This window comes from Dicentrarchus labrax, unplaced genomic scaffold (genome assembly GCF_905237075.1).
Source record: "Dicentrarchus labrax unplaced genomic scaffold, dlabrax2021, whole genome shotgun sequence".
Taxonomy (NCBI): domain Eukaryota; kingdom Metazoa; phylum Chordata; class Actinopteri; family Moronidae; genus Dicentrarchus; species Dicentrarchus labrax.
Window position 1 is genome coordinate 948,248 of NW_026136708.1, and position 72,089 is coordinate 1,020,336.

At 40.2% G+C, this 72,089-nt stretch overlaps 1 protein-coding gene across 4 annotated transcripts; it reads right to left on the bottom strand.

Annotated features, from left to right (window-relative positions):
• Positions 1–13,890: 13,890 nt before the first annotated feature.
• map3k7 (mitogen-activated protein kinase kinase kinase 7) lies at positions 13,891–36,905 on the bottom strand. Of its 4 annotated transcripts, none has more exons than XM_051409908.1 (18): positions 36,671–36,905; positions 36,005–36,124; positions 35,787–35,897; positions 35,510–35,575; positions 35,303–35,348; positions 33,137–33,275; positions 31,362–31,490; positions 30,353–30,477; positions 29,817–29,947; positions 28,816–28,897; positions 27,981–28,111; positions 27,714–27,861; positions 26,824–26,904; positions 21,623–21,690; positions 17,860–17,959; positions 16,364–16,425; positions 15,930–16,045; positions 13,891–15,592 (listed from the first exon to the last, which is right to left on the bottom strand). In XM_051409908.1, the coding sequence occupies exons 2-18, from the start codon at positions 36,095–36,097 to the stop codon at positions 15,412–15,414; spliced, it is 1,809 nt and encodes a 602-aa protein (XP_051265868.1). In that variant the 5' UTR covers positions 36,098–36,124; positions 36,671–36,905; the 3' UTR covers positions 13,891–15,411. The 4 variants fall into 4 exon arrangements, with proteins under 4 accessions (XP_051265868.1, XP_051265869.1, XP_051265870.1 ...); XM_051409909.1 differs by having other exon boundaries at positions 27,981–28,105; positions 36,671–36,904; XM_051409910.1 differs by lacking the exon at positions 26,824–26,904.
• Positions 36,906–72,089: the final 35,184 nt, after the last annotated feature.

Sequence of the window (72,089 nt, forward strand, 5' to 3'; positions counted from 1 at the left end):
TCATGACTCATTGGTGGGTCAATGAGGTTGAAGCGGTTAACCCTTTAAAGTCTTTTTTTTTTTCTCAGTGTGGCAATCAGACAGCAAACAAAGACAGTCATTATACAGTGCAGCTCGTTCTCTGTGTGTATGACAATAAAGCCTTGAAACTTGAATGTTTTCGGCTGCATGGGCCACTCACATTATTCTATGTTTTATGCATCACTTCACAGACATATTTTTAAGTATTTTTGGAGTACATTTTGAAATAAAGTTCTGAACAAGTGTGTGTGTGCACACCCTACTGTACGTCTGTAATAATGAATGCGCTGCTGAGTTTAACAGGGTCAGAGAGGTTAACAGACAGAAAATATTGGAATGCTGCAGGAGAACCCAGGTGCAGGAGCCCACCTCTCAGTGTGAGTTCCCTGAGGAACTACTGTTTGGCTGGCTGAGTGGAAGGAGCTGCATGGTCAATCTCTGCCTCCGGCTTACCAAAGGATCTATCTGACAGACTGAGCTAGTTTGCAACTCCTTTCAAACCCTTTAGAGTTGTCATTGTGTGTCTGTCAGGTGCATACGAGTAGCATTGCATGCATGTATGTGGGCGGTGAGTTGGAGAGTTGCAGAGTTCAGATGGGCGGAAAACCAGTTTCTTGGCACATCATAGTTTTTCACAGGCAAATAAAACCAGAAAAACAACTGTCCAGACAAGCAGGCTTTGTGTTCTGATTGTTTGGAAATTGGACATCTGAGCAAATCCAAACAAACAAATACATAATCTTTATATATCTTAAATTCAAGCTACAAGGCTGATGTTTTTCAGACTGGAGTCTGCTGACAGCCAGTATCTGTTTTCTCACCACACCCGTTAAATCCGGCTCGTACATATTCTGCAAATACCACAAAGTTTTGTATCGTAACCAACGAAAAGTGACGCCACAGTTTTTTTCACAGTGAATTTCAATTTCAGTCAAATCCTGCAAGTGTGTAAAGTGAAAAGCATCACTCATAGCAACAAACACGCAAACACCCATGCAGAGGCTCTTTTAGATCACTGTTGTGGTTTTATGGCTGGGAAATTGTGCTCTTATCAACCTTGTTTTCAGCAAACTCTGATAAAGCCACTGTACACTACCTGCCCAGCACCAAACAGCAGTCAGACACTACTAGAGACTGGCTGGTGAACATAGTGGAGCATTTAAATAAGCAGCTGTAAATGATCATGTTCAGCTTGCTCTACTGCCCCCAAGTGGCCATAAAATAAACTAATGCAGCTTTAACGTTTGGTTCAGACCAAAATTAGGTTAAATTACATCATTGTAAGTAAGTTAAATTTAGGTTAATGTTTTGGTCACTGATAATTATCCTGGTTGAGTACACAGTGCCCATATACAGTATGTAGAAAGGAATTCAATTCCTTTCATAAAACTGGAGGAATTTGCTGTGAGATCTGGTCCTGTCAAATTTGATGAATCCCGGAAGAGAAAAAGTTAATCCTTCCAAGAATGGCAGAGCTTTCAATGAGGACAAACCTGTGCATCAACATGCAGGCAAGAGCATTATGGAACACTAAAACCCCCCATGGAAACTAACAACAACTAACATTCTTATAGTGTTTCTCCTTTTTAATCAACTTTATTAAATTTTACACATATTATACATTACATAGACAAAGATCAGTTAATACCTATAAAGTGCATTAGTGAACAATTATGAGGTTCATACAGTTTGAGGGAGTTCAATGATTATAAAGGTGTTCCATGGGAGGAGAGAACTTTTGTCCAGGGTTTTCCTTCTCCGGAGTTCAGTGAGTATTTGTTTTGTAACTGTCAATAATAGTCTGGTTTATGATCGTGGTGGATCTTGTTTTCCATAGTTTGAAACTGACGATACTTATTATGAGTTGTAGTCATTCAGTTTGATCAGATGATTTGTTTTTGGTAATGATTCCGTACATCACAGATTTCCAACATGGTTCATAGTCAAGTCCAACATCCTTCAAAGCTTCCCAGACTTCCCGTACTTTATAACAATCCATTAAAAGGTGCTGTTGTGTCTCATCATCGTTGCAGTTAGTCATAGGACATTTCTTTGTTGTTACATAACAACTCCAAGACACAACAGCCCTGACAGGAAGTCTCCCCACGGACAGGTTTTTACATTTTAGAATATTTATCACCTCTGTGCCTTCGTTAGGAGTTAAGTTTTTATATGTAATTAAACCTACATATTTTAAATTCATTAATTACAACACATGCAAAATGTATAATAAATTGGTTGTTTTTGTTCAGGTCTGGAGGATTCTTGCCAATTCCATAATGACTGTAATGAAAATACGTACATTCATAATAAAATGTGATTTGGCAAACTTAAATGAATTTTTTTTTTGTTGAACTTGTTATCTATTAATTGTGCAAGACTGACATGTTTTATATTTAAAAAATGTAATCTCATGCACCCCCTGCAGTACTCCAGAGTCCCCCTAGGGGTACATACTCCCATTTGAGAAACACTGGGCTATGACACACAGCATTAAGTATTATCAGCATGTTCCGGCTCTTCATTGAAGCTACATAATGGTTATACTGAGTGAAAAATTCATCTTTCGCGGTTCCACCATTCCATCAAAAAGAAATATTTTAGGTGTCTTTTGCATCATTTTACACCCATTTCCTTAAACGCATTAAATTGAATCAATGTATTAAATAAATATATAATGCCCAACCACTACTGCAGTGCCATCGTTGTGAGTGCAGCTGATAAATTTAGACCTGTGTCTGAGTCTCCTTCTCAGTCCTGTAAACAGAAGCTTACAGTCTGCCAGATCTGGAGGCTGTTTACATGGGAAGTGGACCTGGATCTAACTAAGCCGCTTGTGCTGAAGTCTAAACAGGTGAAATCCTTTAAGACGGCCCAATCCTTGGGTGACAGTTCCCTGTCTGTCACCGCTCTGGCTCAGGCTGTAGATGAGGCGAGTAAACAAACAAGGAGTGAATGGGGTGTGTGAGAGATGAGTCATCAGTTCTGGGCCTCGCTGTGCCTCTCTGTGCGCTCTGCATGCCTCAGTCTGCTGAACATCCGCTCCCCTGAAGGCCCTCGTCACCGCAGGCATACTTCAGCAATTACCTTCTCGCCCACACGCTGTCAGTCACATGGGCTGTAATAACAGGCTGTCGCACTGTCCCACTCCAAACTCACTCGCCAGCACTCTCTCCACACACACACACACACACACACACACACACACACACACACACACACACACACACACACACACACACACACACACACACACACACACACACACACACACACAGTGGTGCACATCCTGCATCTGATTACAGGGGCTACACATGCTGATATCAGGTTTTTATTACATTTAAAGCTATAATCTGTAACATTTCTGCATTAAAATGTCCATAAACTCTAGAGCTGTCCTATATGTATAGTTGAGTTGTTTACTTCCATTATCCCAAATGTTTCCAACAATGTTCAAACTCAGAGAAATCTTTCATTTTATTCAGGTAACGCTGCGTTTTACTGCTCGCCTGTCAATGGCATCATATCCCCTTTGTGCCTGCGTCAGTGTTGTGGTTGTCTGCCAGAAGCTGTCATACATTGACTGTTTATTCAGTCTGAAGCCACATTTCTACCATCCACTGTTTAGATCTTGGTGCTTTTTAACTCTAGATTTGAACCGGATGAAGGATTTTAGTTAAGGTGACCAGGTTTCCGAAATGAAAATCGGGGACATTTTTTAGCGCGGTGGTCTAAAATCGTTAATCGTTATCGTTATGAAATGAATAACAGGGGCAATAACATGTTAATGTATTTTGACAAATGAGTAGCCAATAAGAAGTTACCCTTAACCCTTCCAAACTGTTAACCAATATGAAGAACTTGGATTCTGATTTGACTCTGATTCTTCTTCTTCTTCTTATTATTCTTATTATTTATAGTTCTTTTTTTTTTTTTTAGCTATGTCAATCAACTCATTGGAGCTTGTCAACATGTGCACACTTCCACTCGTGACTTCAGCCATATTTCACAGCAAAGCATTACATGAGAGGATTTACACTTACACTGTGCACTCCTTGTGATAGAAAGTCAGAACAAACTCTGAGTGCAACCTGCAACGCGTGCGTCCCCCTGTAAGGACGGTGCCCCTAAAATAAAATAAAAAGAGGCGCGACGTCAGCACGTTAGTTAAACTGGTTTAACCCTATGGTTTAACCATAATAACTGGAGTGTGCATCCATACGCAACTTTTTTTCTCCCCCATTCAAATCGGGGACATTTTCGGTTTAACCGGGGACAGGTCGGCCAAATCGGGGACTGTCCCCGAAAATCTGGGACGTCTGGTCACCCTAATTTTAGTTATCTGACGTCTGGATCTTAAGTTATCAGAAAAACAAGCTGAGCTAACGTTAGCATTAGCTCGGCTCACAGCCCCCCCGGACGTCCTTTGTCTGTCCAACAGCCTGGGACAAACAGTGATTTTTAAGGTGGAACTGCTTTATTCAGTGTGTTTAGTGGTTTTAATCAGCGGGTCTGTTTGTTCTGGAGAGGATGAGACCTCTGTGGATAACTGGGCTCCCGGTAGAAACCTCCTGAACCATGAACACTGAAGGAATCCTAACCGGGAGAAGCTGACTGCAGTGATAGCAATGGTGGTGAAGACAACAACTCCCATGATCCCATGCTGCTTTACGTCATCAAACTTTGTCTTTTATTTTTGTTTTGATGTCAGAGACCCTGTAGTGACAGATATTACATATTGTATGTTTAACAGATTTTGGTGGTTGTCCTCCACTACTGACAATATAGTTATTTTTTCTTCCCCCCACAATAAATAAATCAAAACAAATGAATTAAAATGTTTGTGAATTAATTATTTAAAGCTGCAGTAATCAAAATAGAATTATCACCAATTCTGCAGTTTCCTCAGCTTTACAGAGCTTTTTGGCATCTTTTAGGTCACAGTCTTCATTGGTCGGGCTATCAAACCCAACCTTACTCCAAGCAGCAGGCAGCTGTTTTCAGTGAAACCCCACTGTACACTACCTGCCCAGCAGCAAACCACAGACAGACTCAGTTAGAGACTGGAGATAGAGGAGCATTTAGCAGCTTAAAGGAGAGTAAATATTGGACTTAATGTTTGTGGACACAAACATGACTCGAAATGAACGCTAATGCTTCTCTGTGTCTGCCGGATGTGTAACTGTTAGCTAACACATTTATAAGGTGATGATATGTGAAAAAAGTGGCCACAGAAAATATGTAAAGGTGCTGAAGGTAAGCTTTCCAAGGTTGATGTGAGCTGTCTGTGGCTTCGAGGCAGAGAGCTAAGCATTTGTTGATGTGAAAAATAAATGATCTTGTTTTAACAACACTAACTGGCAGGTAATTCAGACTCTTCTATCCATCTGGATAAAGAAATTATCCGTACAATATGTTTTTTTTAACCCATTCACAGTGCAATTATTTTCAGCCACACAAGACCTATTAGTTAACAGATTAAAGCTTCATTGCACAACATGAGACTAACAGCCTGCAACCTATTATTAAATATTACAGTCACCAAAAATGTTAGCTACACAACCTGTGGTAAAGAGCCAATCAGCACTTTGATTCAATTCAATTCAATTCAATTTTATTTGTATAGCGCCAATTCATAACAGAAGTTATCTCAGGACACTTTTCAAATAGAGCAGGTCTAGACCGAACTATTTATAAAATTATTTATAGAGACCCAACAGTACCACCATGAGCAAGACCTTGGCGACGTGTTGATCAGCAAAGCATTGCCCATCATGCTCTGGGTCTTGCAGAACAACTGTGGCACCTGCCTCTAAAAACAACGGGCACCTGGATCTCATGAGGTTATTGTTGCCCACATGTGCGTGATGTCGGCATCAAGTCGAACACAAATCACACCGAACGAGCCTACTGTCTTTAAAACCACCATCGGCGATGAGAATCTATCTGACGTGACTCAGAAATCATGTTCACAGATGAGGTAATATTAAAGTTTTATTCACATTACGTACATTACTCACATTTGCCAACTTCCTTCCTTCCTTCCTTCCTTCCTTGCGCTGTTTACCCAGAAGTTATAGCAACTAGAGGGAAGTATGAAACACACCATTAACTGGATAAAATGACGCATTTCTCAGGGTTTAAACATCAGGACACAACTCAACCAAATTTTAAATTGGAGCTACATTCCCATTGCAGGTGAATCCAACCACACTGACATGTTTTGCTCTGATTTTCATATGCGGGGTGAGATCTGACCCAGCATACGTCTGATATGTGAGTGCAGCTTCAGTCTGAACACTTAAATCAGAATTCAAACAACTCTGACTTCCCTCCAGTGTGACATCATAATGAACTCATCTCTGTCACATTAGCTTCCTGCATGCAATGATTCTGATACTGTGTCGCACTATCAGCTCACAAAAAAAATCTAATCAGTGCAGTTGATAAGGTCTGTGCACACATGATGGAATTAAAGCTTGCAGTGTGAATGAATGGGGCCTCTTTATTGTTATCTTCCATTCTCAGTTGCAGACTGCACAGACAATTCACACCTCCAGACCTGGAAGCCAGTAAATAAAGCCCTCTTGACATTTAACTGTTTATTTGTGCTAGACCTCTGCTTGTGGAAAACTGTGCGGGTTGATGCAGACTTTGTGTTTACATGGCAAGAAACTGGCTTGTTGTCAGTTTGAACATGCCTCCCACAGTCAGTTTCTGCTGAAGATATATTGTGGTGTGGTGGAGCTTTAAACCCTACAACAATGTCACTTGTGGAAATTCTTACTAATATCATGGCATCAGTGCATCTTCAGAGGCTTGGTATAAATGTGATAAAATGTCAAATGTTGTCAACCGAATGTGTCTAACAGAGAAGGAGGCTACAGGAGGTGTGAGTGATGCAGTGTACAATAGGCATTTTATTTTATTTTATACTGCTGCTCTCATCGCTTCCCACTCATCCCATCCTGAACCTGAGGGCATCTGGGAAGAAGATGCTCATCTTACCGTAACACACGGTGCCTCACCTCTTACTCATGCAGAACTTTCCAGTGTGAGGCAGCAGCACGCTGTCTGCTGAGGTCAGCGCTTCAACATTAAACACATCACAGGCAGGTGTTGACCGCTTGCTGATTGATACAGTAATATAGCTCATCTGGAGTTGTTGTTGTGCCACAGCTCCTGCACGCTTTACACTGCACTATTTACACACTGATCTTCATCATATACAGAAACCTCAAAATGTTCAGCTTCCACAGGACTTCCTCTCGTGTGCGTCCTCTAATGTTTCTATGATGCCAGTGGTTCTCAACCTATCTGATGTCAAGGGCCCCCAAATTGATACTCATCTGGCTTGTAGAAGACTCGTATTTGAGAAGATGCGGTCTCAGGTTTCCCCGTCTGATAAGATTTAGTTAGTCTATGACTGTCTACTTCACAGATGAACAGTGAGCAACGTGAAACCTCTGAACAGTCATCCTTATACGTTCTGTCATTGGGCTAACATCTAATCAATTAAATAAAAGTAAAATTAAAGTATTGCCCATTTTTATGGTGACTCCCCTGGAACCCCTGGGGATCCCCGGACCCATAATGCATAATAATGCATAAAGCTCTGCGTATATTATGTGTACAAACAAACAGGAAACATGCACACATAGTCTTTTCGTGAGATTTAAAAAACCTCACGTGTGTCTGTTCCCACGTGTTTTTCCCTCATACATCTTAGTCACCTGAAATTGAGTGCACCTGCATGAGCGTCCAATTTACCATAAATAGCTTGAAACACACCCCCAGCTGCCTGATTGGCATATAAAGGATCAGCATTTAGTTTTGAGGAAAAATAACGGAAGCATCGATGAAGCAAATGAAGAAGAGGCACAACTTGACCTTCATATAGTGGCGCTTTAATGACCTGTCACTCAAACCTGAAAGTGAAGGTTATTCTTATTCCTCAATAATAGAGGATAATAATGGCTATTTCTTTTAAAGATCATGTATTTATTTGTATGTGTTATTTATATAAAGATTATCATAATAATTATTATAATGCAGGGACAAACATTTACTCAAGATAGAAAGAAAAGAAGGCTTGTTAATCACACACGCATTGCTATGTTATTGAAGTTTTTATTTAAACGTGATGCAGTAATGTACCCCTGGGTGTGTCCGTACACCATGACATCACTGTAGTTACAGATGCAATAGACTTGAAGCACTGCTCTCCCGTTACTCCTAAAATTGTATCTGCCACTTCAACTGACCCTTCCTAAATCTAGTTAGCTAGTTACATCTGAAAGTTTCAAAACATTACCTAACTTACGATTGACTATGTATATACTGTATGCAAGTTTCATCTTTGAACCATCGATGTGTGGTTGCCTTACAGTAGGAGAGCTGGTTGTGAGTCTATGCTTGGTGGGTGTGTGGGTGGGGTGGTGGTCATCCTCGGCAGTGTGTAGAGATCCAATCACTGAGTTGTACCCGGTACCTTCCAGCAGGCTGCACATAAAGCTTTGACCTTTCTCACCCTCTGCTACTATCAAATCACAAAAGGATTCATTCAGCCTCTCTTCCATGACTCATGACATGAACCAAACAGAAGCAGAATACTGATACGCAGAGTCGATAAAAAATCATAGAAAAAATAAAAAAATACATTTGTCAAAGCGTTTGCTCCCAATTTTGCATCAGAAAAGGAGCAGCTGCTCACACTCTCCCTCCCCTCACCCTCATTAGTGCCCCTCTAAATAGACCCGCGGTGAAATTATGAATGGAGAACGGCGGAGTTGAGTGCTGTTCCAAATAACAAATTAATTCATGATCCCAATTAGCATACTTGCGATGTTACTGTAGCTAAATGCAGTGTGTAATTACATAATGCATGAAGTAGAGTAAACAAAGAATTTGGTGCTAGAACGTGAGGCTCTTTGCTCCTCCAACATCTTTGACTCTGCAGAGGAGACCTCAACGGGTTCTTAAATAACCGCCTGCAGCCACTTTGAAGACCGACCAGGGATTCATGCAGATTAATGGAATCCTAACTGGCACACGGTGCAATTTATAGACCAACATGCAAGATATCATGACCCAAATTCTGTCCATTATTAAAAACTGCAACATCTCTCTCTGCCACTGCTAGCCTATTTATGTCACCCAGTTTCCATGGCTACCATGCCATAGATAAAATCTAAAGCACACAGGTTTTCAAGTGCAACATCAACTTTCACTTGCAGAGAGGGAAGGGGGATGACATTACAGCCTTACATTCATTACTGCACCTGATCAAAGGCAGATGAGGATGTTATGTGCACCATGTCATAATGTCCATTAACATTAAAACAGGAGAATGTATTTAAAAGCTTTACAAAGGGAAAAAAAACATAATCACAGTGAGAGCTTTTGCTAGGATGCCTTGCCAAATGGTTGCAAGTTTAAGGCTCCAGTGCTGCTCAAAGTTCCTTTAAGTAAACACATTTAACCTGGTTTTGGTTTATCAGATCTCAATACCTTTTCAGTACTGGGCAGGGGCAGATTATATACAGGAATATTTATGGGGTGGCAAACATTACATATATCAATATTTGCTTTGAAAAACCCCCGAATGAAGAAATTTGAACTCTAAAACATTACTGTGGCACATTAGTAAAGCACTGAAAAGAAATATCTAAAGGTGGAATTCGAAATCATTGTTTTATTTTCTAAATCTTAAGACATTTTTCCAAATACACGTCTTTTTTCAGATCGTTTAAATAAATGTTGTTTTTTCACGCGTTTGACACCAAACAGGGGTGGCAGCTGGGATGGCCAGGCATTTTCCAGGGTTGGTAGCTACTACCCAATGCCACCCCTCTAGTAACAAAACCTGATCTGGAATTTTTCATCAGATCTTGTTTCCTCATTTTTCTGGTAATACGATTCAAAGTTTAACTGAATATTTTACCAATTTTAGAATTTATTGTATTTGAAGGATTGCTCAGGCCTCCTTTACACACTGGAATTGATGGAAGAAATAAGGCTGACAATATACTTGCTTTTAACGTTCGTTGATTTTTGGCTTTATAAATAAAATTTGACTTGACTAAAGAGCTGTACACACCAAGAACTACAACTATACACTACAATAATGATGTGAGCATCCACACTGATGATCAATACCATTACTCATACTTTGGTTAAGAAGAGGACTTCAGAGATCCTACCAGTGCTAAAGTCAGTATGTCTCAGGTAAAATGACATTTTTATGTGTGATTTACAGCCTAATATTTCGTTATATAAGTTGTATATCACAGTAGTTGTTGGTATAGCTGTGGCAGACTCCGCCATTCCCGTTGAGTTAGAATGACTTAAAAAAGAGCGTCAAACATCATTTATATTGAATACCTTTATGGTGACAAAATCTCTGTAGAACGGAGTATCGGAAACTGTTGAGTGTTTGAAACTGCTTAGTCAAGTGTGTAATCTTGTTTGTTTATTATTAGAAATATCTTTCCAGATTTATAATATCTTTTAGACTATGTTTTATTCAGACAACAGTCATACTGTCAGTGTCGTGATCCAAAAGTCTATTGTTTGTGCAGTGGTACAGACACATTGGAAGCATTCCCCAGCCCTACTGTACACACGGGCAGGTCTTCCAAATGTGACATTGTTACATTTCATCTGTCCTTGTGAAAACATACAAAAACAAACCACCACGAACAGACAGTAGCCTGCCTTCCTTCCTCGCTCTCTCGCTCTTTCTCTCTCTCTCACACACACACACACAAAGACCATCGCCCTCAATTTCCTACCAGCCCACAGCGGACCAAACACTTTGTGTCCTTTTGAGAACAAAAGAGCACAGGACAAAGCTGGCAACAATACGCTGTCTTCCTTATTTCCACCAGTTCAGCGAGGGCAAGCAGGAGCACATACACAATACCTGGCTGGAGAAGGAATATGACATCACTTCTGCACAATGAAATGACTCATTGTTCCCCATTTAACTGTCAACTTCAAACACAGGCGCTAACAGAACAGAAGGCTTTGTCAGCAGAATGCAAAGATAATTTCAACCTGAAATGTAAACCAGAATGCTAGGCTCTCTCTGACAGCCAAACGGGTCCTCTTCAGGGTCCTCGCTATCAAAGGCCAGACGCGGCTTATGTAACTGAATCTATTCCTATATTATATTAATCAGCTCAATTCTAAAGAGCGGCTGTTCACATGATCAATAAAGTAGGTCGGCCAGGCCTTGTAGCATGACATATTAAAGGTTCACTTTGATCCCAGCCATTGATACACTGAAGATGTATGGTTCTTTGTCTGTGAAAAACAGCTCCATAGCGTCAAGTTGCTGACAATGACTGGATGTTTAGCACCACCTGCTGGCTGAACAGAGACTCTGCGGCAGGGACGGGCGGTAGAGCACAGAGCGTAAGTCATAATGATGACCGAAGTCTGTAAGGACTGAAGACTTTAACCCCAAAGTCACATAATATCAAATGGGCCACACAGCTGTCTAGGTACATGCTGTTCTATCAAACTGATCCGGGAGAATGTCTTAATGTCTTGTGCTGGTGAATGATTTGGATGTATGATTTCTTTCTTTCTTTTAATAAATGAATAGAAGATAGGCTATTAGGATGATAATGTTAAAAATATCATCAGAAATGTCTCACTTAAGACCCAAGAATAGTAAGACTTTTGCATGTTGCCCCAGTCGCCAATATAGAAAACATTATTAGTTCAATATTAAAATTAAATTAAAATGTTCAATACACGTGTAATAGTGTTTGGTGTTTGTACTTTTTTAAGTAAAAAGTATGTAAAATTCTGATATTCTGGCAATTGTTTAGTATAATTACATGGAATAATTAAAGTGATATATGCCAATCAAAAATCAAATCAAAATTACAGCCAGACGTGATACTAAATGAAGAGCATCTGGGGACCCTAAAGAGCTGACTCTTATTGCTGAGCTGAGCCAAATGATCTGAATCACTAGAAAGAGCTGGTATTCACTAAATCATTACTTTATGCACAGAAGGCAGTGCCATGTTGAAACAGGAACTAAACACAAAGTTGCAATGTCTAAGATTACATTGGAATGTCCCTTTAGAGGAACTATGTGGTTACAGTGGACTTATTGGTGATGACTGGAACCACGACCCCAAAACTTGTTGCTAATGTTACAAACATGTCAGTTTTATTAGACACTATACCACACTGATTACTTTATAAGCAGTGTTAAACACAATAAAGTACTATATCATGTTTCCACCATGTATTAAAAGAGATGATATAAATACAGTCCAGTCTCTGAGGGGAACAAAAGGAACACAGTCAGAAAATCCCGGAGGAAAAGATAAACCACAATGTTCCACTTCTCTTTCTTTCCTCTTCAGACTGTACTTACTGGGGTTTTGGTGTTGATGTTTGGATTTGTTCCACCCTAAAATTATCAACTAAGATATTGCCATGACAACTGAGCAAACTCCACCGGGGAAGACCATACAAGTTAAAGTTTGACAAAATAGATGAACTAAAGGTCCACTTACTAGCTTCTTCCAGGGCTTTCAACCCTGTCTTCTGGACTTCATTAGTAAATGGAACTAGCTCATGTGTCCTATTGGAGGCAACTGAGAAATCTACATGACAAAGCAAACTCCATATTCTGATGAAGACTCAATCAGATGTGGTTGAAAGCTCCAAAAAAGGGTAGGAAGTGGGCCTTGAGTTAAACCCTAAAGCTGAGAGTAAAACACTTTGAAAGTTTTTTTCAGAGCTTTTAACCGGGACTCAGCAAATGGAAATAGTCCAGGTGCCCCTTCAGAGACCACTAAGCATCCTCCATATGCCATTGAAGAACATCAGATCCAGCTGAAAGCTCCAGAAAAGGGTAGTAAGTGACACTGGGTTTTTTTTGGTCAAACCCAAGAAGTGAGAGTAAAAGAGTTTAGTTTCAGTGGGTTAACAAAATAAACAAAAGATAAGGTAAAGGTCCACTTACTAGCTTTTTTAGGAGCTTTCAACTGTGTCTTATGATCAGCAACTGGAACTCACTTGTGGTTCCCACTGGAGACAACTGAGAAATATACATAACTCTATATGCTGATAAAGACCATCAGATGCAGTTGAAAGCACAGGAAAAAGCCTGTAAGTGGATCTTTAGTTCAGCTATTTTGTCAAAACATTCTTCACCAAGGATTTTTTCAGTCAGTCAGGCTTTACCCTACATTGTAGCCATACCTTTCATACCTGACTGACGTTGGTATTATGCTGCTGTCATAATTTATACAAGTAGGTCTTTGGACTCCAGTGAGGAATCACCGCAGACCATAGGAAGCGGGGATATCAGTATGGCCTTCATGCCTTTAAAAATAAAAATAAAATAAAATGTAGAGTATTCCAATTTTTCCTGAGCGAAGTCAGTATGTAATCAATGTTCTTATTGTTGTTGGGGGAAAAATGATTTAATGGCCTCAAATATGGGGCATGTGTTAGTTACTGCACAAATATTCATAATGTACGCAAGTTCTGTTATCATACATTCTAAGCCATCCAAGACTAAGGATGGCAGAGTCAGTCTGTCAGTCCACCGCTTTGGTCCAGACCATACACCGTCAATGGTCTGGACCTGCACGGTGCCCAGTCAGTGAATCCTAGTGCCAGTTGGAGGCCCTTGGAGGATGACAGCATTTCACACTATCACTGACAGAACTTGGACAGATGAAAAACGTTTGATATGATCCTCACATACAGTTCTTGTACTCAGTACTTCAAACAGCTTCACAGAAAAGTGATTGGTTGGTTGGTTGGTTAAGCAGAAATGAAAGAACAGACTCAAGTATATGGAAATCGTCCAATACAAACATTCACACATGACATCTTTAAACCATTCAGTTTATTTCATAATGCCTTGCTCACTGTCATATACTGTACCTCTGTTCCTAATAACTTACCAGGAAACACTAAACAAACAGTGTGGTGTGTGGTAAATGAATCCTTAGTGAACAAAGCTCATGAGGAGAACCAGTGAAGACTGTCTCCTGTAAAGTAACGGATTTAAAAGTAAGACTCGTCAAGTCCTACACTTTTAAAACCAGAATTGCTTCTATGAAAAAAGAAATTTTGTACATGATGACCAGACAAACAAAGTGATTGTGCAAAAATACTTGAAGGATATGAACTCCAGAAAAGAAAAGAAAATTACATCCAATCCTGTTTTTAGAGTCATGTCATGGTTTTGGATGTAAAGCTGGTGGGAAACATTTACATGATCAGCTTACTGACATACATCCTTGTCCCTCCCCTCAGGAAAGAATTTCATTCACTGTCCATTACATTAAAAAGATCTTTTTTTCCGTTTTTTGTTTTAGCTTTTATCCCCACTAAATGTCACATAAAACAAGCACTTAAAATGCAGGCAACTTCTAAGGCAACATGTGAACTAAAAACAAACTAGATACTGTAGAGGGAGCTACAGGCTCCTCTACTTTGTCCGAAAGGGCATTCCCAGACCAGATAAAATATGTCCTAATGCGAAAATGACACAAGAGCTATCATACAAAGTGAACTACTGAATAGAAAAGACAGAAACATCTACGCGCAAAAAACAATACTGAAGCCAAAATAAAAATCCACGGCTCCCTGTGTTCGCTCTGGAAGCTAGTTGTTTTTTTTTTTTTTTAAGAGTATGAAGAGCAGATCTCTACAAACCCCGAGCTATTCCTTTTTCTGTGTCTGACATGAAGTGCATCCCTCTCTGAACTCAATACATCGAACGCCATGAAGAAGTAAACGAAAGGGCTCATGCTCGTGATTAGAAAAGGGAGGGGGTTAGAGATAAATACGTTGATTTAAGGGGGGTGTGTGGTTTTGCATAACGGGGATCCCACGCACACGCTGCACAACTGCTTTCAAACATCCTCACTGCTCTCCACATTTATGCACACCATTCACACGTTTTGCTGAAGAGCCTTTGTCTTAGGTTTTCACATTCTGGAGGACGGTGTGGCTGTCGCTCTCGATGACGAGTGGACGCGCACTGACCAGGCAGCCCAGAGGCCCTGAGAGCAAACATATAGAAACACACAACCCGCGCTCGGAGAGAACTCGCCCCGGAGCGCGGCAGCAGGGTCTGGGGTGATCAGGATGGGGTGCAGTGATTGTTTGGTCTGCGGTCACAGAATACACTGTGAGGATGTGCAAATGTATGTACAGAGGACGTCGTCTTCCTGCTGGACACGAGTGAGTGCCTACGATGCAACATGCAGGACACAGTAGAATGCAGGTCTCTTTACAAAGCTGGACTGGGATCAGTGTGTGTGTACGTGTGTGTGCAGAGCATGAGTGGGTAGTGTTATAGTGCTGGGGGGGTTGGGCAGTCAATATGTCTCTGTCTCATCACGATGTGCCCTGTCTCTTCTGTTGCTGGACCCGGATCAGCTCCAGCTGTTTTTTGCACTTCTGGTAGTATGTGGACAGACTCTTGTTCTCCTCCAGCAGCTTCTTGTGCTCCTGCACCAGACGGGACGTGTTCTGCTGGTCCTTCTCATCTTGGTCCAGTTCAGCGATGAGCTCCTTCCTGCACAGAAAGGTTAACAACGCAGTATTAACCCTCTGAGTCAACCCTGGTTTTCATTGGTTTATGCTCCAATTACAGACTTGTGGCATTGTCAGTACAAGGATACAAGGGTTAGGGTTAGGGTTAGGGTGATTTATCATTGTACATTGTGCTGTGTTGGAAACACGGCTACATTAGTCTCACGTTTGAGCCTACCTCACATTTACCACACATTTAAAAGCAAGACTGAAAAATGCAATTTTATACAAATAATGTTAACTTTAACATTAACATTAATCCAATACATGTTTAAGACACAAAAAGGTGAAACTGAGCAGTTTTGCACAGACAGACTCACTTTCTCTGGATCAGCAGGGCGATCTCTGTTTGCACTTTAAGGTATTCTTGCGCCATCTTGCAGTGCTGCTCGAACACGGCCATGGACTCTTTGGAGTTGGGACAGGGAGCGAGAGGCTGGAAAGAAACACACATGTTGATGTCAAAAAGGTCTGCTCAAGCTTCTCCGTAGAATGCATTTCTATCAGCAGTAAGAGTAGTCTGAGCACATAATAATACACCATATATCTCACTGATGCTGCCAACATGTATTTACATTGCACTTTTGAGACAGCATTGTGTTTTCAAGGATAATCCCTTCATAATGAAGTTGGTACTAGCAATTTACAATGTCCTTCAGTTCATCTTTGAGCTGCCTTTGCAGCTTATATCTGACAATATTAAATGAAGAGTTGTATGTGGTGTTGTTTGCTGGAGAATGATTGGATGCTGTACCTGCAGCTGGTGATCCAGGGTGAGATAAGCCATGGGAATGGAGTTGTCTGAGCCGTTGGTGTCTGAGAGAACAAAGAGAAAGCAAAGGCTATTTGTCTTTCTGTGACTGCACAGGAACTGTGTTAGATGCCCACCACAGGTCTTCAGAAATAACTTGTTGTTGAGACCTGTTCCTGGTCTCCTCAGCTTGGGCTGACCACAGACCACCACTGTAAATCACTGATTAACACCTCACAACCGTTCCAGTGCGCAATGACACTGATGATGTCACAGGCAGCATATTTAAAGGGTGAGTAACAGAAGCGGCCCATCCATCAACTGAGGTGTAAAATATAACCTTCATTTGTTTCTCTTAACCATGTCATCTAAGACATGGAGCTTTGTGGTGTGATAAAGCACAGGACACCTTTGTGCTTTGTCACATAATCTGTTTGCTGTGGTTCAAAAGAACTGTGAAAGTTGCCGAAGGCATTGTGGTGTGGAGCAAACCACCAGGACAAGAATAGTGGTTGACCGATATTGTTCAATGGCTGATGCCGATGTTAAAGCAAAGAAAAGTCGTCCATCATTTTATGCAATCTAATAAACAGGGTTATGTTAGACAGTAACATGTTGATTTCGATGAGTTTTTATGAATTCATTTAATGAAATGACAAAAAATTACTTAAGAAATGTATTCAGTAACCTAATCTAATTATCACAAGTATTGAAGTAACGTAACTTTACTTTTCACTACTTTTGGATTACCTCAACACCAAATACAAGTACAAAAAAAAGACAAGAGAAAATCAATGTCAATAAGGTGTATTGATGGATGTGGATTGTATAAGACAACAGAACAATGTAGAAAAGAAAATCCCCATTTTTACTAAATGTAACTGTAATCTGATTAGGTTTTTTTATATAACTGTATAGGATTACAGTTCCCTTTTTGTATCCTGATTACATTACTTAGTTACATGTAATTCGTTTCCCCCAAAGTCTGGTTATGCTGTAGATTTCAAGTCAAAACAGAGGTATGTTGTGTGCAGCCCCATTACAGATTGTAATTCAAAAGTGAGTGAAATGTAGATCATGTGTATACCAGACACATGTCAGCCATGTCTTTTAGTCTGTGTCACACATGTCTTTTTAGGTATCATGCCTTCTGACTTCTACTCTAAGTCAAATCACTGTTGAGTGTAGTGTTATGTATGAATGCAGTCACTGTGAAGAGTGACAGAGAACTTCAGCTGCTAATGTGCTGCTTACATTGGTGGCAAGTCTAAACATGTTGTTAGTCTTTAGTTACTTCAGCAACAGCCTTTGCACCCACACAGCCAGTTTCTCTCTACGCTGTGTCTGGCTAATTAATTGCCCTTATGAAGGGGCTGTATATCTTTTTATCACATTTTATTAAAAAGGGTTTTTTTAGGTTTAAGTAACACATGTTCTCATTCAATCTACTATGAGTGTGTTGTGGTAGCTGACTTCAGTGGACAAGTTGTCATGAGTACCTGTTGGGTCATCAGGAGAGAAGTAACCCCTGCTGCTCGTCTTATCAGGTGGCATCATCCTCACACTGGGACTGGAGGACCGGCTGCTGTTCCTGCTCCCCTGCAACAGGACACAAACACTGTCAATCACCTTGGAAGCCACACACAGCCTCTGAGTAATGGAATGGCAAAAAGTGATCTGGACCAAATATACTGTAAAATAATGCAGCAAAAGCAGTCCGCTTACTGTGCACATGGAGACATATGGCAAAAGAACTGAAGAAAATATCATTTTAACTGCTTTGATTTGTGATTTGTCAGCTTGCAATTATCACTGGAGAGTTGGCAAGAAATGCCTACATGACAGCTGACAGCTAATTCCAGGAAATAGCACTGAAAATGAAAAGATTAGGTCAATGTCGATGTGGTTTTAAATCTGCCAACCCAGTCCTGAGCAGAGCCATTTCACTCACATATACAATATCTGTTTTTAAAGAGCTTGCTGAAGTAGCACTTTAGAAATGAATCATCAACTTTCATGATGAGACAGCCGCGTACTGCCAGTGATTACACACCTACAACATTTTTTTTTTCATTTCCTGAGTTGCTGCCTTCAAAATGTCATTGATTGGAGAAATTCTAGTTAGAATGAGTAATTCTGATTGGCCATCAGGAGTGGACTCATTAATAGTAACCTCTGGTACAGGTGTTTGTTTGCAGCTCTAAAGGAATTTTGATACCATCTTCAAAATGTGGTTGTCTTTTCAACATAGATTAACCTAGCCCATAGCACATCTCAGTACAGGAAAAGAGGAAGTTACCTGGGGTTCTGACTGAGGATTGCTCAACTGAAGCACAGAGCAAAAAGGGGCGGGCCTTTGGAAGGGTCAATTACACTCAGAGCTGTGTTATTTGTGAAACTAAGATAGGGTTACCATTTTTCTTACAAACACCTTTTTCAGGACTTTTCCTTGACAATACAGGACAGAATTTGCTCACAAACAGTCATAATTTATCAGTAGGCTAAATAAACCCCAGTTTTATTTCTGCTTTTTTAATGATGCAGGGTTCATGATGAAGTGCCCCAGGTTCATTACAGGTAGGTGGTCAGCTCGCTGTTTTCCTCACAGTTCAACCTTCTGCTGCAGTCTCTACAGTTTTCTTCTAACCCTATTTATTTGGTTACAGTTCAAGTCAAATAGAATTTATTTCATTTTACATCATCGCCCATGTGGTCATTAAGCACTAGGACAAATATAAATAGGATCATTAAAAGGCTGTATGCACGTAGATATGACTGTCTGCAGCATTTCCACTGGGCTTCTCTGAGAATAGCACTCATGGAATAGACTTGAGTGACATGGGAGCTGAAATGAAAGGGAGCATTTTTCTGTTCCACGTTGTGGCAGGTAAACCCGCTTTGAAGTGTCATACCGCACAGCTTATCAACAATTATTTCCAGGATATTTGGTAATTTGAATTAATTACCAGGTGTTTCAATGGCATTAACACCTTTAAAATAAAAAGCAAAATATGGCATTAAGAATCCAAAACATCAGGACCATTTTGTCCACTGTGGTATAACAACACATAGCATTAAATCTGAGCTTAGTCCAATGTTACCAACATACAATGCGTCTCTCTAGATCCCAGAATAAGAATCAGAAAGCAAATTCACACAAACAACTCCATGATCAATAACCCTGTCACATTCTGGAGGGCAGGTTGATCCCAAAGGCAGCACAGAACGATTTATCTTCTTTAGCAACAGTAGAAGTGTTTATGGTGAACTCTAACTGAACTTTTGACAGCACAGAACTTCGGGTGTACTACTAAACAAATGGAGACAAATGTTTGGGAAGGCAGGAGAATCACTCGGAGCCCAGAAGCTCATTTGAGGCTGTGTGTGTTTGAGGAGGGAGCGCCAGGCCGTTCCTACGCTAATGTCTTCATCTACTCGGAGCTGACATATCAAACACACACGTCGTATTCTGTGACATGTTCTCCCAGAGGATTGACATCAAATGCTTTTGAAAGACAGCATCAGTCAAACATGCACAAGGCTTCACTAGAGGAGGGTGAAAGTGGTAAACAAAAACATAGATTAGGAGAGCAGAAATAAACCCCTCTGGTAGAGTTCTGCTGGAGTTCAACTTTTCATTTGAAAATACTTAAAGATAAAGTGTCTAAAAGTAATTATCGCTGTATCACTAATTTCACGTTACAACAAAAAACAGTAACCAACCCTAAATCATGGTTGCATATTAGCTCCCATGTTAAATAATATTCAAGTCCAACTGAAATCCCCAAAGTCTTCCCTTTTTGCAGTCAAACATGTCAAAGTGATTTTCAAAGTGATCATTTTTTGATTCTCCAAACCGGTGTGGGTAGGCCCCCGTACATGTCTGATTGACTTGGAGGGAGTGGAGGGATTATGTAAACTCAATGGGCGCCAGTTGATTATCTAATAAACTATCTAGCCTGCAAAATAATGTTAGCAGAGAACTTTGGATGTTTGGTGTTTTGTTCAGCAAGGTACAGTGGAACACAAGACGTATTCATTCTTGTAAATAAGGAGACATTAGCCAGAAAGCTAACGTGGGTCGGAAATGAAAGTCTCACACTGCTGTTGTCTTCCTGTTAAGCTGGATTTTATGCATTGACAGAACTACTGCAATGCTAGACAGATGCATCATATGTGACCAGGCTGTACTGTGGATTTCCCACTGTAGCTATGTTTTTATTCTTTCATTAACTTTGTGAAAAGAGTGACAGAGGGCTATCAGTGTTTTACATCGACTGATTTGTAGTGGCCCGACACAGTATCAAAACTGACAGCCACATACTGATTTTCTATTTTGTTTTACTTTTTAAATTCTTCAACCCCCGCCTGCTCACTTGCTCACAAACACACTGACAACGAAACCTGTCTGTGAATAGTCCCTCCTCTCCATGCGCACTCTGAATCAAACCATGATCATGAGGAAGGACGATTGTTGGCTTTTTCCCGCAGAGAAGACGCCTGGCTGAATTTCTGAACAGAATCAATCAGGACTTCACAAATGGTTACAGTAATACCTCTGCACAAATGTGTCCACTCGCATTCAAGTTAACTCTGACAGGTTAGTCTATCTATGTTCTTAATACAACACTGTCAATCTTCAGCTCTTCATATGAGCATGTAAGGGGCCTAACTAGTATAGCTAGCTATATTTTGTTATTTATTTAATAATTACTTTAAGAAAGAGTGGGTGTACCTCCTATTTCATCTTGTGTCAGGAGTGAATAGGACACTGCTGACATGTTTTCTTTTTTCATTTATTGTGCCCGAAGGCATACTTGCAGTGAGCTGAAGGTTTGCAGTGGAAATTGTTATGTTTTTTTAGATGAGCCTCTTTTTAACCTGCTTAATGTTGTCTTCACTATCAACAATCTCGCAGGAGAAAACAGGAGGTGCATGTCAGCTACAGCGGTTACGTATGCAGCTATGCTGTAACCCCATTGCACAACTGTAAATCCTTGGAGCTTTAGTCAGTGTCACTGGCAGTCAGTGATAGAACAGTAGCAGTAACTGCTTTATGCAAATAAGTCATCTTATTTCTATAATGAAACTATACAGGACACACAAACTGCACAGGACACCTCGCCTGTATGCTGTGGCTAGAAAAACAAACATGATTTGATTGAAGTTAGACTTTAAAATGTAACATGTAACTCCAATTATCAATGAATGAAACTGCTCAGAGCCTTCGACATTCACCTCTAGTGTGTGACCCTGTCTTACCTGACTGGACTCGGTGCCGATGCCTGGCAGATCCTGCACAGACCGACGTCTCTGCGACTCGCATGTGGCTGAGGACAGAGAGGGGAAAGAATGAGACCCGGAAGATTTTTGCAATAATGATGGCGGGGGATCGGTGCCCGTGTTTACTTGCGGGATATCCAGACCCACAGAGCCACACAGGGACAGCTGAACTGATTTAACCCTCTAATGTCCTGCCCTGTCAACGTGCTGTGGCGTGGCTGGAATGTGACCGCAGCGCTAAAAAGCACCCAGCCTCACTGACAGTGCACTACAAACATTACCATAGAGCAAACCTATCCACGAGAACAGCTGAGCCTACTTATGTGACAGGTTTGAACTGACAGGCTGGTTTGAGTTAGGGGCAGGTGGTGAGGCTGGGTCTCAGACAAGGCCCATGAGAATTTGCAAGTACTGAACTCCTCAAGGTTAAAGCAAACATCCCTGAGGTCTCACCTGTAGTGTTCACTGGCATTCAAAAATATTACCCGCTTTACTTGCTTTAACCCATTAATGTCCATTTCCTTTACAGCACTTCAGCAAGTTTATTTCAATTTTTTGTTGTTACTCACCATGGGTATCTATTTTGGGAATTTCCAAGAAAACACCTCTGGAACAATAGGTTAGGAATTTTACATCTTATTAATTCTTTATACATTATTATTATTATAAACACAAAATAAAAATGATGTGTTCCTTTTCATTGGTCCAGTACTTCCATTGTACAGACCTAAGTTTTTAAAATAAAATCTACTTTGTCCATCAATTAAGATCAATTATGATAAACATGTGAAATCAAAGATTCAGATACTGTCATGCCTCTACAGCTTCAACAGCAGATTTTGTGTTTCCAATTCTCAGAAAATATTTTGTGGAGTTTTCCTTAACGTACAATTTAGTGGTCATTAATGGGTTAAACGAGTGTAAACAGAATCTTCACAGTCACTTTTTTAAGTCCAATTACAGCTGCCCTATAGCCCTCATGTCCTCCACAATTTTTAGTATCAATCTCTCACACACACACCAAATATATGAGTGGGTGTAACTTTAGGGATTCATTCTTACAATATACATGGAGCAAATAATAGTTTTTCTATCGCTTTCCAAGCAGGCTCATACTTGATCAATATTGTTTCCTGTGCTCGAAAATTTGACAATCTAAATTTCTGTACATTTTCTAGACCCACATGTCGTCATAGGATTTGAAGATCTTAAATTTGCTCAATTTGAAATGCAGTGATTGTTACTCATTAGTAGGCATGGGACGATATGAACATTTCATGTCAGGATTATCTCAGCTGAAATAACTTGGATTCACGATATTATCCCGATAATCATCAAAATATGCTTAAAAATTGCATCACAGATACACACCTTATCTCCCAGTTGTTTAGTTTGTAATCCAAACTATTTAAACACATGTGGTTTCACTTTTTTGTGTAGGATACAATGAGCAAAACAAGCCTTCAGTCACAGTGACAGAATGTTGGAACGGCTCCCCCTCTAACCATTCAAAATAAATCAGGAAGTCAATATAGGACTGTACATTGGCGAGCTGGTCAGCTCTTTAAAGTCAGTCGGAAGGATATTCAGTGTTTATCGGGATAGACCATAATATTGTATATTGTCCCATCCCTATCATTTATAGGACTGCTGACTACACTGCCACTAAATTTACCTAAAACATACAGTATCATCATTGTTGTTTAGTGAAAACTGTCAAAAATGTCAGCTTTGCAAGACTTAATAAGGCTTTTCCCCTCCAGCTTCATGACCATGCACTTTTGAGTTGTTTTTTTTAAGCAAACACAAAAATAAAAAAAAATTGCATTCCTAGATTTCACATAACAGCAATATGCAACATGACCAAGTGTATTGGGACTGCGAAGGGGTGTGTCCACAGTGACCTTGAATTGATCAAGTTGATTGTTTCACACTTATTCACACTTCAAAACTAATACAGATGCCTGGGTTCTAGTCTAGCCTGACTACAAGCTCTGTCTATGGCACAATGAGGACACAGCACAAAAGGGAACACACATAAACACACAAGCAATCCCATAAGAACACAAAGAACTTGTTGATTTTTGTATCTGTGGTTGTTGCAATACACTGAGTTGCAACGGTCATTTGTTTGTCAAAAAACTGGTCTGAATTTTTATTTTATTTTATGCTTTTACAAATAAATACATGCTGTTTTAATAAACGTTGTCTGCTGTTAAAATATGTAACAAATGTGGATGCCAATTCTGACCTTGCACAATGTTTACATTTTTGCTTGATGGAAAGGGTGTAACGGTACATGTGTTCACCCATCAATTTGCTCTGATGCACTCTACTTTATAGCTCCATCTGGCATGTAAGGAACATAAATTCTAAAGTGTCAAAGCTACCTGAAAAGCTTTGGCAGTCGGACAGGACAGATGTCTTATCTGATAGATGCACTTGGACACTTTTTGACATAATGTGCCTTTGTGGTATTCCATACTGTTGGCCAGCTACAGCTGTCCACTGCATTCAACCACTGTGTTTTTCAACTCTAACATTGTCAAATTTGTATTGTGTTTTTGTGTGTAAATTCATTGTTTGTGTGCACTGGTATTTGCAAACTTGCTTGCCTCAAATCGCTCTTATATAAAAATCATATATTGAGAAACCAGAGCTGGAGAAATCTTCAATGTCATTTAGAGCTTTTCAGGAGCATTATGGTTTCCCTTTCAGTGACAATAGGGAGTGGAACGGACTGAAACATTGGTATGTCCAAATATGATCCACTACCTCTGCAGCCGCTCTCACTGCCTGTGGATGGACACAGCCTAATAATCACACTGAACGTCTGATCTTTGTTGAAATAAAAAAAACAAAAAATGAAGATGGTGACAATGACTCACTGTAAGAAATGAATAAACAGTGAGTCTTGACTGAGCATGAGCGTAGCTGTTGAACTTCAGTTTCCATACACATTGATAATGAAGACATGACATTTAATCCATTCTTTTTCATAAGGAAGATCTAGGACTTAAATTTAGTAAAAAGGTAGCTCTTCTTTGGATTAAAAGTGGTAATACATTTTGCTGTCATTTCTGACTTCTTCATGATCAGACGTTCATGTTCAGAGACCATTATAGTGGAATTTACTTTTGAATTTACAGTTTACACTTCCTTCCTCTGCTCTGTTTCTGCCCTGCTGCGCTGACTGTAGAAATAGTAGTTACTACAGTCAGTGACTATACAGAAGTCACTCAATGTAAATTGCAATATTACTGCTGTAAGGCTCATGTGGCACAGTAACTTGATTCTCTCTGTATTTTATGATGTTGCACTGTCTTGTCCCAACACCTTTTATATCACTGTTTAAACCCATGATTATTTTATGGATATTTCATATTATTTTCAATGCAGTACAGAACAACTGATAAACTGTACAATGAACCCAAACATTGAACACAATAACTGCAGGAAGTTGAATTCTGTGCAGATTATTCCCTGTGAATATGAGATGAGTTCTGTCTGTGTTATGTATTTTTTTATTTTTAACAATCATACATACTTAACAGGCTTCTTTTTTTTTAACAAATTCAGTGTTTTCTTCTCAACATTTCTAATGCAGGATGAGGCTGTTTATCAGAGAGTAAAGGCTCTGTGAATATAGCTTAAGTTCAGCTCTTTAAAGTTTAGATCTTAAATGATAATATAATCTTTAAAAATAGCAAGTACATTTAGTTTTCTTCACAGAAATGAACCAAATGCTGAGATATATATTAGTTGTGCGTATATCAGTCAAGTTTTTTACACCCTTCAGAATCAAGAACGCCTTGCGACCCCCCGTAAATCTTTAGCGACCCCTAGTGGTTGGGAACCACTGGTCTAGTCTATTTAAAGTGTTTATTGTACCACTGTAATGTTGGTAAAACTAATTTTAGTAGTTAGCCTGTTTGGAAATTAGCTCCACTAAGTGTTAAGCTAACTGGCTAGCCTGGCCTGTGTTATTGTTAACAGTATTCAAACAGTCCCCTAGAGAGTGTACAAATCTCATTTTACAGTTAATGGTGGCGATCCACAAGCACACTGGTAAATGCAATGAAAATGTTGGTTGTATTTGAAAGGTTTTGGTCACACCCTGGAGTCCTGAATGATGGTGTATTACTGACATACTGATTTTTCTTATTCTCCTGCCAGTTTTTGAGTGCTGTCATTTTTGACAAAAACACACGTGTTTCTTTTGTTTTTCCTACACTATTGAAAAGATCTTGTACCAAGTAGAGGTATTGTTACACCTCTATTCAATGGCCACCAGGGAATTATGTGCTGGGGAAAGGTCTGACGTCCAGGTGAGCAGATGCAATGATAAGCACACTACCTGTAATAACATGCACCAGCTGACTCCCTCTGTCACTGGATTAAATTAGCCACTCATTCAACTTGTCTCACACAACTCCAAAATAGAAGCCTTTTCAGACATCCAGAGCTGTCCCCATTCCTTTCATCCGCTACTCTGCTTGTAATAATAGCTCTGACCCTCAATGTGAGAGAAATTAATCAAAATGACTTTTTCAAAGTTAATGGATGTAAAGAGAGCAAGAGGGGGAGAAAAAAAAGCCATGCTTTCTCTACGTCCTCTATGCGTGAGAGGCAAGGACGAGCTCAAATGCAGAGAACTGGTGCACGGATTTACTCCTGCTACCCATCTGCTGCAGCCAAGCCAGAGAGATGGCAGAAAGGACAGGGCCATGAGTTAGCAAGCTTATCTCATCTGTGTCACCTGATCAGATGCAATATCCTGATTGGACTTCCTGAGGTCAGCTGAAGATTTGTTGTTATTGACACAGGTGATCATCAACTCCTGAGGAAACTTAATTAGTTGGAACTAGATTTGGGGTGCAAAAGGTGACACCAGATGAGAATATTAACTCATGTTCTGCTTCTACCAACAAAAATATCACAGAAGACAGAGAGACATAAAGCAACTCTGATGTGTGTTACTCCAAGACCAGCTCAAATGTTTTTTAAAAATAGAGACTGCAGTAAGACCTGCAAGAAATTTAAGGTGAATGAGAATTCCGTGGTTGGTGGTATTATAGGGAGTGACACACAGGAGAAGGCCATGTCAGAGCACAGCAACCCACGGGCTCAGCCAAGCCAGCTCCACCCGGTCACCAGGAAGCCCAGTGGTCCAGTGATACCTGTGACGACGATCTTGGGGACATCCAGAATGGTGCCGAATGACGCCGTTTTACGGTGGCCTCGTTTATACTGGGGGGGTGCTGCGAAAACACACACATACACACACACACATAGAGCTGCGAACACAACAAGCATGCAGATGCAAACTAACACATACTTGGGGGTGGGGGTGGGCCCATAGCTGGACTAGAATTGTTGGCCGCACACATGCAGAGCATACGGTGTACGTGCAAGGGCAGCATGCACCCCGTTGTTCCAGACACTGTGGAGCGGTACTGAGTAGACCGTCGGCGGCCACTGCACTACTTTTCTTAGCACAAACAACAGCAGGCAATCAGCTGCAATGCATGTTGGGATAAAACGTTCAACAAGGCAATCTAAGAACATTTTACAGGAATTATTCATTAAAGTTATATTAAAGTCTGAAAACATAAAGAGGAAGTGACAAACACTGTGGTCTCAAATCAAACTCTATGGGAGGAGCTCCTGAGGGTTTATTTCACCATGCCAGCACTGGTGAGTCTGCTGCTTTCTGTCAGAGCCTTTAAAGGAGGGGAGGTGGTTGACAGCTGGGTCTGATGGGCCTCTGTGTTCGGGGCCATATGGAGGGGTTTTATGAGGAATCAATCTTCACCTTAAAGTGATAAAAGCACACAAAAGACCTGACTCTGGTGTCGGGGAAGGAGATTCTTGTGGACTTGGAAAGGCCTCATTGAAACAAGACTTGCCTAGATCCAATAACACTGCATGCCGTTTCCTGCGCAACTTTTCTTACTGAACAGAAAATGTTTTTAAAAAATCACAAGAGCATGCCAGTTGCCACTTGATTAGCTCCTCTTCTGCTCTGCTTTTATGTGCTGTTTTTGTGCTGTGTATTGTCTGGCATTACCTGCAGGTGCAAATGGCATCTTGGGCTCCAGCTCTGACAGGTCAGCACTCATTCTTTTGCTGTCAGATGATGCCAGGCACTGTGTTCGTGCAGGCAAACTTTCAACACTGCCCCCCCTGGACAGAGGCAGAGTCCTCAATGGGTCTGCCTGAAAGAAGAAAAAGACAACTTTCACTACAGAAGCTTGTTTTGTCCATATCTATCATTACAGAAAATCATTACAGTGAAAACAGTTTTCATCAAAATGAAGGAGAAGAACTGATTTACCTTTGGCTTGAAGTGAGGAGCAAACTGAGGTGTTATCTTGATAGTATCGTTGCTCCCTTGAGAATCACTGTGCTCCATGTTTGAGTCGCTTTTGTTGCTTGTGCCAGCGTAGTCCACGTATGAACCTGGTGCTCCCCAAAGACACAGGACAGGTTTTCTAAGTTCTCAATTGTGCTGCCTTCCATACGAGATTTAACATTATATTTGTGGCATTTTCTGCTTCTATTTGATGGTTCACAACACTGTAAACATTTGAAAAGTAGTTCAGACAGACAAATGTAGGGATTAACAATGGACTGATAAGTTCCCACAGCTGTATGTTCAGAGGTGCACTGATTCAGTGACATTTGTGTACATTTACTAAACAGACTTTTTGTCCACTCTGGTCTGCATTACTGCTACCACAAAAAGTCTGTTATCAGATTTCTATCTCATGGGCTGTAAAACCATTTAATGGTTTGTAATTCAGGAACACATCTGTGCAAATATGTCACCCACAGTACCGCAAAAAAAGCCAACACAGTCACACAAGTAGTTAAATTCCTTAAACGGGTGATATGGACAGGTGCACAAGTTGTAAATCATGAGACTAAAGCTACCGTGGACCTATATTGTACTTTTTTACTGTAGACAGAAAAAATCATAGACATGTTTCTTGGGTGCTGAGGAGTATTAAATATGAATCAAAAGATTTGTGACCCAGACTGAGGATTAGCACCAGTAAAGGGAAATGAACATAAATGAGTGAAACATAGTCCCATTTCCTCCTACATCTTTCTGTGTTGATAACCTCTGACTACACTTTGAAATTGGATCTTGGAGATGACTCTTGTACCTGTACTAGTTGCAGAGTTGCTCTGTCCATCATCTGAATACTGGTAGGGATATTGCAGGGGTTCATCAGATCCTGGGAAGTACTGCAAACAGAAATAAAGAAGTAAGAGTAACAAATGTTGAATTCAAAACACATTCAAATTGATTAACTCTAACTGACATTTTCATTCCTACAGATACTCTCTCTCTAATTATATTGCATTACACCGCTTACTAACTGGAACGCGATGTGAATGGGCCAGCATCAGTTTGTTTAGGTTGCCTCAATGAAGATGTCCTAACCTGCTCTGTGCATCAGCGGACATTATTAGGGGGCAACCCTGAATTTTTGCACACTTGTTCCACCTCAAACCCACTAAAACAAAATGTGGAGACTGGTCTAGCTATGCAAGACTAGTCAGCAGTCAACATGGGCATGAGTGAGAAGTGGGCCTTCAGGGCTTTAGTGAGTGGAGCTTTATGCCAGAAACCATAATTTAAAAGCAGCACATCTTATATGATGCACAGCACCCTTTTTATATAGGGATATCCTCAAAAAGGATGAGGTTTGGAAGAAAATCTGGGAGCTGTGGGGAGTAATTAAACTGTCCTCCAACTATATAGAAACATGGCTGACAAAAGGTTGACACTGCAACATTGCTCGTTATATATCTGGACAGTTTTTAGCACTCCATTCGCTAGAGTACGCTCGCTCGCTCGCTCTATGTTAGGAGGCAGTGTTATACTGATGAGTTATTATTTTGTCCACCCCATTTATATGAATGAGGGTGGGCTAAATAACAGAAACACATCTCTGTGTGATGGCAATTCAACAGCACCACAAACTACATCCTCTAGAATGATCATAGAGTTGAATTCAGTCATTCATGCTGGCATTCAGTACCCGGCACTGTTTTCACAAGAACCTACTTATGTTACATGCTGCTCTCTTGAGGTTTTCTGATTGAGGTTTTTGCTCAGGTTTATTCAGCCTTATAGAGAGGGTACGCACTGTGCAATTACCTTCATTAGATGAGTCATGATCTTCACTATCTCTTCCATGGAAGGCCGCTGAGAGGGGTCTTTAGACCAGCAGCGAGTCATCAGACTCTCAAGGGGCTTGGGCAAATTCTTGATTAAAGGAGGCCTTGTGCCTGAATGTAAAAAAAAAAAGGAAAGAAATAAAGTAAGTAACTGTTGGCATCACACCTGACAAGCAAAGAAATATTGCAAATTATGCTAAATGCGCTGTCTCTTGCTGTTTGAGTCAGTAATGACTCAGGCAGTCGGATTCACTGGGGAAAAATATTAAACTTGTCCTCAGGTATTATTAATGTCCCATTAGTATTCTTCTCCAGCCATCTCTGGATGTGAATAAACTGCAGGGAGCACTGCGCAGGTGAACATGTCTTTTAGCCCCTCTCTTGTGCCAGGCTCTTAAACTTTCACAGTTTTCCTGCAGGCCTAGAAGGGCAGGCACGTCTGAGGACATGACATGGCCATTGCATCCTGTAGCTCCAATTCCCCCCGCACACACACAAACACAGCCAGTTACTCACCGTTGTGCACAGCCCACATAATGCGAAAAGCTGGTCCTCCGATTTCATCAAAGGGCTTCCTGCGAGTGATCACCTCCCAGAGAATGATCCCCCAGCTGAAAACATCACACTTCTCGCTGTAATTGCTGCCTGCAAGTACAGAAGAATGTGCAGCAACACTTAGGTCCTTTTCAAACAAGGTAAAAAGGCTCTGTTTGACATCACTGACTGACTGATAAAGGTAATTCTCTGTGGCATATTTGAGATGAGAGCGAGGATGTGCCTGAGAAGAGCACAGCAGCTTTTATCTCATCTCTGCTTTCAGGGGGGGACGAGGATGAAAATAAGGGAGCAATTTTTTTTTTTTTTTTACCAAGGAGCTCCTGTGTTGCTTAATTACCAGGCCTATTATTGCAGAATTAAAGTGCACATCACACACCTATTCTAAAGTTGCTGTGCTGAGGTGTTCTGATAGCATTTCACACTGATGTAAATTAGTTTTAAGGAGTTCACAGAGAGGGCAAAAGTGAGTTGTTTAATTGCACTGGAGTCTTGTAACTTGCCTCCAAAAACAAGATAATGACTAGGCCTTAATTTATCTTTCCTCCTGACCCCCTTGCCAGAAACATGTCTCATCATGTAGAAATACATTAGGCTCCTGGCTGAATGAGAACACAAATTTTACACCGTCGTCTCCCGGGGGAAATAAAGCCACCAGCATCACTCCATTCATCTTCTCACTATGCTTTTGAGACCACCATCAATAAAGCAGGAGAGTAAGGCTGCTGATGATGAATCAAGAATTAATGCCTCCATGCTGAGAGCGCTAAGCTGCCATTAAGGTGACAAAACAAAGTTGGGTGAAAGAAAGAGAGCATACAAATGGCTAGTTCACTGGGTTGTGGGGATTCTGTAGGAATTTATAGAAATCAAACAGTAACAGGATACATATAAAGACTTTTTAGTTAAGAAAAACAACTGGGAGGGCAGGTATCCAGAGCTCTTCAACTACTTGGAATGCCACTCATACTTGCCTTCAAATACCTCCGGGGCCATCCATGCTGCACTTCCTTTGTTGTTGGTCATGTGGGTCTGAATGTCGCACGCTGTTCCAAAGTCACATATCTTCAGCACAGTGCCGCCTGCCACTAGAAGCAGACTGAAACAAGGGAAGCAAGAAATAAAAAAAAAACGTTTTGACTTTTAGAAAGCCAGAAAAAGGGAAAATATCATTGTCATTCACAAAAAAAATAAAAAGTTAGGAAATATGTAATCTAATTGTTCTTACGTCTTAAGTTGTCTTGAAAACCTACACATTTAACTTGGGGCCTCTGTGCGGGGGAAGGAAGGGAACCCCCCGGTTTGGGAACCACTGAGAATTAGAATATAACTTAAAGCTTTTGTTACGCTTTAAGTTACAATCTAATGTGATTACACATCAAATGATAGTTTAACAGTGTCATCGATGTACTTTATATTTCAGAATGCAAAGCAATGGGAGTGCAAGGACAGGCTAGGGAGTAACTCTGGGAAGAATCATTAAACAGTATAGAAATAAATTCCTGTACAATCACCCAGAGTTGACAATTTGTCACAATGCATGACCTCGTTATTCCTAGAAACTCCACACCAGCACTCTAGGAAAAAGACCAGCTGGTTATTCCCACAGAGTCCTGCCAGGAGCCTTCTTTCCACCCGATCAGAGTAAACAACCTTTGGAACATAAACATCCTTCAGTAACACTGTGTTACTGAGTGTTCAGACTGATAACACAGCTTATAAAAATGAAAAGGGCTGCATTGGTGGGCACGTGTGGCTCCAGGTACTTTTGTGATAATGGAATATGATCCAATTTTTCACCTGCAATTCCATTTTCACAACAGCAAGTGAGCCATGTGCAAAGAAGACTTGTTGTTAATGCTGTAGCCTATTGAAATGATCCAAACCAAGGTGGTACTGAATGCTTTACCTGGTCTGTGCTTGTAAGAGAGGCTGTCCACCCTGTCCGTGTCTTCTAACATAATACCAGATAACATCTCTCTGTCTTTATCAGTTTCTCTGCAAAATGCTAAAATGGTCACTGGCTGTTAATGTATCTGTTAGAGTTGTTCCAATACCATTCTTTACTTCCCGATACCTGAACTTTGCATATCGGCTGATACAAGTTTTAATGATAGAATGAAATGTGTCAGTCAGTCAAATTGTTGACATTTAGCAAGCTCTGGCTAACATTACACTACTGGAAATCAACTTCACCGCTCTAACACAGTAGTTGCCAATGGCCAGCCAATCAAAGTCAGAGTAGGGCAGGTCAGAACAGAAAACTCAAAAACTGGGCCCTGCTGGGAAGATTGCGGGGCTAATAGATAACGTGGTATCTGTACCCGACCCCTCATTTTAGGCAGGTATTTCCAATACTGGTATTGGTATTGGACAACTCTAATACATAATCAATTCTATATGGGAATCACTGAGATCCGGTTTTGACCCTTCTTTAAAAAAAAAAAAAATAACGTTTGTTTACTGATTTGGATGCAAATTACCATGGCGACGGGGGAAGCTTCAATGCTTTAAAGCATTCAGGTCAGCCCTAGGAATTACATATTTCTGATCAAGTGGCTTGCAACACTGCGACTAAAGAAAAAATTCTTCCGGCTCACAATATCTGACAGCCTGACCTAGTTAAAAGTTAAATATTTGTTGAGCAACATAAACTAGATCAAACAAATGTAAAGGAAACCACAAAGCACTTTGCTGGGACGGTGAAACAGGAGACAAGAGAGTGTGAAGTGAGGAGGAGCATACTTGGGTGGCTTGAGGTCCCTGTGAATGAGAGCCTTTGGTTTCATGCCATGGAGATAGGCCACGCCCTGGGAACACTGTAAACACCAGCTCATGGCATGGGAAGCAGTGTAATAGGGAAGGGGTTCAGCACCATGCAGCACTGTGGACAAGAGATCACAGTCACAACCACCACCACAGACAATAAACCCTCAGAGGAACCGAGCAGAAAGCAGTGCTTCATCACACCGTCATACACACACCCACATATAGAGGCCTGACACACAGGGCTGCCTACCTTTTTCTTATAGCTTTTGTAACAAGTTAATTCCAGGAGGGAAAACTGAGAATACCTTGTTCAAAAACAGTATTCACAATTCAACTGAATGACATCAAAGTTCTGGTAGCATAAAGGAGCTCCCAGGAGTAACTTTGATAGAGATTCAGTAACTAGGGAGGAAGGTAATTGTCAAGTCTAAAGCACAGCAGAGTCCCGTACTGTAGGATTCACATCCTGGAAAAACTGCTAGTCTGAACCTCTTGGGAATGAAAGCTGTTCCAAGCACTGATGTCTGAGAGAACAGATACAATGTCACAGTATGAAACACTGCAATGATACTTTTAGAGTTGGGGAGACTCGAACTCTATGTATAAACAATACATTTGTAATGGTTCATTCCACTTTATTACCACTTTGGGCCCTATTAATTTTAATATTTTGGCCATCATTTCAATCAGTTATGACCTTTTAACCCAGGAACTTGTTGATATCTGGAAACGATATTGCTACATCAAAGTCCAACACAGCAAGAAACACGAACAGTCAGACAATCAGAGTTTATCCAGATGATCTAAAATCACTATTATTTGGAGGTGAAAACTGAAATGTTTATAATAATCCCTCACTGCACGGAAAAAGCTTGTGCATGCAACTATGGTATGTATGGTAGGTCAAAGTTAAAGCAGAAGTCTGTAGTATGTTGAATACAAACAGCTTGGGTATTAATTCTACCATCTGCTCAGGTTGATCAATTATGTCAAAAATCAGAATTACAATTATTTTGGACAGTATTGAGATTATATAACACAATTACTCAGTGTTCGTTTATTTACTGTCAGTCTGAGTTTTTTTCTCTCTCATTCAGCTCATTCAGTATTTAATGTGATGAAGACCAGCGACACTGTCAGCTCTGGGCATGTTACGCACAGTAACAATTATAACTGTAGAGAGTCATTACATGCGCTGCAAGCAGTCATATGCTTTTGCTCTCTCTTGACTTATCTGTACTGAGTTTTGGGACTTCCTCAGTGCGTCCCTCCCTGAAAGGGAGCGGTGGAGATGAGAAAGCCAGTGGATCACCCATGCAACCTTAACCATAACGCCTGATTTGGTGTGAATACAGCCAATGGCTTTCTTTCCATTCTCTTGGTGCAAGCTGAAAAAAACATGCCACAGCTTGGCTGAGAGTGAGTTTGGGTGGGGAGGGGTGAAAGTTCACCGCTGTAAAGGAAAGGAGTGTGAAACGCGATGAGGCACAATAATAGTTTTATTTCAATTATCTTGTTTTCAGAATCGTTGGAAGCCGTCCACCGTCATCTTTTTTAAAACCTAAAATGCTTAAGTAACCTCGGGATTGTTTTAACCCGACGATCGTTTGATTGCTCATGTTTCTTGACTTGTTTTTAGTGATGTTGCTGCATTCCCAGACAACAACTGACTTAGGAAATACAATCTTATTATTACAGACAGCAATGATGAATAAAACAGCCGCAACTGTATTTTAAGAACTGTGAGTAATAAATTCTATATTGTATAATTGTATATTTCACCAGTGTATCCCCTACTTATTGAGCATAAGCTAAAAGTCTTGATGTCATATTTACACAATTTCTATGATGCTGCTGACACATCATATTATTACCAATACATTTTAGTATAACTGCATATTGTTTGACCTCATTATTTCTCAAATGTATTTAATGAAGGGACAAACAAACTGTACTGCCTGTCACTGTGCAAAGGAACTAGACAAGTGGCTGAACATGCAGACAGTGGGAGGGTCAACTGAACAGGGCTGCTTCTCATGTCTGTGCAAGCATGTGTTCATTTTACTACTAGCAAAGTAAAACAAATGCTGTCATCAGCATTATAACAGTCTTAATAACAGTATCTCTGGTGTGTGGACTCACCATTGTACAATGACCCGCCTTCAGCATATTCCATCACAAGGCAGACCTGAGAGGGAAAAAGTCACAGATTCAACAAGATGGAAAATACATACATACATACAGTACAAGACTATATTTAGACACACCATTCCCGGTGAACTGGATTAACAACATGGCTGTGTAGTTAGGAGAGCATTTAAGCATATAAAATCACTGCAGTTGACTTACTGGACTATGGCAGGAGCCATACAACTTCACAATGTTGGGGTGATTCACACGTGAAAGCTGCCGGAGCTGGAGACAAAGAGGAAACATTACTCACCGTTCCACCTGCATCCATGCTGTTCAACACCGCAAGCACACAAATATTTATCACCCAGTCTGTCATTGCAAGTACTCTGCCCTGCTACAACTGATGGCACTGATAGGGACTGAAACTGTGACATTAGTGTTTCAACTTAACATGTTGTAGAAAGAAAAACTCTAGTAAAGACAATTACAATACCTCAACAATAAAGGCTTTCCTCTCTGATTCACTCTCGATGGTTTTGATTGCAACATCTTTGCCTTTCCATTTGGCTTTGCAAACAACCCCAAAAGCTCCTCTCCCCACCACCTGAAAATGGCACAAGTTCAGCACATTATAGGTATGAACCTCTGTCTCCTGAAGGAGTTTGGACAGTGCCAAGGACATGGACAGGGCACAATACAAACACAACATACCTCCTCAACTTCAATATCCTCATAATTGATTTCTTCAAACGGATATCCAGGTGGTGTTTCAATTATATCAGCGGATGGTAACGTTAGAGACATTACTAGCCAACGTCAGCTAGTAACTTACTGTAAATAAAGCACATTGCAAACAGAAACAATATAAATATTAACGCATAACTGGAGTTTATTGAGCCTAAGGATGCGCAGACTTGCTTTATCCTAATGGTATACTTGTGTAGATAACGTGTCTTTACACAGGGACATGGCAGGTAAAGTAGTAAAGACGTTAGCAACCTAAGAAATAGCAGCACTGTTAGTCATACATCCTGTCGAGAGCTGTCAAACCAGATACATCAGCTTAACGTTAGCCTCTGTCAGCTGCTATGATGCAGTCAACCAACTGGCTAGCCGCGTAGCTTAACTAGCAGAGCTAACTAAGTTAGCTGCCCTAGAAAAACTCACTGCCATTTATAAAAGGGAGCTTTTGGCATACATAAAGCTAAAGTAACATGCATATAGCATCACTACAGACCAGTGCTGACCACAATTTAACATTACCATACCACAACCGCAAGTAAAAACAAGCTACTCAAGGCCTACAGTGTATTAGCTAGCCAGCTGGCCTGGTTGCTAACGCTAGCTACCGGGACTTATTAGCTTCAACAAACCGACCCTTCGCAGTTGACTTGTCACCAGTGCCGGCTCTCTGGACATGGGGATATTTTCTACTATTCATGTACGGAAATCCGAGGAATAGCGTCCATTTTTAAAAATAGCCTTTCACTATCCACTTGACAGCCAGACATAACTTTTTCACAACTCATCTAGCTGAGTTGCTAGGAGTGTATTTTTATTCTTCACAGGAGCAGCTCCATCAGGAAGTGTGTGCGCACTGCAATTGTGTCCCCAGTGCACTGAACAGGAGCTCTCACTCCAGCCTTTAGAAAGGGAAAGGCTCACCTTAATGCACTTTAATGCTGTAACAGCATGATGTTTTACAAGACAATCATTTGTTTTGTATAAAAACTTTAATCTGAAATGTATGTAAAATTATTATAGCTGCCAGTAAAATGAGAAAAAAAGTACTACATTTCCCTCAGACATGGAGTGGAAAGTACCTTAAATGTATGTTTAAATAGCCTACCATATTTCATATATTCCACCACTCTGATCCAACAACAATAAATCCAAATGTTTGACAAAACATTCTTAACTCAAGGTTCATTTACTATTTTTCTGCATGTTTCAACCACATCTCACAGACTTCCTCAGCTGGGTGTGTGGTTTGCCTCAGCCTCTTTGAGCAAACTCCGTCCATTGAGGAAGCCTATGAAATGTGATCGAAAACTTTGGAAAAAGCTATTAATTTTTTGGTCAAACTATTGTTTCCAAGACCTCTAAGACCTTTTTCACAGCAGCCATTCTGACATGAAATAGTAGGGTAAATGATGCTAATTAAGGTTCCATTCCATTTAGTGTAACAGCATTTCCAATGAGCCAACCAGCACACACATTCTTTGAAAAAAAAAAAAAAAATAGTAAGTTATTATTTTGAGAAAGTGAAAGAGAGAAAATGATGCAAAAAATGAAAAATAAAACCAATTAAACTAAAGTAACAAGTCTGTTTTGAAAATCTAAGTAGAAAGTACAGATATTTGTGTAAAAATGTAGGTATAAGGAAAAAGTTGTCAGAAAAATAAATGTTCAAATGAAGTACAGATACCTGAAAACACTACTTAAGTACAGTAATGAAGTATTTGTACTTTGTCACTTCCCACTCTGTCCAACAAGTACCCTTACTCTGTCTGAGCTGAATGGAACGATACCTTAATAAGTATCAGTGTCTGTCAGCATCCTTACTACCTGCAGACAGTTCAGTCAAATTCAAAATGTTAGATGAAAAGACAAGACAAAGAAAAAGTTGCTGAACAAGTGATTCATTTCTAATTTATTCAAACATGATATAAGAAAAAGTTTTGGTTCTGCTCCCAAGTTGGGTCCCCAACAGTGGAGCTCTTGGAATACTGAGTGATGGAGTTACAGTTCATTGACATTAATACAACATAGTTACATCAACAATGTAAGGGGGGAAAAATAGTATCCAATATTAACATAGGCTCATAATAATATGACACTGACAGGGGCATGATAGGTTTTGTTCATAATACTGTACTTTTTGGTACTCTTCTCAATCTCTGGTCATTCTTTTTAAGTTATTTTTTTGGGGGCTTTTTTGTTGCCTTTGTTGGGGGTGGCGGCTGGATGGCATGCAGTGGGGGGCTGCAGGTTGGATTTGAACTGGGGCTGTTGTGATGACTCTGTATGTGGGTTGCCAGCTCTACCAACTGAGCTAACCGGGCCCCCAGGCTTTGATCATTCTTGACTACAACCACCAGCTAGCTGCTGATCAGTACCTGTCAGGACTGGGTTTCTGCAGGTTTCAGCGGGTTGAATTTAAGTACTACTAACTTTTTAAGCACTTTTGACCATTGCGAATGCAATTTAATACCTATTATACGTCCATTCTGGCAAAAAATCAGTCGCATTTAAAGCAAGACTAAATATGCAACTTTATACAAGTAAAATGAACTTAAAGCCCTCCTCCAGTCAGAAATGAGTGTTTCTTCTTGTTCCTACAGTGTGATGTTTGAATGATGTATGTGCAGAGTTTGGTCTGGTCCAGTATGCAACTTGTACAGTGTGATGTAGAAACTTGAAGCCACCAGTGCACATCCACTGAGAATGGACTTTACAATGAAGGAGGAGACATCTTGTGTCCAGCAGCAAAACTTTAGAAATGAACATTAGCATATTCAGAGATTCTAAAGAATTTATAATGAGGTAGAAGGAGGAGATTACTTTTCCAGGATTTAATTTATGAGGAAATTAGACTTTATAGTTTTTTTGCAGAAAAACATATCAGACACACTGCACACATACGATTGTTCAAAGCACACTATATATATATATATATATATATATATATATATAATACATAGCTTAAGGGATCTTTAAGTAATATTTTGAATCCAGGACTTTTACCAAATACTTTTTTTGCCACTGTTTGATTAAATTCCATGTGTTACATTTTCTTTTTGTTCATTTTGGGTAATTGCCATTTTACTGCTCCTAACCTCCCTGGGAGCAATCTCTCTGAATCTCACCTTGTTTTCCTTACGATTTTATTCTTTTGTAGATTTCCTTAGAGCATCAGACTGACTCATCCACAATTGTTGCATATCTCAGTGGGCCATTAAACATGTGATAAACACTAATAAACTTGACTTTTGATTTGACACCTGACTTTAGTGCAAAATGCAACTTGTTGGTTCCAAGCAGTCTTTCTCTCCAGACTTTGAGTTCAGAAGAAGTTGTGCTGACCTCTGATGTAACAATTTAGCCTTGCAAGCAAGACCCCTCCTTGATCAGTCAAGTAAAACTTATGTAATGTCAAAATTACATTTGTGAGGAGGGATGTTACATAAACACAGCACTTGATGAATGCTAATTACATGCTCCACTCACAGGGAGTAATAAAGCAAGTTCCCAATGGAGGCTTTCCAAACCACTAGGCAAGCACAACTCATACTAATGAGCATGAACTAATTTGTTGTGATATTGAACAGAGGGTTGTTAATAGCAGGAGCCATCCCTCTCCCCTGAAATAATTATTCTAATCGCTCATTTCAAAGGTGATTAAAATGCTCTCACCTGGCAGTTTTTCTGGGACTACCTGCATCGGCATATGGTCTGGGACCTGCAGTCAACAGGAAGTTGCATGTTTGTTTACTCTCTCAGCTGCCTAAAATCTTTGAAGAGTCAGGCCCAACGACCTACTCTCCTTCTGGACCGGTGAACCGCTTGCAAAGGAGGCGTCCTTGCAGCCACGTGGCATTGATGTGATGGAAGTGATGATGTTGAGTAATATCCTGCAAAACCAAAGTGACGTTTGCCAGCTGGGGATGGAGTTTAATGTGATCCTTGAGAGGACGAAATGCAGCTCTCATCAGCGCTGTACAATGCATTCAGGAGACTCTGGAACTGAATGCACAAGGATTATTCTGATAGGCCGATTACCAAGCTGCCTTTTACAGCAAAAAGTGGTTGCCAAGCAGCCAACACTTGCCTTACAATATTCTTGAGAAGTTTCAGTCAGGTTTCTGTTGGCTGTACTCCACAGGGACAGCTCTTTTCAGGTTCTCTAATGACATTTGTTCTGGTACTGTTGGAGTTCAGTGTTGCTTTTGCTACTGTGGATCACTGTAATCTGATTGCGGGACTAAAGGCCCAGGTATGCTCAAAATGGATGGACTGAATAGCCTGACCGAAACTGACGTTTGTTGGTTTTTTTAAAGTATTTGTTTGGGCTTTTATTGCCTTTAATTGATAGAGACAGCTGAAGGTAGACAGAAAAGGGGGGCAGAGAGAGGGGATTACCTGCAGCAAAGGGCTCGAACCCTGGGCCGCTTCAGCAAGGACTCAGCCTCGGTACATCGCCAGCTCTACCAACTAAGCTAACCAGGCGCCCGAAACTGAAGTTTTGAGGCTGATAACAGAGGTGCATGTCCTACACTTCGAGTATCAAGTACTGAAGAAGTCATAATGTGCTCTTCACCATCTGTAATGCCATCTGAACAACTAAAACAGCACAATAACGTAATGTTAGTTCTTCATGGTTCTCTCCTGCAACATGATCATGGTCGATTTGCTGGAAATTAATTGGGTTGACATTAGTTGATTTAGTAAATTAATTAGGGCCAGGCCCAGGCCCTACAATCTTGACAGTTGATGAGAGCCTTGGTCTGAACACATGTATGTGCCAATATTCAGTCATAATCACAGCACATCTACTGGCAACAGGAAGTAAGCCTTGTTCATATATATATATATATATATATATATATATATATATATATATATATGTGTGTGTTCATGACAACTTGTGGAGCTCTGCATGGTCTTCTCCAGCATACTTCTAAGGTCTTCTGATCAAGGTCTGTTGATTGATTTTCACTCTAGACTTAAGGAGGCTAAACTTTGGAAATCTCTTGTTTTGTGCTTCAGCTCTCTGGATCACTTTAAAAAGCAGTTCTACCTTTTTAGACTTGCCATTGTTTCATCATTATTTGTTGTATTTTCTATCAATATGTGTGTATCTTCTGTTCTCATGTCTATATTTCATGTCTGTTGCTTTATTTTTGTGATGTCTGTCCTCGAAAGAAGCTATAACCTATTAGTCACTGTAAACCCTTGTGCCCTGATGTCTAATGCACAGTGGGGTTCAGGGTGTTATGTGTTCTCATGGCCACTAGGTGTTGCTGTTGCACTTCCAACAGCTGCCCTCTCCTTCAATCCCGCTTCCTTCTTCCTTCTTTTTCCCCCCACTTATGTAAGGCCAGTATATTTCATCTTCTTGTGTACCACTATACACACAGAAATTTCTCACAATTAGAATGCATTCATTTATATTCTTATGTCAGCATCAGCACTCTCCTACACGGGAAATAATCTGTTTCCTCCGCTAAGTCGTATGATTGATTACGGCTCGCTCGTGCAGCTGATGAACATTTGTCTTGTGTTTATGGCTTTTAAGTGCTCCAGGTTTGGCATTATGGATATCTCTGTCCCCGATAAGACTAACATTGTTTAATTAGAGTGGAGGGGGGAAAAAGACCACTGTGTGCAAATATTCACCCAAATCATTTTCTATAAGTGGAGCAACTCCCGCCTGCTGCACCCCCCGACAAGTAAACACCGGAGACGCTGGGGACCACTGCAGAGTCATTTCGCAAAATCATTTTAACTTTATCTAAATGCTCCGTTCACTTGCGCTGAATTCATTTGACAGATGAAATACATCACGAGAAAAATAATCCCACAGGCTAATTAGTATTAGTCTGAGGAACCGTTTCTGCACCGTGCACACGGCTGAATACCCAATGGACTCACAGTGTGAATCAAAGAGCTACACCTGAAAGAGTGGCTTAAATCCTATAGAAGGCTCTGTAAGGACTGTAGCAATGGGACTATTACAGCCAAGCCATGTTGAAAGCCCAGGTAGAGATGAATGCATTATGTGCGTCTGTGTTCTCACTTCAAGAGCTGATTTGAATCACCCCAACCCCCCCGCCTCTTCCCCTCCTGTTCAGCAGGTGACAAAGCAGCTCTGGCCCCAGCACAGTTGGTGGCGGCTGCACCAGCGAACAGGCTCGACTGCCCGGCAACCAACTGAGAGTGACCTTTCTGCATTGTTCCACCAAGGCTCGGGCGCATCGGACTTGATAAGTGGCTGAGAGGGGAGAGCGCGGGCTGTTACACAAGCCCTTCCCCTCCCATACCGCCCACCCACTCTCCCCTATGCCTGTGCGATGAACCTTCCCTTATTCCTCATGTGGGATAATTTATCCACTCAGGCTTATTTGAAGGGAGCGGCTGACCTTTTCATTCTGAACACTAATGCTACCTTTTGGGTAAGTTTCAGAGCACGGGTTGGTGTGCGGGACAAGACACCTATACCTATACCCACCTGGTGGATTATCCTCTGACATGCTGGGTGTATTTTGAGCCCATTTTTAATGAGGTACAAATATTGCTCTCAGCTGCCCTCCACTTTCATTATTGTCTACTGTGGAATTTACTTATATTAAAAAAATTTAAAAAGTCTTGAGGCTCATTTTTGATGTCACAGGTGTGGGAGTTACATTTTGTGTTTTTCTCTGAATGCTGCACTGAAAGCTTTCTAACACAGGTGGAGGCAGATTGTGTCCTCCTAAGAGATTATAGACTTTAAAAAAAAAAAATATGGGTAAATTATTTGTAGCACTGAAGGCTTAGTGCAGTTTAGTTTTTTGATATCATAAGAGACATGACAGGGTTTAACACAACAAATTACCTATACCTACAACAAACAAAACTAAATGGTTCGGAATCCCAAACGTTGCCAATTGGAACAAAGAAATAGGTTTTCTGTGGGAACCAAAGAGGGTGTGTCATATTCAATGGTTGGTATATGAGGAGTTCTCTCTCCTGAAATATTTGCTCTGTTTACTTCAGACAGGAGGGACTGGGAGACCCATGTTACTGACTGAACACCTTTTTACCAGTGATGGCTGTCAGAATGTAGAGCTATATAACAATTATTTTAACAAAAAATAAATCATTTACAGCACTTTTAAATAAAATTTCAAGTCAAACAGCAAACATAAATATATGAAATAATGTATATATAAGTTGAAAGAAGAAACAATAAGCTTGCAAAAGTTTCTATTAAGCCATGTTTGACCTTCTCAAAATGGGGTTACTGATCTTTTGTTTTTATATGCAAAATGTATTTATCTCAGTTTCGTGGCAACACATAACCTACCTTAAAGAATAAGTGGACCTACAAATATGTGGGCCTCATGTTGGCTCTCTCAGGCTGTGTTGTTGTAAATATGAAATGCTGTCCAGAGCTCTAGCCTTCAGAGTTGCTGGTGTCCTACAGGCCCTGCCCCAAGGTCACCCTCATCATCAAACCTGACATCACAGTGTCACTGGTGACACAGACTGAATTTTTACTGCATTTTATTTTATTTGATTGTGTTGCCTGTTTCAGTATGTTATGCAAATGGATTCAGATGTTATGCTGTTGTTTCTGGGCCTTCCTGTAAGAGTGGATGTGCTTCTGCAGGTGTGTGTGCTGTATGTGCTGCGCTGTGCCAGAATATTATACTGTTATGTCTGGTGTGCTCGTTGATTTTCTTTTCTATGTGTGTTTTGTTGCCTGTGTATCTGTATGTATATGGTTTAGGGCGATGAACTTGAAAATGAAATCAGCATTATCTCCCATCAAAAACCAATCAGAGCATTGAGAAAACAAATACTATGGGTTGAAAAAGTGCCCCTCAAGAAAAAGTGTTGTTACTACAGTGTAAAGGATGTTTTTATGTTCATCTGCTAAAAGTGGAAAATTCTTCTGTGCTTATTGAAAATCTGATTTTAAAGCTGCAGTTTTTTTAAATTTTTTTTTTTTTTTTTTTTTTATTTTTTTTTTTTTTCTTTTAATAAAAAATTAAAAAAAAAAATTTAAAAAAAAATTTTTTCCTCTGGCTCATTCCCAGGGCTCCTAATGGCATTTACAAGAACCACCGGTCTGAAAAACAAAAAATTGTGTTTTTTTTTTTTTCCCGGGTCCCAAAGCGTCTGTATTTGTCACTCTGGGAATGAGACCCAACATTAACTATCTTTCTAGACTCTGATTGGTTGTTTATGTTCAGATCCTGGATATTCTCTAATAAAGTGATTTGTTTAAGGAAGCAGCCTTCTGAGTAACTTTGCAAAGTTGTATTGGTGCACATTCACATAGAAAAGCTGTATTTTCAATCCAGCTCAACAATTCACCACATTGCACATTCCCCCCCCCCTCTTAAATCAGTAATGGTAGAAGGAGTAGATGCCTTTTTGAGGATTTTAATGTAGAAAACATACCTTTTTGCAAAGAAAAAACATCAGACACACATTATTATTCCAAGCAGACTATATGTATATATGTCTTAATATGTCTGTAGGGGCTCTTTAAGCATATGGTGAAAGCCCTGTGCAGATAATCCAGAGAAAACGCTGACATTGGGGATAACATTTTTTGTCAGTAACCTTATCCCAGAGTTTTGCAGAATTGTCCTATACTGAAATTTTTGTCTGGTCATAGGCCCAACTAACCCTGACTAACTTTGGGAAATTTGCCATTTCTCTTATTATAATATTTCCCTTGTACAGTTTAGTAGCTGAAAAACCAAAAACAGCTGGCCAGAAATATAAAACTTCCCTCATCAATTATATTAGCTTTTCTAGCCAAACATATCAGGTCTCTGTTTGGCTTTCCCGAAGGCCTTTAATGCAGTGCTCTCTCCACCCAGACCACTATCTAACAAACATCAGGGTTTTGAATATCTGAGACTGAAAATGGCTCAGACTCACAGACTTGAGTGTCCAGCATGTGTCTGAAGCTGCAAAAATATGACCACACTGAGCATAACCAGTATCCTCCTCAAGGGGCTTTGTTTGTTTTTCTTCCTTATGTTTTTTTGCATTTAGCTCTAGCACACCAGTATATGTTTTTCGAGGGAATCAATCATATTTATACAAATTGCAAAACTGTTGGATAGTATCAAGAGTTGTAGATTAGTTCTCCAAAGAGCTCCCATGGGATCCATCTCGGTAAACACTACATTTCATCTGGAGCCACCGGCTTGACAGGCCTGTCTGCGGATTTGTTTTGGCTTTGGAGTGTATGATTATGGAAACAAATCACTGGTACACACAGAGGTTCAAAGCCGAGGTGGTTTTACACTCATTTAAAGACTCTGTGTTTTTATTGGAAACATGAGAGGTTATCACAGGGCTCATATAACCCGTGACATCATCCCAAAGAATGTCTGGTAGCCAAGTCTTGAAATGAAGTTAGGACGGCTCCCACAGAGCTCCTGATAAAGGCTCATTTATCAAACCTATTTTACCTGGCTGTGTCCTCGACAGTGCATCCAAAGAGGGTGTGTTGAAAGATAAGATTTTTTTCTAGCATGCAGACTTTACACATACAGCTGCTTTCCGCATCAGAGACAAGTTAATACAATCGGTTATTCCTGGCATCTTCTCCTTTTGGTGCTCTGACCGCTCACCCGGTCAAGAGTCTGCAGCTGTGATAAAGACACAGCCCTTTTGCCAAGGAAACGGCCGGTGCAGCAACACATCAGTGCTGAGCATCAGAACACCTGGAGGAGCGGGATAAGGTAACGGCCGTACCCTTGAGCGAGTGGACAGTATCACGGCGAGAAGCAGAGTGTGGAAGTCTCCAGAGGGGGGTCAGACAGGGATCAAGGGCATTCTTGTTATTTGCGATTATTCCTCCTAGTATCTGCAGGACTGCTTTTGGAGGTGATAAGAAACAGCCAGAAAGAGTTTACAGAGTTTTTTAGAGCTGCTCCTTCTCAACTCAGAAGCCCCGTAAGAAATCGTTACAGTGCGAGGAACTAATTTCTTTTCAGTGCCATTGGGTCAGGTGTACAACCTTTTAGGGATTTAGGAGGATTATGGCTACCCCTCAGCAGCATCTCTCTGCCTGACCACAGAGTTTCACTCCTATGCAACACCAGGAGTGTTCATGTGATCATGTGTTCACATATGCAAGAGAAAGAAAGTCCATTACACTCTATAAAGGAATTCAGTAGACCTATTGTCACCATTTAAATAATTTATTGATTTAGATAAACCTTTTAAGTTGCAAACGTTATTTTGATGAGTTATGCTGAAATAATGTGGAAAAACTAGTTGGAACAAGTGAATTTTCATGAGTAGCAGCTTAAAAACTTGTGTTTGTGCTTCCAATTATTAAGTAGCCTAAGTGTTAAATAAAAATACCTTTCATTGTAGAGGAAAAGCTAATTCCCTAAGTCAATGTAGTACATTTGTTGAACTCAAAAAGATTGATGCAAACTGTTAATCTTTTTTTTTTTTTGTTGAGCCAAAACATTTGCTATTAGAGTATGCATGTAGCTCTGATTCCTGACATGGAATTTTAAATCAGAGTTATTTCAGGAGTCAAGTTAATTTTCTGCTGTGACAGTATGACTGCAGACAGGGCGCTCGGGGTTGAGGTAAAGAAGGTGGTAGTGATGTGTGGATCAGGGTTTTTTTAATACCCACCTGACCTGTTATGAGCTCCACTCCACCCAACCTCAAAAATATGCATTAATCCAGTGGTTCCCGACCTTTTTGTTTAAGGGACCCCTTTTCTATCATTTAGTAAACTGACCGAGTAACACATTTTATGGTTATTTCATATTATATTCAAAACTGTACAATGAACCAAAACAGTGAACTCTAACTGCAAGAAGTTTGTGTAAAATGGTTTAGATGAATTGAGCCCAACCTTACAATGGAGTATTAGGGCCAGACTAAGAGAAAAACATTTTTTGGGGGGGAAATTATGAGAATGAAGTCGTAATTTTATGAGAACTGTCAGCCTGTTGACTCAGCCAGCAAAACTGTTTAACGACAAAATTATGAAAACGTTAGCCTACCTGTTGACTGTACGGTACGACTGAGACAAACAGCTGCTGCTGGGCTCAGGCTGAGGCTGCTGATTGGTTGAGCTGGTCATGTCAGAACTCTATCGAAGCTTTTTTCTCATTAAATCGACTTTTTTTCTTGTATTATTACGACTTTATTCTGTTAATATTACGACTTTATTCTTGTAACATTACGTCTTTTTTCTGTTAATATTACGACTTTATTCTCATAGACTTAATATTATGACTTTATTCTCGTAATATTATGACTTTATTCTCGTAATTTCCCAAATAAATGAAAAAAAAATTCTCTTAGTCTGGCCCAAATACTCCGTTGTACAACTTGAACCTGAATTTCCACTTAAGATAAATAAAAATTTAAATAGTCTATTACAGAGTAAAGTAAACTACATTGTGCATAATTCATTAATTACAGTTGCATGCATTATTAATAAAATATTAAATATATATATTTTAAAAAATCTAATTCTGTCCGAGCCCAACCTGAGCCCGACCTATAGCAGTTGTTTTGGGCCCGAACCCGATTGGACCGACATGACTTTCCAGGTCTGGGCTGGAGAATCAAAGCTCTACTGAGATACAGGCCTACTGTGTAAATGTTTTTTTTTTGTTTTCTAGCACCCCTTAAAATCAAGAAGATCTTGTGAGCCCTCATGAAGTTTTGGGAACCCCTAGCGAAGGTCCCGAGCCCCAGGTTGGGAACCACTGCATTAATCATTCACCCAAATCCGACCTGCACACCCCTAACTTTATGCACTGTAGTTGCAGAGGATTGACCGCTGCGATGCTCTCCAAGGTGCAGATCCTGCTGCTGAAATTAGCTACAGAGCTGTCCAGAGTGCTCTCATACTCCCCTGACCCCGCCCGCATTGGCAAGATCCAGGCTAAGCAAACAGACAAGTTATTCCAATCACTGTTCTTTATTGTTGAATAGCAGCCAGACATGTAACAGTTCCAGGATTTAACCTGTTTCAATGTGCTTTGAGCACTGAAACCACTTAAAGGTGAAGCCTTAACACATGCATTCACCAAAACCACAATTCCAAATTGATAATAGATCAGTAGCTGACCTCGCCAATCTCACCTATCTCCCAGACAAATGTATCAGTTTTATGCTTGCTCTAAAGCTCCCAACTGGGACTTGGTCAAAGCAGCACAGTGCCCACCTGAAGACTGCTGAAGGGGCTGGCCCTCCCATGTCCTTAATGCTGCATTTGATTATCTCAACTGGCTTGAAAAATACTGCATGTAGCTGCTGTAAATGGAAAAAAGGAGCATGCCCCCACACTCCCATAGGTTTGTGTTCCGCCCCTAGTGACATGACGAGGTATGTTATTTGCCAAAACAGTGCTGCGTTAATGTCACGTTCTCGACTTTAGACAATATGGGATTCCTATACCACCAGGGGAATATGCTTTGTTTTGGGATGCAATCCCTTCTGGTGTTGTAATGCTTCTTAGAAACTCAGTTATATCTGAACTGACTGTCCTGCTGTTACTGTTGTTGGTCGAACCCGTTTCTCCTCCAAAAAGAATAATAACTGTGATGTACGTGCCTTATTTCAAAAAGAAGTGCTCTTTGTTCCAAATGCAGTTTCCTACAGGAACAAACCTCTACCTATAGCTGGGCAGGAGGAAAAAGTGGTGTCTACCTTCTAAATATTTGATTTTAAATAAGGTCAAGGAAGTGACTTTTTAAAATAATTCATCGCTTGTATCCCTCCAAGTTATTTTTACAAAGATATAACATGGACATTGATGTAAAATGCTCATTTGGTCAACTGATCTTAGAATATGAATGTCATTTATTTCGGGCTTGTCTCCATTCTTGTTCTTTTTGTAAAGATATTTGTGCTTTTATTTCCCAGTATATTGTTTCTGATTTGAGCCTTTCATATGAAAATGTAGTGTTATTTTCTTTTGTTCTTTTTTCTTACCCTTAGTACTTTATCATCAATTTGATCTTACGTCTTACAAAATCACATACACATGAATTAAAATGTTGTTGTCTGTTCATGTACTAGGCTGGAGAGAAGGATCCCAAAAGTGCTTTAGTCTTCGAGATACCCAAACTGGAAATGGATTCTTGTGTCAAAATATTTTACAGCAAAATTGGTTTAATTGACAGATATTGCGACACACCCCATGAATAAAATACACTGTAAAACCAGATACGTTCCTTTAACTCAAAATATTGTTGAAACTTATTACATAAAAGTTTTTAAGTAACACAAACTCCGTTTTTTAGGTTAAAACTTCTTGATTAAGCTGCTTTTACAAGTAATTGACTCTAACTTAGTTCTGTAAGTTACAGAAACATTCCTGATTAAAAACTTAAAAACTTTTTACCAGGTATTTTGTTTTCACAGTACAAATAATAATTACAAAATTAAATCATTCTCACTTAAAATTACTAAAGCTACTTGATGAAGAATGATATTTTTGACTTACAAAATGTAGTTAATATGTGTACATGTAATGTACGGAGTATTAGGGCCATACTAAGAGAAAAATGTATATTTTTTGGGAAATTACGAGAATAAAGTCATAATATTACGAGAATAAAGTAATAATTTTATGAGAACTGTCAGCCTGTTGGCTCAGCCAGCAAAACTGTTTAACGACAAAATTATGAAAACGTTAGTTTACCTGTTGACTGTACAGTACGACTGAGACAAACAGCGGCTGCTGGACTCAGGCTGAGGCTGCTGATTGGTTGAGCCGGTCACGTCAGATCTTGATAACGCTATCAAAGCTTTTTCTCATTAAAATGACTTTTTGTCTTGTATTATTATTACATTATTCCCGTATTATTCCGACTTTATTCTCGTAAATTAAAAATTTTTTTTTTTAAAAATAAAACTTTTTCTAGTAATATTATGACTTTATTCTTGTGATTTCCCAAAAATGTAATAATTTTTTCTTAGGGGCGTCGTATGTTTTAGTTGAATGAAATGGATCTGGTTTTGGAGTGCACTGTGGCCTGCTTACCTACCTGCTGTAAAAATCCCCACTGCCAGGGGGCTATGGACGGGCCGCTGCAAACGGAACCAGCGGAGGCACTGTGGCCTGTTTATATTGTCGTTGATTCCACCCCCTTCGTACCCTCTTAATAGGGCCCCCGCCCCGTTGATTTGGCTGCTAGAGGTTCAACACCGGGAGTTTTAAATGCTGGCAGCCTGTCTGCTGTATGTCTGTTTAACTCACTGTTTTTACTAACAATTAAAGCATTTAAAAAGGTTTCTGAAATAAGTTTAAAATCAAGTGCTGATGTGACATCTCCATTACTGATGTCAACCCCTCGCTCTGTCTGTGCAGGCGTGTGTGTGTGTGTGTGTGTGTGTGTGTGTGTGTGTGTGTGTGTGCATTTCAAGAGCGAGTGTGTGCTGACTGTCTAACTGACCTGTTCAGTGTGTAAGCTAGCTGTATCCTGTCAGTGTTGCTAAAACAGAAAATGTACAACACGGCTCAATAAGGAGAAAAAGCTGAGGGAGAATCTGAATGAACTTCTTCCCTCTCAACAACTGAACAGAGTCTGCAGCGGTTAGCTCCACTGCTAGCCCAACAGGTGAAAATGTTAACCTGTTGGAGTTATGGGATCATATGGTCATGGGTCACGGGTCATGGGTCATTATGCATTGCTGCATTGGACTCGAACTGACAGCTGCTGGACGGAGACATCCCTGTTAAGTTGTTTCATATTCATTATTAGTGATGATACAGGCTGTAATAAATGCTGCCTGTACGTCCTTTCTGAGAAATAAGGATGCCGCTGGTTATTGTAGTTCTGTCACTGCTGCTGTTACACTTTAGTTTGTTGTCCTGTGTGGGTTGATTGTATAAGCTAACATTATATGGCTGTGTGGCTGTATCCTTCATGTCTAACTGTGCATTCATTTGTCCCTCTGGCGTTTATCTGAGTTTGGAGTAGATGAATGAACCCATATACTGGTATTTTAATTTCCTGTATGAATTTTTCATGTGCTGCCATTTGGTGCATAGCTAAAAAAAATTATGTCATGTTTATACTATTGTTTTGAAATATTTAGTTTTAGTTTTGAAAAGGAAGCAATGCTAAAGTTGTTGGCATGTCTTTTTTTTATTTAGTAGTTTTCACTAAGCTGCAGTTTGTGCAATAAAAATGGTGTACATTCTGCACACACAATGGCATTAAAATGATTTTATATTCTCTGTACTCCTGACAGTAAAGTAAGCCAAAGGAAATATATATAAAGGCCCAGTCTTACAAAAAACCTGAAACTAAAATATCAGCAGGTCAGTATTAAATGATGAATCTATGGCACTGTAGATTGTGCTGGTTGTAATCTGTAAACTCTGTTCCTGTCTTTTATCTCAGGAGCAGTCGGGCAGGGCTGCATGCAGACAGCGGTATGCAATATTACCGCCATTTTTGTTCATTTGAGTCTTTTCAGTCTTGCAGCTCTAGGACACTTTCTTGTCCTAAAAAACAAATACCAAATGTGACGTGGTGAGGTGGCGTCCTGTGTGGTTGTGGCTGTGGCTTCTCCATAGCACGGTATTTCATTATTGCGGTTACAGCTAGGAGCTTATTATACACTAGAAAATAAGAGAAAGTAATGAGTTCTGTTGTTATTTTTGTGGCCACTGTGCCAACTGATATTATTCAGGCTTCTGCTGCCACTGTGCTGTATGTTACTGTTTATTTGGGGAAGCGGTCATATGCACATGTCGCTAATGTTGTTTGTGTGCGTGCTGTGTGTGTATGATGTATTTCAGTTTTGTTGGTTTTCAATGGTAGGTGCTGTCATTCACCCATATTCTGTGATTATTTGTAAGTAAAATGTGTCTTTTACTTCTGAAATGAGCTCTTGTGCTGTTTCGCATTGGTTGGACTATTAAATGAGCATTGTACTTTTGTTTCAATTGGAAATGTCATTGGTAATGTTTGCAGTACTATATAGGAAAGGACACAAGGGAAAGGGACAGAAGCACTATATACAGCTTTTTTATATACAGATAAGTGATTGATATAGAACATTGCACAGGTCACAGGAGGATGTAGTGGCACTGTGTAAAAAAAATTATTGTACAGGGACAAAAATATATACAGCAGTATTTGGGGAAAGATAGGCTATAGACATAGGGCTATGAATATACAGTATCCTTCTAATTTTAATAATAATGTCAAAATAATAATAATAATAATAATAAGTCAAGCTTTGATGAGTAATTGGAATGAATAAAAATAGTTTATGGTAAAATGAAAGCTATAATATGTAACATTTCTGCATTGAATTTCCCATTGTTGGGCTCCCAGTAGAAACCTTCTGACCCATGAACACTGAATGAATCCTAACCGGGAGAAGCTGACTGCAGGGACTGCAATGGTGGTGAAGACAACAATTCCCATGATCCCACACTACTTCATCATGTCATTAAACTTAATGTTTTGTTATTTTTTTTGGCCTGAGAGACCCCGTAGTGGCAGAAATGACATATTGTACGTTGAACCATTTCAACTATCTTGATCCTCTTAGCTTTTATTAGTCACATTTCCTAAACAATAAATAATGTTTCATTGTAATAAGACTTTTAACAAGTTACCACTGGCTGCATGAACAGTCCATTTATATATTAACACTAAACACTTTATGTGCATCAGTTCTTTTAACATCCTCAATAACAATTACCATCTAATTTGCTGACGTGAATTCAAATGAAATGTGGGGTTACACTGCATAGATGTCAGAGCGAGCGAGGGGGCTGGAGTGTTTCCAGAGCTCTGTGGCCCCGCCATTTATCTCCACATGGCTCCTTTGCAGCTGAGGAGACTTGTGGCAGCTGCTTGGTTTGCCCCTACCTTGGCATGGCTGATGAACTGTGACAGCTGATGTCTGAACAAGCAGTCAAAGAAAGTGCCTGTAATGAGGAGTCTGCTGCTTGAGAGACAGATGCCATCATATTTCAGATAAAGTTATTCCCCTGCACTGCCGGGGCCGCACTGTCTCTGGCAGGCTCAGTGTGCCCGTGGGTGTCACGTGGTGGGTTATTCTGAGATCACTGTCTGTTTGTTTATCTGAGCGGGCGGGGTGGGGGAGAAGCAAATATCTTGGCTCTACCTGCACGTGTGAAAATGTGGCTCTACACATATAGCTCCATAGAAGATGCAGAACCTGGCCTTCAGTCTGGTTTTGGCCAGCTGCCTGTGGATGAAGCAGGCCAAAGCCAGATTCAAAGCCAGACTGGGCTGATTCTGACAACCATAGGAATCAATCTTGGCTGGAGTCGTACTTGGAGTCCTAATTGAAAAGCTACATTTCCCACTGGTTTAAAGGTGACTCGGCTATGCTAAAGCTAGTACGACTAATGTTTTTAATTAGTACATCATTAATATATCAATCTGTATAAAACTCACAAATGAGCAACTGTACTGTGGTTGGAGACGCTCTCCATATTCATGCTAGATTTGCAATTTAAAGATTCCCTCCAGGCATGTATTAAGACATATATACATATTTTCTGCTAAGGGCCAATAATGTGTGTCGGATATGTTTTTATTTCCTGCAAAAAAGTATAATTTCCACATTAAAATCTCCTCCTTCTACCTCATTAAAGCTCCCAGAATCTCGGAACATGCAAATGTTGTTAATTTTTAAAGTTTTCCTGCTGGACACAAGACGTCTCCTCCTTCACTGTATAATACACTAAAAAGAAAAGAACTTTAAAAGAACTCTCAATTGACAGTGATATAGCCTACATAACACTGATATTACATTCTAGTTTTCCACTTTTCAATACATTTGAAAGTATGAAGTAGAGAAACATTGTACCTACCAAGTGTGAACCAGTAGTGCCGTCACCCTTTGGTATGTGGAGTACTGTTTTGATCCCTCGAGTTTAGCAATATGGCCATCTTCAGGACGGCTTTTCGGAGCCAGCAGTGGTGGCGTACTGCGAGTTGAGTTGTGTTCATTGTCTGCAATGACACATTTTCTCGCATTATAGCTTACAGTACACTACAATATGTTTCTGAAAATATTTGAGGAGAGAAATAGTCAACGCAGTAACATAATCTGGATCTATATTTGATCAGCACTGCCTAGTTTGACAGTTTGATCTGAGTGAGTTGAGCTGGACGGACTCACAATAAGCTTACCCTGCTTTATGGTCTATTTTACTCTAAATGGAACCATCATTTACTAAATTAACATCATACTGTATGGAAGAAGACTGAAACTAGAGATTGAGACCATAAACTCATTAGGAAACTCTTTACTGAGCTAATAAATCAAGAGTGGAGTCGGGTAGTTCTCCATAAGACTGCATGGTATCAGTTTTCATTGCAGCCAATGGAGCTCCCCCTGCTGGCCATTACATAGAATTAATGTTTAAGGCGCTTCTGTGTTGGCTTCACTTCACAGACTCTGTCCTATATATGCTGGACCAATCCCAATATATACACTGTGTTCCAAATTATTATGCATATACTGTTTTTGTTCTTTTTTTCCCTAAATAGTCTATATAATTCGCAGTCAATAGGATTTTTTATTCCTCAACAATTATATCTTAATCTGGATTTTATTAAACACAAATACCAATGATGACAATGGCATTTTTTTGCAAAATAACTAAAAATGCAGTGTTTCTCCCTTAATGCTCATAGCAGCCTAGGCCTCAATGGTATTTGTTGCAACATGGGATGGTGTGTTGTCGTACATGAAAATGATTTTACTCGGAAGGCATGATTCTTCTTTTTATACCATGGCAGGAAATGGGCAGTTAGGAACTCCACATATTTCATCAGGTCATTTTGACACCTTCAGGCACCTTAAAAGGGGCCTACCAACTCACTTCCCATGATTCCAGCCCAAAACATTCCTCCACCACCTCCTTGCTGATGTCGCAGCCTTGTTGGGACATGGTGGCCATCCAGAACTCCATCCATCTGGACCATCCAGTGTAGCACGGCATACATCAGTGAATAAAACTGTTAAATAATTGGTCTTCATGTATTTCTGAGCCCACTGCAATCATGTCTCCTTGTGGGCATTGTTTAAGGGTGGCCGAAATCCAGCTTTATGCATATCAGCAACTTCAAATACCTTTTTTACTACTCATTAGTGGCTTTTTCACAGCTGCTGTCTTAATACGATGAATTAGCCTACAGAAACGTTCCTTCACACGCCTTTATCTGAACAAACCCGTCTCTGAATCAGACACAAATCTTTTCATAGGACAATGATCTCTCTTAATATTTCATAAAATATCCAGTGGTTTCATACCTATTGAAAGATACTGCACTATTTCACGCTTTTCATCTGCAGAAAGATTTTTTTACCCCTACATTGCATGAAACCTGTGACTTGCTTAATAATGTGGAACAACATCCTTAAGTAGTTTCCCATTAATTAGGCTCACCTGGCAAACTAATAAAGACAAACCAATGACAATTACTGCCCTAAAATCTGCAGCATCTTTCATTAGATTCTCCCTGCCTGGTAACATCCATGTATTCCACACTCCACGCCCCCAGATTTGATAAACTTTTGAGAATTAAGTTGTGATATATTATTTGTTGATAGCCCATCGTAGTAAACATGGTGAGATACTGTGGCAGGGTTCTGTCAATTACATGTCAAACGAGAGATGTGGATGACCTTAACTTCCGGTTCCCCAACAAGCGGCTTAGATTTTAGGATACTGAAATGAAATACCAGGCAGTGACAGAATGTATGAGTAACATAACCAGATGTGCTACAGAGCATTGGTTCCCTTCAAACAGCTGAAGCAAAGAGTGCAGGGATAAAAACACTAGTTCATGGCCTCGTACAAGGATGTCTCTTGAGATGATATGGAAAGTAGCGTCAGCTGTCGTAGCAGTATGCTGTGTATTGAGTGAGCGTTTATGCTCTGCTGGTATCTGAGTGCACTCTGACAGGCATTCTGTGGCAGAGTCATATTGGCAAGTGATAGGGGACACTGAGGTGAGAGAACACACATGACTTTAGAGGCAGCGACATTGCAGCGACATTGCAGTCTGTACAATTTACCAGGAAACGGTAAAACACTGCACTTGTATAATAATCAAAGACATATATGACATATTGTTCTCAAAATGTAATATCCATTAACCTCTGATATTGTGACTTTATGGTTCTATTTGCAGTTAGCCACACCTCAAACAATTCATAATTTCAGATTACACAGTTTATTTAAATTATAATATACATTTATTTGCTTTTGGCCATACACTGTTTAAATGGAGTGCACACATTTTCACATTGTAGGTTAAGTAAATATTTTCTTATATTAATCATTGTTTCTTGTGTTACCATGTGGAAGAGGTCTGTCCTGGTGGAAGAAAGGTGTGGCCAGGGGTGGAGGATTATATCCTGTGGCCTGCCAATCAAGCTGTACCATGTGTTGCCATGTTGGAGGGGGATTTTAGGTTTAATTTGTTTCACCTGTAGTGGTTGTAGTTGGCGTCCATTTTGTTTTCCCCTTGTGTGTAAATTGGTTGGGCCAAGACACTATATATATATATATATATATATATATATATATATATATGTGTGTTCCCTTGTGTGTCTCATTCAGTTAGGTCAGTTTGTCCAGTTCATATTCTGTTTGTTGTATGCTGTTTTGAGTATAGTTATATTTTTGTTGAGTTTCTATTGTTTGGTATTTTTGGGTAAATATGAAAAACCCTATTTTTCAACAAACTCCTGTTTTCCTCATTGCTTGACTGTTTGGTCCCTGACAATAGGCGGCTGTGGCTCAGAGGCAGAGTGGGTCGTTCCTTAATCAGAAGGTTGTGGGTTCGATTCCTGGCTCCTGGTGCCACATGTTGAAGTATCCTTGAGCAAGATACTGAACCCCAAATTGCTCCCGATGCATGTATGAATGTTAGTTTCTGTTCAATGGACTTTGCCATCACTGTGTGAAAGGGTCAATGTGCCATGTAGCGTAGAAGGGCTTCGTGTGGTCGGAAGACTAGAAAGGCGCTATACAGGTCCAGTTACCGTCATGACTTATTCTTGAAAAATTACAATTTATTATTCAATTCCGACTCTTTTATAAAGTTCTTCACAGCAGTGCTAGAAAGTACAGTTACTTAAGTCCTATAAGCACTGTTGACAGTATTTTCTGATTTATGGAGTGATAAAAAGTGGTATCCAAAGTTCCCTCTGTATAAAACTTTGACTAATATGTCAACAAAATGAAACCAGAAATTTTAACCTAGTTGTATCTAGTGTTCAGATGCCTGTTCTGGAAATCTATGGAAGTTAGCACATTTTAATTAGAAAATGCCTCATTGTTGAAACGTATAATACAAAAAATATTCTCTTAATCCGAGTAGTCAACTGGGGAAGTTTAATGGTTATATCTATTAGTTTAAAATGTACACTATTGCTTTGTAGTGTCTTACCTTAAGGCTGCAGTAGGTAACTTCTGAAAAATAAATTTGCTGAAATTTACACTATATCCTGACAGTAGAATATGAGACAGATAAACCATTTGTTCACAGATTATCATGAACTACTGTCAGGATATAGTGAACATTTCAGCAAATTGTGTTTCCCCTGTGCATGAAATGTGCTTTACGAGAAGAAATCTTGTACCTCCAAGCTGAAAACTGACTTGTTTAACCTTTACTCCACTGCTGCCCCCAGTGACAGTCAGAGCAGCCTAATCTGTACACTTCAGCTGCATGTTTTAAAAGCAGCTTTTTCTCCACTGTAAGGGGTCAAAGGTTATGTCCATACTTTCTATGTCATTAGTAAAATGTTGTGTGTGTGTGAATGTGATGGCAGTCACCTCTTCCTGTGTGGTGGTGAGCTGAAATGTTGGGTCAGGTCCACTTAGAGGCAAATTTATAGTGACGTTTGAAATTAATAAAGGAAATTGAGATTCATTTATACATGCCGGCCTCAGCAGGCACATCAGCAAAACTGTCAAGCAGGGGTCACATATAGCCTGTCCATGCTTCCTATGGAGGAGGCCCTAAGCCAAGTAGAAAATTGCTTATTTTCCACTTCCAATGGGATGTAGTATTCTCTATGGCCAGCAGCAAACATCTATTCCTATGTAAAAGCAATAGATCAGCGCTTTTAAGAGAGCTTGTCAGGGCTGGCTTCTTTGGAGTTTAGTGAAAGAGCTGATAGCTGCAGCCCAACATAGAAACATCACTCTGATAGTGCACAGGGCATCAATCAAACATCACTCTGCTATGCAAGCTAAAATATGTTGTTTTTAACATGAATCCATTGTTGGGATGTAATTAATTACAATGCATCAGCACCTGGTTGTCTTTATCACTGATGTGCTAACACACGTCATTGTATCCTCTTACAGCTTGTATTATAGAATACATTAGTACGATTATCAGTTATGTTTTTACTATTTTTACCAGTACTGTTACTCTTTTAGTATTGATCCTCTATACCAGGGGTGCCCAAACTTTTTCCCTTGGGGGGTTCAAACCTGAAACTTAATGGTGGGCCATGAGCCAAAAGCAAACACATATTGTATTGTATTGTTAAGATGCAAAATGGTACTATGTAGCCTTAACTGACTGACTTCCTGTGCAAAGTGTCACTCTGCCCACTATTCTCAGATTATGAAAAATACTGTAAGACTTAAAAGCAGAGTCCCAAATAGATGCAGGTCTCCTTTACTAGCCTGGTGTGGCTATACATTTTGACAAATAAACTCAGGTCTGCATTAGACATAAAGTCCGTACCATATAGTCTGTGTGTATATTCCTTTAGTCCGTAAGGGCACACCATTAAAAACAAAGGGTTTCATTAAAATGAATCCGAGTTGTGAATATTTTCATGTGAAGTCTGTTGCTCACTGCCATAAAACAACGTAACACAACCATTGTTGGCCTGATGTCTGGTTGGAAGATTTTAACATATTGCCCAACCCTAACTCATAGTCAGTATCGACAAATACACAAATGTAAGTACTTGTTCTTGAATTTGGTGGTATTGGTACATCCTCATGAAAGTCTGTATCTAGAGCCAGTTTTTGGTTTGTCCGTTCTCGGCTACCGTAGAAACACTGCGATTAAAAATGATGGACTCTGTAGAAGACGACCCGCTCTCTCTCTGTAGATAAAAACGTCTCATTCTAAGGTAACAAAAAGACAGGGATCTTTATATTGAGCTGATTATACAGTAATGACAACTTACCTATGAATATATTCAGTTTCTGACAATAGATCCTATTCAGATGGTTGAAATCTGCAGCTTCAGCACTGGATGCCAATAAATCCTACACAGTGGTCCTTTAAATCATTCAACCAATCTATTGCTTATCAAGGCCACACAGAATATATGCACCCTACATGTTCCTTGAGATTGTGTTTAGTACACTGCAGCACTCCTCTGATCTATTACCAGTGTCCACAGGCCCTTACTTTTCACTGTACTAAATGAAGGTTAAAGCTATTATACCACATATGACCATATAACAGCCCTGCGCCACCATGTACTTAGAATTGGCTTTTTACAGAGTGTTACTTTGACAAACTATACAGCACTGAGAGTAGTAACAATGTAATTTGATTTCTTTCCTGGCAAACTTGTTAGTCATTTGGTAAATTACAGATTTTGAAGTCATTTCCCAACACCAACAGTCCGTGCTTTCCTCCCTGATGAGCTGAAAGAGGCTTAATTTCCTCCTCAGAGTGGCTCCCTCTTGGGTCATTGGACACAACTATCATTGTTTCTTATCCACGTCTCAGTTTGGTGCCACAGTCAGCCTCATATGATTACACGGATTAAACATCGAACCCCTTCAACCCAAGTCAATGTATATTTTATACTCCGCAGGAAGAACATAACCGAGTTACAGTTTTCCTTTGTATTTTCCCTCCAATGTTCGAGTCAGCGTTTTCATTCTCCTTTTTCATTTCCTACATGTCTCACTGTGGTATGAAAAATGAAATGAAAACTTTTGCCTTACTTTTCCTGAATTCAGCAGAGCTTTAATCGAATTTCTCATTTCATCAGATTCAATCACATAACTGAAGCTGGTGGGCAACTGTAAAGCGATCAGGAGAACATGGCCAGCTGCATATATCAAAGATATTCTTGTTTTCATAAGTTGAATACGTTGCTCAAAAAAGCCCTTTTATTGTGTTATTAAAACTATTCATCTACTCTGGAACAACAGGAGCTGCAGAGCGCAGTACAAAAAATAAGCTGCATTTCAATGTGAACATTAGAGTGCTAACCTTCGCTCAAACACACATTCTTCAGCAATGGTCCTCACATGTAATCAGACCTCTGTCAAAAGATTTCTCAGCATCATCTTTATTTCCCACCTGAGATTGAATTAGCAGGATGTGCAGTGGAGCAACTGCTTTCAGAACTTGCAAAGCTACATTTTTTTAAAACAACATTTATTAGGCCTTGATTTGATAGGACAGGTGAAGAGAGACAGGAAAGGAGGGCGAGAGAGTGGGGGTAGGATGAAAATACAACAAAGGGCTGCAGGTCATAACTGAATCTGGGCCCCTGCAGTACGGACCCAGCCTACATGGAGCTAGCGCTGTACCAGGTAAGCTACTGTGTGCCCCCATTTGGTGTTATTTAGTTAGCAGTTGAAGTCAAGTGATGTTAATGAGTGGCATCATTAACATCACTTGACTTCGGGGCAGGGGTGGATCTAGAGAAATATTCATGGGGGGCAAAGGGCAGCAAAGGGCCACAGGTCGGAGTCGAACCCATGGCCCCTGCCACAGAAGCCGACCTGCGGTGCCTGTAGATAGGGGCTCATTCTAAGGTCACAAAAACAGAATGAGAGTGATTATACACTAATGAAAACATACCTATGAATATTATATTCCATTTCTGACAGTAGATCCTGCTCAATGTTACACACTGGACTTTTTTAAGTTAAGCTCTTTAGTTAATATATATGTTTTTTTGCTTAAGCCATACACAAATAGAAGAGTAAAAATTACAGTTGGCTAACACCAGGCACAGTGTGACCACTGACTGTAACCCACAGACACTACACACAAGTGCTGGGATGATAAATAAATAGTTTGATGATAAATATTTCCAAAACCACTAAAGGTCTATTTTACATTTCTGTAGAACTGATTCCCTGTGAGATTGATCTTTTCATCTTGCTCCTGGAAACAAAGTAAATAAAAAATAATTCCCTCAATGTTGAATTGTTCTTTCAATAAATATGTAAAACTGAGAGTTAACAAAAGAGAGGCTATGGGACAACCAGCATTTTCCTGCTGACACAAAAATAATTTCCATTTATCTGCCAGATGACAGAGACTGGACCGGCATACCAGCACTCAGCGACTCCACTGCGGCATCTCAATATATTGTTGTGAGCCATATAGCCACCGGAGCCTGACACCCTGTATAGAATATATTCAAGGGCCCAAGGCACACAGTATATCTATCAATCACCTGTCACTCAAAATTCAACACATTTGCACATAGTTTGCTAAAGCCCAATTCACAGCTAGCTGGGTCCAATTATTCCCTCCTGGGTGTGCGCTGGCAGGGTGCAGCACCCTCTCAGGCCACTCGTGTTTTTATAGGCTGCTTCCCTGTCATTGGGCCGGAGACGCACCACAGCGCTGAGAGTGAGGGCGTACACAGGAAATATCTCCTCTAATTATTCCAGGGCTTGATTCGAGAGCGCATAAATCACTGTTGGAACGCCACAACATTCAGTGTGAGCTGACACGTAGTTGTTTGCTCTGTGCACGGTTTCCATTTGTCTATTAAAATGACGCCGTCTCAACGGGACACTGGGGCCGAGAATGGAAGTTAGCATATCGTGCCGGCGCGTGCATTCAGTTGATAACATGATCATGAGTGCAGATAGGTATGACCAACAAGTGCTTATCTCTATGCGAAACATGCCATACCCACAGCCAGTCATATCTCTGCTGTGTATGACTATAATAAACACCATATCACTGGAAAAGAATTGTGATTCCTTCACTGATAAGCAACAGCAGAGATCTCCCACCGGTGCTTTTGCATGCTGCAAACCATGAGCGAAGACTCTGAACCTCAGATTCACTTCATTTATCTCGCCGCTTCACACCGTGAATGCATTACTCGCAGGTTAAACTAAATCAAGCTCTCCTTGTGATTTCCCACGTCTTCAGATTGTATTTAACTGTGTGGTCCCACGTGGATACAAGCACAGAGCGTGTAACAAACACCGACCGACTCATAGGGAACTGATTGTCATTGGCGCCGTCATTGAAGACATTCTAAACACGTAAACTTTCTCAGCGATGGTTAGGCGCTCCCACAAAGTGACATATGCCTACATTAGGATTTTAAGCACTTCTGACATTCTATCAAACGCTAACAACCCTGACCTGCTTTTGAACGGGAAAAAATGTGTTAGCAGGAGGCGAGATGAGCCAGGAGGCGAGATAAAATCAGAGCATCTTCCTGTTTGTATGAAAAGAATCGCTTTCTTGTGGCTGAGACGGAAACTCAAACGAAGGATTAGATAAAATAACTGAGAGCACTGCTGTTTAAATTGTTGTAAAAAAAAAAAAAAAAAGGGTAATCCATCCTTTGTTTTGCCTTTTCAGCTGGCAGAACCAGTACCAAGAAAGGAGACGGGGCGACTTTGTTTGTAACGTTTCAAATTTCACAGTGTGAAGAGACTTTTCATTATGCGGCTACAAAGGCAGCTGAAAGGAGAGCAGCGGAGACGGAGACAGAGTGTCCTATCCACTCCTCTGGTATCAGGACATGAAAGGAACACAAACATGACCTCACATTCACTAGAAACGGCCCCTAAGATGCCACCTGCATACAGTGTCACGCTCAGAATCCATTTTCACTTTAATGAGAACACCGGTGAGTGACAGCTCTGAGGGAACCCTCCTGTAGCTCCGCGTTGCAGGGTAATCTTTTGGCTGCGTTGTAGAGGGCAATCAAGAACGAGCATCTCTTTTCACTCAGAAATGATGAGAGGAAATGATATCACAGGGAAGCCAATCCTCATGAATAATATCACATTTAGTACTTATCAGTTCCTGTCAGACACCTGACTCAAGTTATTTGGTCCAAGTCTCGAGAAAGTCCCAAGGAGATTTATTTATTTATTATTTACACACGGTTGTACAACAAAATCAAAGTTTGCAGTTCCTTCATGCTGCACACACACAAAAAGAAATACAGCAGTATATACAGTTATTTACATATATATACACTATACTCCCAGGAAATCATTCTGCAGTGCATCTTTTGAACTCGCATCTGGAGGAACGGAAACAACATCAACAACACAGTGATGATAATGTGTTTCCATCTTCACATAAAAACAGTGTCCATCAACTTTGACTGCGTTTGAGCACCAAGCATCATCTGCAGTCCGCCCATTGATGATCCAGGACGTAGTTGTCTCAGATCTCTCTAAAAATGTAGGCACAACGATGTCTGATTTCCTGTGGTTTGGACATTAGCCAGGAGCAGCCTTAAGTCCAAGCTGGGCCAGCAGGGCTTCCATATCGCTGTAATACTTGTAATATATTGCATCAGAGATTAGTTTTTTTTATGTATTTCTTCACACAATCATACATACTTAGTATGGTTCTTTTTTCTTTTTGACAAATTCAGTGTTTTCTTCTCTTTGTTCTATCAGCTCTGTGGTTGTTTGAACTTCTGTAATGCAGGGCAAGGCTGTTAGAGAGTGAAAGCTCTGTGAATGTAGCTTGTGTTCAGCCCCTTACCGTGTCCTTATCCTGTGAGAATTTGATATCTTAAATAATATTCTAAACTTTAAAAACAGTTTTATTTAGTTTTCTTCATAGAAATGAATGAAATGCTGAGACATAGGCCTAAAAAATTCTTCCTTAAATTCAAGAAGGCAACCCCCTTGTGAAGCTTCGGTGAACCCTAGGGGGGTCGGGACCCCCAGCTTGGGATCCAGTGTTATCATATCATATGAAATATTGGAACAAACTTTAAAAAGTGAAGTTACAAAAACTGTGTGCAATAATATATTTTTTTGTAGTTTCTTGAAATACCAGGAGGATCAAACTTCTGATGATGGAGCTGGAGACGAGTCTTCACTCTCCCAGCGGTAATGATGATGGCGTATACAGTATGCAGGCTGGTAATTAAGGAACGTTGTCTGGGTCGCGGCAGACTGTGGCGGTGTGCTGCACAGAACGGAGTGTCATTAACAGCTCACTCATCCCCCGTTTAAACCAAATGGCGACTGTGAGTAGCAAGCATATGTGGTAATTAGGCAATTTCTAACACATATTAGGAATTAATTGCCATTTGATATGTAAGGGTAGAGTGTTAAGCAGGAGGGATGTTCCCATAATGCCCCCAGCGTATTGACATTGATTACCACAGCGATTTAGCTCATGGTGACGGCTCAACCTCTGTCTCTGTGGCTCTTTATAGAGCATGTTTTGCCGTTTGATTAAAGTGAGTTTCTCAGCTCTGAAAAGCTCAATGTGGATGATATTTCAAGTGAACTTCAGCTGATAACCAAATAAAGTACAGCGTAAATCCATTCCTGGGAGCTGTGGCTGCTGCGACGGTAAGCGCCAGAACTTGCCTCAAGGCCTTTTCTGCTTGGTTTTTCATCCAAACTGCTGCATATGCCCAAGTATGTATTCCAGGAAATGTGTGAGGCGTTAATTTTATCTCCGCTCCATGCCTTTACAAGCCGGCGTGATTCATCTCGCACCTGCTATCCAACTGCTTCGTTTTTTACACTTTGCCCACACAAGACACGAGCGCAGCCGCTTACTGCTGCCAGAGATGACCACAGACGTTTGAGAGAAACTGCAGTCAGAACAGAAAGTCGGAGCTGGTGGATAACATTCTCAAAAAAGTGGAGCTTTAAAGTAGACAGATTTGTCATTTTATTCCTGTTTTTGGTGGTCAGTCATGAGAGGCCTCAAAGCGCTGAAATCCAGAAATCCACAGTTGCTCGGGCCCCGCTGTGTTTAAGTATTCCCCTTTGACACAGCATCTAGCTGAAAGCAGGTAGCCTTTCACGTCTTCAGCTGTAAAGACTCACTCCTCAGCACTGCAGAGAAGAGAGCCGGTGTCAAGGATATGAGACGCAGAAGAGAGAACTGTTTAGTCTCAGCTTGCTGGTTCACCCAACGTGGATCAAGCGAGGCAATTTGGAGTAAATAATACTATTTCCTCCCCCCAGGCAATCAAAACACTATCTCTGTGAAAAATAACATGGGCACACACCAGATGATTGCCCACTTTTTTCTGGCGGAAATCTACTCACCAAGCTTGGGTGGTAGTGGCAGACTCTGACAAAGTTTCTCACTCCATCCATTTTCCAGCAAACAACTAGAGAGAATTCGGTTTTAGATGAGATGCTCAGAGGGAACGCGCCCGTGCTGCAGTCTTAGATCCTAGAGAAGGAAATACTATATGCGATATGAGTGTGATTTAAAGATTTATTTAATCAAGTTTCAAATAAATTATGTGTGCACACTAAGCCTTGTGCCTTTAATAACTGCTGCACAAAGACCGTAAACAAATGGGTTCAAGTCCAGGCCATGAGTTCTGTTTGAACCTAGGATATGTGGGAACAGTGGGAAGTACTTTTACTCTAGCAGTGTACTTCAGTGCAATTATAGCTCATTTTAGTACGATTGTATTCAGCTATATTTTTAATAACTTATAATTAACGTAACATATTTTCATATATAGATTACATCATACATAATCAATATATATATATGATCCATTGTTATAGATTTCCTATCTACAGTCAGTGTTTGGTTTGTCTGCTCTGGGTTGTTGTAGAAAGATGGCGGTTCAACATGGTGGACGTAGAAGAGGACCCGCTCCCTCTGTAGATAAAAACAGCTCATTCTAAGGTAACAAAAACACAATGATTCTCATATTCAGGTGATTATACAGTAATGAAAACATACCTATGAATATATATTCCATTTCTGACTATAGATCCTCCTTAATGTTACACACTGGACCTTTAAAGCTGCATTGTGGCTAATACATCTTTCTAAGTCATGTACATGCCAACTCATTGATGTAAGTCTAATATTCCCTCTCTTTTTTTAGATTACAAAGATACAAAGTTATATAATTATGATTTAAAATGCAGGGTTATATAATGAAGGTCCCTTTATGCTACTTAACAAAAAATACACATACAAAAATAATATACTAAAATACTACTATTTTACATAATGGAGTGCTGAGAATGAATTTGGCAGTCTCTCAGTCTGTGTGGCGGTACAGCAGCAGAAGCTTCTGTACCTCTTCCTAGAGTGGAGCATGGTGAACAGGCTGTGGCTGGGGTGGGTACTGACTTTTAGCATCCTTTGGGCTCTGCACAGGCACCTCACTTCACCAATGTCACTGATGCTGGGTAGTCGTCCTGTCCTGGGCCAGGCCCATCCCATGATGCCAGATTGTGATATTTCCAGGCAGGATGCTTTCTATCCTCCTCTGTAAAAGTTGAAAGTTGAAAGAACTTGGCATGGCAATATTACTCTCTTAAGTTTAAATACAGTCATTTCTGGCTCTGGTTTAGTTGACACTTTGTCTGCTGTTTGGTGCTGGGCAGGTAGTGTACAATGGGTTTATCCTGTCTTTTTGGCTGAAAACAGCTGCCTGCTGCTGGAAATGAGGAACTAAGTGGAGCAGAGTTGGTAATAATTATCTGTTGGTTCATTACTATGATCAGTAATTACATATATTACATATTTGACACATTGATATAGAAATATTGATTAGTACAAATTACCTGTTCAATACAGGACTTGTGGCATTGCTACTTTTACTTAAAGGTCCAGGTGTGTATGATTTCGTGACATTTGGTGGTATAATTTCAGATTGCAACTCTCTCGTTTCACCCTCCCTTTCCAAGGATGAAGGAGAACCTACAGTGGCTGCGAACATGCAAAAAACTCAAACCGCCCTATCTAGAGACAGTGTTTAGTTAGTCTGTTCTGGGCTACAGCAGAAACATGGTGGATCAACATGGTGGACTCCATGGAAGGCGACCCACAGTGTCTGTAGATAAAAAAGGTTCATTCTACGGTAACAAACACAATGTTTCTTATTTTCAGGTGATATATATACATATAATGAAAACACACCTATCAATAGGTCTGCCAATAGATCCCCCTCAGTGTTACACACTGGACTTTTAAAGCCTTACAAGGAACTTTAATTTTGTGTTGATTCTGGCAGCACTGTTGGAAGATATTTTTTACCAGTGTACTTTACCATTTCGTTTCATTGATTTCAAGAGGAAACTGATCGAATCTGACCCGATGGCAGTCATTAAGAATAACTATAAAGAAATAACCAATCTGGCTGATGTTCTTGTTTGTTTATGACCTCTGGGTCACCAAAGCTCCACAGGGGGTTGCAAGGCCTTCTTGATTTTAAGGGGTGCTATACTTATTTAATCTCAGCATTTTGTTAATTTTTGTAGAGAAAACTAAATGAAATTATGTTTTAAAGTTTAGCTTATTATTTAAAATCCAAACTTTGAAGACCTGAATACAGGTTATATTCACCGAGCCTTTACTCTCTAACAGCCTCTTCCTGCATGAGAAAAGCTAATAGAACAATGAGAAAAAGCATTGCATTTGTCAAAAAAGAAGCCTATTAAGTATGTATGATTGCAAACATTTTTAAAACGCATAACATGAACTGTATAAAAAGTTCCTAAAAATATCAGTAAAACTCCTCTCTGATCAATATTCACAGGAAATAATCTGCTCAAGCAATTAGGAACTCCTTGTAGTGTTGTAAATACACAGTTTCTTAACCTTGTATGGAGAAAGGAGAAGCTGGGACATGTATTAAGCTACAGATCTGACAGATCTGGTGTTTCAGATTTGAGACCAAAAATGGACTTGAGTCTGCAACATTCAACTGTTTTCCAAGGCTTAGTCTTGTGTACTTTGAACATCGTTTAAAAGATTATTTATGGTTGTAATTCATGAGTTTTACAAGGCATTAGCAGAGCAGCTGGGACTTGAAAGACAGAAACAAACACAGGCCTCTTCTCCGAAATTGGAACTTTCAACATAATTACAGAGTGTTTTGACAGGAACGAGAGGAAAAGAGGGCACAGATAGTGTTCGCCGTTCCGCCGTGAGAGCGGGGAGCGACGCTGTAGAGAGTGCCATGCTTCATGCAGCTGGAGCAGATGCCGCCGTTGTGAATAGAACAGGATCCACGGGTGATCCTGCGAGACTGATTAGACTTCCTCCATCTCCCCCAAATGAATTCACAGTGATTGAGTGCGAGGCGACAGCACTCCTCTCCTTGTCGCTGTCACTCCTTATTGCCCTACCATGCGCCATCCAGCTCAGTCTGGGAGGCTTCCACTGCAAAATACAGAAGGACGTCATTGCAGAGGAGAGAGCTGAAGGGCCCCGTCCTGCTGTATGACCAGCTGCATCACACAAATGGGCTCATAGTGGTGAAGTGTCTCAATCTTTGAAAATGTATTATTTTTATTAGGATTAGAGTTATAAACGTGTGTTGTGTTTATGTTGTGCTAAAATACTAGATTAGGCTACGGTTTCACCTTGTTCAGCAGTTCCCTATACTGTAACATTGGCTACATAATAACCTAATGTTGAGTTTCTAATAAATTATTATTATTATTGTTAATTTACCGGGCAAATAATGGGTAAGCTAAAGCTCAAAATAAATAGTTCTCAGCAAACCATGAATGCCATATGTGACTAAAACACACTGATGCTATATTATTTCCAGAGTGGAAAATGTGAATGGTTGCCCTCAGTGGTCAAAGAAGACAGTAGCTGTGTTTCTATCCAAATGTATTGCAAACTCTAACTGAATTTTAAGTAATTAGAATTTTGATCATGATTAATGCAGCTTTAAGTCATTTTTGAAGCTTTAATAATGGATAGCAGTGGCTAATTGTTTGACTTGATCTTGTATTGCATTCTTTCCTGGGTGGACATGGGAGGTCACAGTACTGCATTTGGTGGGAAAACATGGTCATGTTTGTGTGGGTGTTTACAAGATCATATATATATGATATATATGTGCAGAATGAGTTATAATTCTCCCAAAAGTGTACAACCATATTTGTTTATTTTCAGCTTTCATTGGATGTACCACTGTGAAATGAAAATGAGCCCAATCTCCTGAGCAAGGAATCCAGACCTTCAATGTATAATCAATCCCAGCACACTTTTGAGTGACTTCTCACACGTGGGTTTAGGCCGCCTCCCACCTGCTGTACACACACTAATGAAAGCAGTACTCCTCACCATCAGCTTTTGTCATCCTGTCATCCGGAGAAGGTCTCCTCATTGTGTTCCAGTGGCACATAGCCAAGATTAAGAGGTTAATTCACATACGAACAAGTCAGACAGTGTTTGTCTGCATATATAGGCCCCTGTGTGGACACACTAAAATGACCTGTCTGGACAAATGCAATTATTTTTGGTCCTTCCAATGTTATTGCTAACAGTTAACAAACATTTTAGCTCATTACCTTAGCTTTGTCGCTAACGGGACAAAATGTATTTGTACGCTCGACTCCCGTTTGCAAACTATTGTTGTAGAGCAGTTAATAGTAAAGCATCTGACTATTTGACCACAACACAAGTGTCACAGTTGGTGCTGTGACACTTGGGGGTGTGTTCCTTTTTTTTTGTTTCTCCTGTGGTGTTCTGTGTGTTTGTGGGTGTGTGTGTTATGCCTGGCAGTGAGCTGATCACCTGGTGGAGTTACACACCTGCTGGCAATCCTCATCAGCGCCTGGCCTTAAGATGTGGGGCTTCCTGAGACTTGTCGCCAGATTATTCCTTACCTTCTCATGGTTGAGTACTTCAGGCCAATTTAGTCTTAGTATTTAGTTAGTTTCGTGTGAGTTTCTCTGTCTGAACCAGGACTAACGCTTTGTGTTTCTTCTCTTTTCAAGATTGCTGCACCTGGTGTGTTTTTGTGTTGCCTGGAGGATCTTTTTGGATTGCTGGTTGCCGTTGTCCAGGACTGCCTGCCCCTGCTCTCACCTCGCCCCTTTTCCACACAGTTCCACTTGAAACTCAGGTCTTGGTGAATAAACTCTTGACCTTAACCCGCCTCTAGTGTTCTGTATCCACACCCCGGTCCACAGTCCTACCAAACCTAACAACAAGTCAATTGAGACCTAGTCAAGTCTGTTGGTGTGACTGATGCTTAAAGCTGTCATTAACTCATTTATGTACAATGTCAAAAATCCCAAGACAGAAGTTTGAATGGGCTGAATACCACATGGAGTAGTTATTTTCTAACTCTGAAGTTTCAAAGTGATTGAAAACTAGTATAAAACAGTAAGTAACAGTGATAAATGGGTATTTCAGTCTCAGTATTTGTAATTAACAGCCTTCAGAGAACCATATGGGTCAAACCCTTGTTTAAATACACTGTACACTGAACTCTTTAAACTGATACTGAATCATAAAGAGCTAGAAAGCAAAAGCACAGAATACATTTAACTTTCTTTCTTTCTCATTTTTTTTCGCCAAACATGGCATACTTAAAACATCTGTGGAAGTCCTTGACAGTTTTTGGTTCCTTGCAGCTCTTTTTTTTTTTTTTAAATTGACGTATACACAAGTCTCTGAGGTCACCTTTGTGTTTTGTGAGAGATGTTGAAAGGGGAGGAGGGGGAGGAGGAGGCAGTCGCAGTGAATAGCTGCTGGCAGCTCTTCATTTGAAACTATTTAATTCACGGGGAGGTGAGTGAACTGCTTGGGAGAACAAGGGAAGACGTTGGAGACACAGACAATACTGTAGACATCCAACATATAGTGAAGCCACAGTGAATCACTGGGGGAATTAGCAAATGAGGACAGGCTGGAGTAATTTGATGGTAATAGTTGTACAAGATGTAGGCACTGGATTGATTAAATCCACTAAGGCCTACGGTTTTATCACGTCTCTTAGAGATGATAACAGATAATGAGCTAAGATTCGTGCAACTCTCTCCACATGCACAAATGTATATTTCTTAATTCCATGCATTACAGTAAGACATTTGTCTTAAGTCAATTGAGACAAGTCGTAATCAAGTCTCAAATTAGTGAGTCAGGTTCAGCTGTCTCTTGTGTCTGTTGAGGTGAAGTCATGTCTCAAGTAAAAAAGTTAGACAAGGCAGCATAAAGACTAGTCAACTGAGAGAAGCTTAATCCAAGGCTCAAGTCAGTCGAGACAAGTCCAAGTCAAATCCAAGACAGGTTATGTCTCCATTCCAGAAGATGACAATTGAGACGATTCCAAGCCAGTGCCTGAACCTCATTCTGCACAACGTAATTCCTTTGTTGTTTTGTTATCCATTTTAACGAGGACACAGCACTAAGCTGGCTAAACTACAACGAGATGCAGTTATTTATTTATTTTTTTAAACTCTTACCTCCTCATAACTAAACCTAACCAGGGCAAAGCACCATAGCCAATCAGAGGCAGAGAATAGTCTTTTTTTGGCACAAACACTACGTGGTTAGGTTCAGAAGAAAGATCATAACATAAGTTAAATATGTTACGTAAGTTAAAATAAGTCAACAGTGACTTTTAGTTTCATATAAACAGCAGCCTCCTAGGTGAAGGTCCTGTGTTTGTTTGACCCATCCATCCACCCAATCCTCCATACATACAGACTTCCTTACTTTTTATTCTACTTCACCCCAGGGCAGTTCGTATCACCTACACACAAAATCGGTCTTTGGCATAAGCACTGCATGCAGTCTGAAAGTCTAAAGTCATTTTATTCATAAGCCATTTGGTGACAAAAATCAGCCAGTACACTGGTCATTTATTTGTTGGCTTAATTAACTACCATTGTCATATAGAAATGTAAATCAGCTTCCTTGTCTACTGGTAGTAAGTGGGAGCCAGTTTTGAACACATGACAACACTGACTCATCTGGCTTCTTTTATCCTAGCACCTGGATGCAGGGTAATAAATTATAGCCCAGGTTGCTTTGTTTGACATTAATCAAAGAGTTTGTTAAGCCAAACAGCTGAATGAGTAAAATAA

Coding starts and splice junctions, on each gene's coding strand:
- map3k7 (XM_051409908.1), bottom strand. CDS start 36,097: ATGTCTCTAACGTTACCATCCGCTGATATAATTGAAACACCACCTGGA. Junction 35,349..35,509: donor ATGGCTCCTGCCATAGTCCA/GTAAGTCAACTG, acceptor TTTCCCTCTCAG/GTCTGCCTTGTGATGGAATA. Junction 16,046..16,363: donor CCCTGGATCACCAGCTGCAG/GTACAGCATCCA, acceptor GTTTCTTTCCAG/CCTCTCGCTCCCTGTCCCAA.